This window comes from Trichosurus vulpecula, chromosome 1, assembly GCF_011100635.1.
Source record: "Trichosurus vulpecula isolate mTriVul1 chromosome 1, mTriVul1.pri, whole genome shotgun sequence".
NCBI lineage: Eukaryota > Metazoa > Chordata > Mammalia > Diprotodontia > Phalangeridae > Trichosurus > Trichosurus vulpecula.
The window spans coordinates 53,967,034-54,036,078 of NC_050573.1; the positions used below are offsets into that span (position 1 = coordinate 53,967,034).

Sequence of the window (69,045 nt, forward strand, 5' to 3'; positions counted from 1 at the left end):
AGGAGCTACGTTGTGAAGGTAAAAGCAAGACGACGAAGATTAGCTATGTGAGATGAACGGGAGTGCAAAGTCGAGGAAGACACCTAGGTTTCCAGCCTGGATGACTGGGGAGATGCTAGCGCCCTTAATAGGGCAATTCAGGAATGAGGTTTTGTAGGGAAAGATAATGAGTTTCATTTTGGACCTACTGAGCTTGAGAAAGCTACAGTTAAAAGATATCCAAAAGGCAGTTAGTTAGCTAGCTAGTTCGCTAGTTAGTTAGTTAGTTGGTTAGTTAGTTGGTTAGTTGGGGATGAAAGACCCAGGAGAGAAAGTAGGGCTGATATATAGATCTGGGGACCATAAACATAGAGATGATAGTTAAATTTATGGAAGCTGATGAGCTCACCAAGCTGAGATGAAGAGAGCCCAGGGCAGACCTTTGGAGGATATCCAAGGTTGGTAGGCGTGACCTGGATGAAGATCCAGGAAAGAAAACAAAGGAGTGGAAGGACAGGTAGGAGGAGAACCAGGTAAGAACAGTGTCATGAAAACCTAGAGAGAGGAGAGTAATAAGGAAAAGAGGGTGATTAATGGTGTTAAAGACTGCAGACAGGTCAAGAAGAATGAGGATTGAGAAAGGCCATTAGATTTGGCAATTAAGGGGATCCCTGCTAACTTTGGAGAGAGAGCAGCTGAATGAAAGATGAGGTCAGAATCCAGGGGTTTAGGGGGTTTAGAAGAGGAAAGGAAGTGGGGGCACCAATTGTGGATTGCTCCCTTAAGTAGCTTAGTTAGAAAGGGGAAGAGAAATATGGAAGATGATAGCTGGGCAGGATGGTTGGGTTCAGTGAGGTTCTTTTGGGACGGGTAAGACACAGTTCATGGGCAAGCAGCAAGGAAGAAGCCAGTAGCTAGGGAGAGATTGAAGATTACAGAGAAAGGGGTTGTTAAAACACACCAGCAGGGATGGGATTCACACCCCTCTCCCCCCCAGGCAGCGCTCTTTACACTGTACCAAGGGGCCTTCAAGGGCTGCCACAAGTGAAATCTGTGGTGATCGTGATCGACACTCCCAGCGTCAAACCCAGCTCTGCCCTGCTACGGCCCAGGTCTGGTGGCTGCTGGTTCAGACTTATTCTGGCTGTGACGAGTCAACTGTGGGCCTAGGTCAGCAATCCGGGAGCTGAGGCCCTTTGTTGGGGCTGGGGGAAGGGTTTTGGTTATAGAATAATAATGTCACAACGACTCTCACAAAGTAATTTCCTTACAACAACCCTGGGAAGGATGAAGCTCGTAGATTCAGAGCTAGGAGAGGTATTAGACATCATGTGGTCCAACCCCTTCCTTTAACTGAAGAAGAAAACGAGCTCCATCCAGTGAAGATAATTGGACAGAGTGACCCAGGTAACAAGTGTCAGAGGTGAGATTTGAACCCAAGGTCCTTTGATTCCGATTCCCTCAGCTCCCCCCAACCTCCTGATGCCTCATTGTCACCCTCATTTTCCAGAGAAGGGCCCCCCAAAAGGGGAAGGTATTGGTCAGACATCACACAGAGAGTTATTACATAATAATTAAGTAACCCTAAGAAAGGAAGATGTCATTTACACAGCCAAGGCTTGCAAAGTGCTTTCACATGCATTATTTTATTTGACTAGTGTCAGAGAACAAGATGTGAAACCCAGGTCTCCTGACTCTGTTTGAACTATGCATCTCTCCCAGCATCTCTGTACCCAGTAGGTGATTAATAATAGTCTGTTGTTCTTTGCAGGGGCCTGGGTCTGTCAACATTTGGGAGACGGTCCAAAGTAAAAAGCCGTGCCAGGAGATAGTGGATTGTGGAGGGCAGTAGGAGTGTACAGGGGCTGGCTCATCCTGTTAGCCTGAACACCCAGATTCAGGGAGCTAGCTTTTGCAGCACGCCCCCCTTCAACGGCTGGCTGACTAGGGGAGATGCCAGGCTGGGTCAGCAAGAGCAAGGGCAGGTGGTAGAGATAGGACTCGGACACGGAGTAAGCCATTCCTCCCTATCGCTCTCCCCTCCCTAATCCATCCTGCCCCAATCCATCCTGGCCCAACCCAGTCCCTAAGGAGCAGTAATTATCCAGAGAAGGAGGAAGGGCTGGCCTTAGCCCTGGGAAACAGGCCCCTGGTGGGACTGACCATCTCTGGGCTAATTCGTTTGGAAACTCAGCTTCTTTCCAGCCCCCTCCCATCCCACTCTCCCCCACCCCCCATGACTCACTAATTGAGCTCAGAGTGAGTTCTTGGGGAAAGCCCAGAAGGATGGATGGGGGATGCAGGAAAAGCGAAGCTTTTGATGATCCTCTATCTTTCTCAGAAGAGGGGCAGCCTTTGGGGTGGAGTCAAGTCCTCGAACTCTCAGTCAGGCAGTACATTTCATGACCCCGGCTTCTCCTGGCCTCAATTGCCCTATCCGTCAAACGGATTAACCATCCCTGCCCTAGGGGTCTCACGGGGCTGTGGGGGAGGATTAAGTGGAGTGGGAGCTCTGGGCCCAGAGCCAGAAGGCAGGAATCCCAGTTCTGATTTGGCCGCTCAGTAGCTGAGCAACCTTAGGTAAATCATTTGTGGGCTCTGGACCTCAGTTTCCCCGGAGAGAAAAACAATGGGGATGGTTTCTAAGATTCCCAGCTCCAAGAGCTCATCCTGGATCTCTGTTTTAACACTGCCAGGCCTAGGCCGACGCCCCGGCTTCCTCCCACAATTGTCCTACAACCCTCTCCCCTTCCCACCCTCCCCCCACCTCCCTTTTCCTGGAACAAAACACCTCCAACCCAGACCATCCAGTCAAGGGTTAAAGCCCCACTCCGGCTTGCTCGCTCCGCAGGCTCCAGGCTGATTGACACATTCCCGGGGCGGAACTCTGGGGCTGGCCAATGGGCGCGGGCGGCGGTGGCAGCGAGGGGGCCCCACGTGGGGGCGCGGTGGCCCCCGCGGCGCCCTGATTGGCCGGCCCGGCTCGGCGCTGGCCCGCACGAGCCCCGGCCCACGTGGACCTGGCGCGCGTTCATTGATCAGTTTCCCCGCAGAGCCGCTGCTGCCTCTGCTGCCCGGGGAGGCGGGGGAGGCGGGGGAGGCGGGGCGGGCGGGGGCGGAGCGGAGACGAGCGGAGCGGAGCGGGGAGGGCGGCCCGGAGGAGGAGGAGGAGGAGGAGGAGGAGGCAGCGGCGGCGGCGACAGCGGCGGCCGAGGGGGCGGGGAGGCCGAGCCGAGGTTGGGGCTGGGGCTGGGGCCGGACCGGGCCCGGGCGGAGCCGAGCGGGGCCGAGCAGCACAGGCCAGCTCGGGGGGCTCCAGGCGCTCCTGGACTCGGCCTTCGCCTTCCCCCCCCTCCCCTTCCCCCGCGGGCGCCAAGCTGAGCGGGCCTGGCCGGACCGGACCCGGCTGGGCTGGGGCCGCCGAGCCTCCGCCCCCGACGGCGGTCCCTCCTTCCCCCTCGTGCCCCAGCCTGCCCGGTGAGTCCTGGGGGAGCGAGCGGGGACGACCGCCTGCTCCCTCCTCTCCCGTCCCCTCCCGTCCCCTCCCTTCCCTGGGAGGGAGGGAGGAGGCGGGGCCGGGGGGGCACTGGGGAGAGGAGGGGGGAGAGAGTGGGGGAGAATGGGGCAAGGGAGAAGAGGGAGAGGAGGAGAGAGTGGGTGAGGAAGGGGGAGCGCAGGGGAGAAGAGGAGCCAGTGGGAGAGGAGGGGGAGAACGAGGACGAAGAGGGGAGAAGAGAGGGGAGTGGGGGAAGAGGGACAGAGGAAGGGAAGGAGGAAAGAGTGGAGGAGAAGGGGGGAGTAAGGGAGAGGAGGAGAGGGAAAGAATGGAGAAGGGAGAATAAGGAAAAGAGTGGTGGAAGGAGGGGAGAGTAAGGGAGAGGAGGAGAGTGGAGAAGAGGGGAAAGGAAGAGAGAAGATGGGAGAGAGGAGTACAGAAGGGGGAGAAGTGAAGACAGATAGAGGTGGAGGAAGAGATGGGTAAGAATGAGGACGAAGGAGGGGAGGAGTGAAAAGGAAAGGGAAGAAAAAAGAAGAGGGAAAGGAGGAAGGAGAGAAGGAAAGGGGGGGAGGAAGAAGGGAAGAAAAAAGGAAGGAGGAAGCCCCATTGTCTGGCTGGAGATGAGGGAGAGGGAGCCAGAGCTGGGGGGGTTGGCACTGGGGAGAGGAGTGCTGAGCTGGGGAGAGGGATGCTGGCCAAAGTGGCCTGCTCACCCCAGGCTGGCCAGCTCTGGGCCTGTGCCAGGCTGGAGTTGGACAGCAGGTGGAGAGGCTGCTGGCAGAAGCTGGAATGGCCTGGCCAGGAGGGGGGATAAGAAAGCCCTGAGTTCAGAGTGCAGCCAGGAGGGTGATTATCACCAGCTCTGTCCCCCAGACAGCACCTAGGCCCCGGCACTGAGGGTGGCACAGCAGGGGACACCTCCCCCCCTTTTTTTTTTTCCCTCTTCCAGCCCAGTGCAGCCGGCTGCCTTTCAGAACCCGTTGGCAGCAGCCTTGGCGGTTTCGAGCTGGAGCCTGTCCGAGGGCCTGGGCAAAGGGCCAGAGATTGGATCTAGTAGCCAGAGAGGTGACTGGTGGATAAGACGAAGGGCTGCTCACTCTGGCTGAAGATGTTTCCCCAGAACAGGCCACCTTTGGTGAGTCCTGCTTTCAGGGCCATCCTGGGGACCCCTAGTTAGTCCCTAACAGCTTAGGTGCCTGCTGCCTTGCTCCCATTTGGCACTGCCGGGGTTTGAGGATAGTAATGAGGGAGAGAAGAAAGATCCTTTCCTATTTCAGACAATGTGAATTAGAAGTCTTGGGTCTGAATCCTAGCTCAGATGCTTCCTGGCCTGCCTTTTTCAAATCCTAACTCTGACCCCAAGTGACTGGCTCTGGGTAACCTGATGTCTCCAAAATAGTTTTGGATTTTAATTTAGAGAAATAAGCATTAGGTTCAAATTCTGACTCAGTCAACTTCACAGCTTTGTGCTTTGGGGTATGTCTCATATCTCTGAGATTCAGGTGTTTTCTCTTCATAAGGACCCTCTCATTTTCACCCCCTGGCCATAGGCAGCAGAGTTGTGTTCTCTTTCTCACTGATATAGAAAGGCAGTCTCCTGGTCTCTTGGGGGCCAGGGTGGATGCTAGCTGACTGATCCTTTGCCTCCCCCTTACCACCACCATAGACCCATCTTCAGGCACCACCAGTGGCCTCAGCGGCGGCTGTGCTTGTGACCACCAATGCTTCAGCCACCACCCCCCAGACTCTAAAACTCACTTACCCAGAGACGTTGGATCGGATCAAGGAAGAATTCCAGTTTCTTCAGAGCCAATACCACAGGTATGGGATTTGAGAAGAAGGAAGCTCCTGGCTTAGGATCCTGGTAGAGGTCAAGAGACAGGCACAGGGCTCAAGGGACTGACCAGCCCAGGCAGCCTTGGGGTTCCTTTTTGGCCACAGGCCCTTGATTTTGGAGTCAGGAAGACCTGGGTATGAATGCTGACTCTTGATACCGGCTATGTGATCTTGGCCAAGACTCCCTCCTCTCCTATGATCCCCCAGGCCTCCAAGCTCCCAAGGGTCTCCATTTCTCTCCCCCAGCCCAACTCCCTAATACAGCCTCATCTGGTACAATGGAAAGAGCCCTGGACAAAATGTCAGTTCCACTTCTGAAGCTGCCATTGACTCGTTGTGTGATGGCTGGAGAAGAGCCTTGCCCTCTCTGGTCATCCCCTTTACCTTCTTCCTGAGGCCCCTGTCCCTTCCCCCCTGGGGCTGGGCTCCTGGCCTTGTGTCAGCCCTCCTCTGGTGCAGCTGTGAGTCCTTTGGACCCCGTGTTAAGAGAGTGCTCTCCTAGGCTGGTAGCCCCCTTTCTGAGCCTGGCCTTCCTCTGGGACCTTCACTCAGCACTTGCATCTCCCCCTTAGCTTGAAGGTGGAATGTGAGAAGCTGGCATCAGAAAAGACTGAGATTCACAGGCACTATGTCATGGTGAGCTGCCCTCTGGCCGGGGGTGGGAGGTCCTGGGGCGAAGTGGGGGGAGAAGGGTAGGGACAGCTCCTTTTGGGAAGGGCCAGGGGCTAGAATATACCTTTGTCTTCCCTTCATCTCCCTGCTCACCTTCTTTACAGTACTACGAGATGTCTTATGGCCTCAACATCGAAATGCATAAACAGGTGAGTGGCTTTGATGGCTCTGGCCCCTATTCCTTCCTCCATCAAGTCTCCTGGGCTCTGGAGGTGGGAGGCAGCTCACCCACCAGCAGCTTTGGGGGTGGGAGGCAGGTAGGGGCCCTCCTGGGCATTCTTGTGGCTTCTCTTTCCAGCAAAGCTGCCACCATCTCCGCCCCCCCCATTCCCTTCCTCCGCCTGCCTGCCCATCCCTGTCTCATCTGGCCCAGGGGCTCCCAGGCAGCAGTATTTACGGAGATCCGATCCCAGGTGCTGCTGGCTGCCTGCCAGGGCCCTGTCTGTGCTTTCACAGGGGCCTGAGAGGAGGCTGGGCTGACAGGCAGTGGTTGCTGAGGGAGGGTGAAGGGAGGAAGCAGCCAAGCTGGGCCATAGCTCCCCCATGGGCAGGACCCAGGGACCAGTGCCTGGTCTCCAGGCTTGGGTCCTTCCCAGATATTTGTATGGAGGCTCTTAGCAGAACAGTTATCAGAAGAACTTGAGGACCCAGGCTGGGTACCTGAGTCAGGGTAGGGAAGCGGCAGGATCCTTGTATCATCTTCTACCAGCCCCTCCCTGCCCCTATCCAGTGTGAGCTTCAGGAGCCGACAGTGAAGTTCTCCTAGACTCCTGGATATGCAGAGGGGAAGGGGTCCTCAGAGATGACAGTCATGGTCCAGCCCCTTCTTTTGGATGGTGAAGGACACAGGGCCCAGAGAAGCAGAGGGACTGGCCCAAGATCTCTCAGTGCAGCCATAGAGCCCAGAACTAGAACTCAGATCTTCTGGCCCTCCCACCTGGTACCCTTTGCATCTTAGAGAGAGATTGTACCCTGAGAAAGAGTAAACAGGAAATATCCTTGGCCTCCCAGCTCTGACATTCTGTGTTCTAAGGGCCCTCCCAGCTCTGACATTGTGTTCTAAGGGCCCTCTCAGCTCTGACATTCTGGGTTCTAAGGGCCCTCCCAGCTCTGACATTGTGTTCTATGGGCCCTCCCAGCTCTGGCATTCTGGGTTCTAAGGGCCCTCCCAGCTCTGACATTCTGGGTTCTTCAGGGCCCTTCTGCTCCTGACATTCTCAATTCTAAAGGTCCTTCCAACTCTGACATTTAGTGCTTTATGGGTGGTAGGGGCCATGGCTTCTTAGACTTATCTCCTGCTTGCCCTACCCGCACCCGTTTCTCCTGGCCTTTAAAGAAGGAACAAAAATCCAGCCCCCCTCCCCCACTCCCTGCCTGCCTCCTCCTCAAAGACCTCCTTTGGAGGGAAGATGGGGGGGGGAGCCACTGCGTGCACAGCAGAGGAGAGGGAAAGAGCAAGAGGGAGCCTAGAGCAGCAGGATCATTTTTCATGCTGAGAGCGTTAAAGTGCCCGTAAATTGCACATTAACGAGCCCGAGTGAATTGGAGGCTGCCTCCCCCGGGGCCCTGCCCATCAGTGCATCAGGCAGGAGGATCCGTCACTGCCCGCCTGCCCCAGGAGAGAGCCTCAGCCTGCCCAGAAACCACCCACCAGGCCCAGTGCCTCAGGCTGAGGGGCTGACTGTAAAGGCCGGGGCCTGGGAAGCCCCCCCTCCCCATCCCGACCTTTAGCCGGGCCCATCCCAAAGAAAGATTCCTGTGGATCCCCAATCGTGCCCATCTACTGGTGGGGCCAGCTAGGGAGCTCCCAGGGGCACCACATCTCCTGCCATCTATTCAGGCTGATGAGGGCTTCCCAGGGCTACCTGCCCCCTGCCCCAGCATCTAGCAGCCTCTGGACCTCAGGAGCCTGAAGGCTCCCGCTCACATCCCTTCCCAGCTGTTCCTTCATCCTCCAGCCTCAGCAGCAAGGGAGGAGGTGAGAGCCAATTTTCACACCCTTCATCAGCTAGAAGCATCGATTGTAGCAGGGCCCAGTCCCTTCCCACTCCCACCTTCCCCCTCCTCAGCCATCCTTGCTGGCAATCGAGATCCCTGATTGCTTGTGGCACACAAGTGGTACAGGGAAAACCGCAGCTGGAAGGAAGACGGACCTCTCCAGGGCTTCCTGACGAGCCTTGAGAGCATCAATTAGCACTCAGCACCCAGCCTCCGAGCTGGGGGGCGGGGAGGGGCACCCCTCTCATCAGGATCCGAGCCCTGACCTCGCAGAATCCGCTATTCAAGTGACCCCTCTAGAACATAGACACAGAATGTCAGAACTGAGAGGGCCCTAAGAACCCAGAATGTCAGGGCAGGGAGGGCCCTTAGAGCACAGAATGTCAGGGCTGGGAAGGCCCTTAGAACCCAGAATGTCAGGGCTGGGAGGGCCCTTAGAACCCAGAATGTCAGGGCTGGGAGGGCCCTTAGAACACTCTGAGGGCCCTTAGAGCACAGGATGTCAGAGCTGGGAGGGACCTTAGAACCCAGGATGTCAGGGCTGGGAGAGTCCTTAGAACACAGGATGTCAGAGCTGAGAGGGCCCTAAGAACCCAGAATGGCAGGGCTGGGAGAGCCTTAGACACTGCATCAGAGCCGCGAGGGCCCTTAGAGCACAGAATGGGAGGGCCCTTAGAACCCAGGATGTCAGGGCTGGGAGGGCCCTTAGAACCCAGAATGTCAGGGCTGGGAGAGTCCTTAGAACACAGAATGTCAGGGCTGGGAGGGCTCTTAGAGCACAGGATGTCAGGGCTGGGAGGGCCCTTAGAACCCAGGATGTCAGGGCTGGAAGAGTCCTTAGAACACTGTGTCAGAGCTGAGAGGGCCTTTACAGCACAGGACGTCAGGGCCGGGAGGGCTCTTAGGACGCAGATCATGAGCTGTACAAATTGAAAACAGCCTAGCACCCAAGAACACTTCGGTCATTGATTCCTTTCACAGAATCTCATTTTTTTTCCTCTTTATGAAATTGGGGCATTGTTTTGGGTCCTTGATATCTCCCCTAGCTCTGATGTCCTGGGTCTTAGCTGCTTTGTGCAGCCCTTTCCCCCAGTGTCTGGGTGGGCAGGCAGGCGGGCAGGTGCCCCCGACAGCTGGCTCTCTGGTTCTTCTTCCAGACAGAGATCGCCAAACGGCTGAACGTCATCTGTGCTCAGCTCATCCCCTTCCTCTCCCAGGAGGTAGGTTGCTCAGAGGGTAGGTGCTGGGTGGGGCTCCTGGCCAGCCCTGGAGTGTATGAGAGGGGTCTTCTGACCTGGTCCCCCACCCCCACGACTCTACCCAGCTTCCCTCTTTCCCCAGCACCAGCAGCAGGTGGTCCAGGCAGTGGAGAGAGCCAAGCAGGTGACCATGGCGGAGCTGAACGCTGCCATTGGGGTAGGCAGATCCTTGATGGTGGGGAGACATGAGGACTGGTAGGAGGCCAAAACTCTGAGGAGAGGGAAATAGAAGCCAATCTCAGGGTAGCTCCGTGTCTCCTAACTAGCCTCTAACATCTCAAGGCCTATTTCCATATGTAAAATGAAGGGGTTAAATTAGAATAATCTTCACTCTTTGTTCACATGAAAACCTTTCCTACCCTGGGCCTTCTGCACCGTCACCATCTCCCACTCCTCTATCAATCCTTGTCTGCATCTCTCCCCCCACCTCCCACCTCTCTCTCCCTGTCTCCTCTGTGTGTCTCTCTCATATGTCTGTCTCTGTCCTGTCTCTCTCTGCCTTATCTCTTTCTCTCTGTCCTGTCTCTCTCTGCCTTGTCTCTTTCTCTCTGTCCTGTCTCTCTCTGTCCTGTCTCTGTCTCTCACGTCTGTCTCTCTGCCCTGTCTCTTTCTCCCTGTCGTATCCATGAACTCCCCACCTTTCTTCCCCAGCACCAGCTGCAGGCCCAGCACCTGCCCCACTCTGCGCCGCCCATCCCGCTGACCCCTCATCCCTCGGGCCTGGCCAGCCTGGGCAGTGCTTCAGGGCTCCTGGCATTAACAGGGGCACTGGCAGCTCCAGCCCAGGCTGGCCCCAAGGATGATCGAGGCTTGCAGGACCTGGAGCACCGAGGTAGGACATGGTGTGGCGCGGGGTGGGGGGAGGCGAATGCTCTGGTCCCCCTCCCCACCTCACTATGCCCTTTCTTCTCTCCTTTGGTCTAACTGCCTGCTTACCCTTCACTTCTGCTGTCCTGCCAACAGACAGAGACCCAGGCCCGGTAGGTGTTTGGTGTTGGTTACACTCTTGGTGGGAAGAGGGATGGCACGCTACAGATGGGAGGCCAGAAGAAACTGGGGTCAAATCCCACCCCAGACACTTTGTAATTGTGTGACTGGACAAGTCACTCACCCTCTCTGCTTCAGTTTGCTCCTCTTGACCCCCTGCCTCAGCGATCCTGGCCCAGTTCGGAGCCATCCTTGCTAAGAGCAGCATTCGTCCGATGTCGGGTCTGGTGATAGACACCTTGGGTTCCTCCGTCTCTGTCTCTCCTTCAGAGCTCCCTGGCCCTCCCCAGTGCTGAACGGGTCCGGACCATTTCTGAGTACCTGAGCAGCAGCAAGAAGAGGCGGGCAGAGGAAAAGGACTTTCTTACTGACTACGTAAGGGGGTCTGGGCCAGGGAGGGTGGGGTGGGGGAGCCTCGGGCAGCCTGACACCCCCTCCCTGTCCCGTCTTCTAGGGCAGCGATGCTGACAAGAGTGAGGACAACCTGGTGGTCGATGAGGTCAGTGGGCCCCAAGCCCTTCTTCCCCCTCCTCCTCAGAGCCGCCCAAAGACCCCCACGGCCTCACTGTGTACCCTGAGGATGGGGTGGCCACCTTGGCCTGGGAGGGAAACTGAAGCTGGAGCCTTGGGGCCAGTATGCCCTTCTCCACTGTTTCTTTAGGATCCTCAATCCCCCCATAGTGTGCACTCTTACTCCTCGAGGGAAAATGGGCTGGACAAGACTCCCTTGCCTCGGAAGGAGGCTATCCCTGGCAGCCCGCCCTCTGTCTCCTCATCCCGGAGTGCCTCGCCTGCTCGAAGCAAGGACCTGACCCCGGTATGTGTGTGGGAAGGGAGGGATGGAGAGGCAGGCTGGGGAAGGGGAGCTAGGATCAGACCGTCACTGGGTACCAGGGTCCTCACTGGGCCTCGATTCTCCCACCTATAGAATAAGAGGGTGCCACCATTGGAGGCTGCCAGAATAAACTGGGATAAACAATTGTGAGCCCCCAGTAAGAAATGAGAAAACCCGGGCAGACTGCCTCAGTGCAGAATGCTGGGAATGATGGGTTCAGTGACCGAAACAAAGAAAGGCAGGATGCCAGCAGCCCCGGGCAGAGAAGAGGCCCCCCGAGAAAAGGCCAAGCCTTGGGGGGCCCCTAAGATTTCCTCCCCTACCAGATGGGGACTGGTCCTCATCAAACCATCTGCCTGCTCCTCCTGCAGGTGGAGAAGGCTGGGACCCCCGGCTTGAAGTCCAGCACCCCCACGTCCCAGGGAGATGGGCTAGGGCCTGGAGGTGGTGGGAGCAGCAGCAGCAGCAGCAGCAGTAGTAGCGGCAGCAGCAGCATGGGGACGCAGCCGTTCCGGCCCGGGCTGGGCAAGGCCACGGTGGACTCTCTGGGTAACCCAGCCTTGGAGCCCCGGAGGGTGGGGAGGGAAGGTGGCTTGGGTAGGCATCGGGGCAGGGACGGTCAGCTGCAAATGCACGAATACACTTCTCTCCACCAACTTGACCATTGAACTCTGGGTCCTGTTCCAGCTCTGGGCCTCAGGAGCCCCCTGGCTGTGGCTGGCTCCTACACGGGTCCCTTTGGGATGGGAATGGTGCACTCAGCGGTGAATGGAGACCTGGCCACTACGGGGGCCTACACCGGAATCCACCTGGCCTCCTCACAACTCAATGGGGCCGGCGCCATGGCAGGGACATCGGGCTATGGCCGTCCTGCCCTGGTGAGTAGCCCTGAGGCTCCTGGCTGCTGCCTCTCATCCCCATCCTCCGGGCCCTGCTCTGGAGGGGTGAGTGGGCCCTCCCACCCTTGTCTTTCAGTCTCCTATGGCTCTACCCTTTTTTCTGGGTGGCATGATGGAGGGATGGGGAGGGGGGACTGTGGGCCACCATAGGTGTGGAATTCTGCCTGCCACAGCCCCTGCTGTATTTCCAGGTCAGCTATGATCCTCATTCACACATGCGGGTCTCAAGTCTCTCTGCTAACCTGCCCAGCGGCTCCTCAGGGAAACCGTGAGTGTTGAGGGGAGAAGAGGATCCCAGGCTTCGAGTGCCTGGGCACAATGCTGGACGGAAGGCCTTCCCACAGCCCCACCCTCCTTCTTGCCCTGTGCTGGGGGTCTGAGCTCATCCCCTGGGGGCCCAGCCCTGAAATGCTCTGAGAGGAATGGGTGCAGTCTCAGGGGTGGGCTGCAAAGCTGCTGCCCTGGTTCTATCAGAAAGAGCTTGGTCCCCTGGCTGGAGGAGGCCAGGCTTGGGGAGGACTTGGGAGGTGCTTTGAAGTTGTATGGGCCAAGCCAAGAAGATAGTGCCATGTATATGTGTGTGTGTGTGAGGGGTGGATTGAAGGTTACTGCTTCCCCACAGACATACTCACCTGGGCCCACTCCCTCCCTCCAGGGCCTACTCCTTCCACGTGTCTGCTGATGGGCAGATGCAGCCAGTGCCCTTCCCATCAGATGCCCTCCTGGGCACAGGCATTCCCAGGCACGCCAGACAGCTGCACACCCTCACCCACGGTGAGGTCGTCTGTGCTGTCACCATCAGCAACTCCACCCAGCATGTCTACACGGGGGGCAAGGGCTGTGTGAAGGTGTGGGACGTGGCCCAACCAGGCACCAAGACTCCAGTGGCACAGCTCGACTGCTTGGTGAGGGAATGGGGCCCTGAGCTGCCCAGCCTTGGCCCTCCTGGAGCCCTTTCCTGGGAAGAGCAGGACCACCCACTGTCCAGACCTGGTGCCAGGGATGGGGGCAGGGGGGAGCTCTGGGCTGTTCCCTGACTTGGGCTGTGCCTTTGGACAAGCCCCTTCCCCTCCTGTGGCATGGGCTCAACGGTCCCCCCAGCTCCCTTGCAGGCCTGGGATTCTGTGGCTCCCCAGGGAGCTGGGCCTGGTGCTGAGACTGTCCCCAGCTCCTCCTCTCCTCTCCCCATCCTCCCCCTTGCACCCAGAACCGGGACAACTACATCCGCTCCTGCAAACTGCTGCCAGATGGACGGAGCCTGATCGTGGGTGGGGAAGCCAGCACCCTGTCCATCTGGGACCTGGCAGCCCCCACCCCCCGCATCAAGGCTGAGCTCACATCCTCGGCACCCGCCTGCTATGCCCTGGCCATCAGCCCTGATGCCAAGGTCTGCTTCTCCTGCTGCAGTGATGGCAACATTGTTGTGTGGGACCTGCAGAACCAGGCCATGGTCAGGTGAGGCTGCCCCAGCTGTGCACATGTGGGCTGGGACCAGGCTGAGAACTGGGCTGTGGTATAGGAGGCCCAGCCAAGACCATCTGAGTGCCTCCTCTCCCTTCAGGCAGTTCCAAGGTCACACAGATGGGGCCAGCTGCATTGACATCTCTAATGATGGGGCACGGCTATGGACGGGGGGCCTGGACAACACTGTTCGCTGCTGGGACCTTCGTGAGGGCCGGCAGCTCCAGCAGCATGACTTTAGCTCCCAGGTACCCAGGCTGGGGGCCTCCGCAGACCCCTCCACGATGAAAGTGGGAGGGCAGAAGGAGCAGCAGGACCCGCATCTGCCTCTTGTGGGCAGAGGATGGACCCCAGGGAGTGCTCATTGCGCGGGTCTCCCTATCACCCTCTCCTCCACCCTCCAGATCTTCTCCTTGGGCCATTGCCCCACGGGCGACTGGCTGGCGGTGGGCATGGAGAGCAGCACTGTGGAGATCCTGCATGTTAGCAAGCCGGACAAGTACCAGCTGCACCTGCACGAAAGCTGCGTCCTCTCCCTCAAGTTCGCCTCATGTGGTAGGTGCTGAGTCGGGGGGACCAGGGTTGCGGGGAGCCCTTCAGCCCTGGCTGCGGGGAGGCCGGCTGCCTCCCTCAGGACTTTCACAGAATGGTACATCCCCACCTGAGGTCTCTGGGCTGCCTGCTTCTCAGCCTCCCTTTTTCAGTAGCTGCTTCTGACTTAGCAGTAGCAGTGTTGACCCTTCCCCACCTGGCACAGGGCCTGGCAAACCTTTGTTAGGTGAATGGATGACGTCAGTGGGTGAGCTCCTGGAGGGAAGCAGTGGCCTTGTCTGTCATTATCTGTGTTTTTCTTGCTATGTTGTGCTAACAGCATACACAGAACACAGAGTGTCAGGGCTGGGAGGGCCCTTAGAACCCAGAATGTCAGAGCTGGGAGAGTCCTTAGAACCCAGAATGTCAGAGCTGGGAGGGCCCTTAGAACCCAGAATGTCAGAGCTGGGAGGGCCCTTAGAACACTAAGTGTCAGAGCTGGGAGGGCCCTTAGAACATAGAATGTCAGAGCTGGGAAGGCCTGTAGAGCTTGAGTTCAGACTCTTCATTTTACATGTGGAAGAACTGAATCTGACAGGTTTAATGACTTAACTGAGGTCCCACAAGGCAAACAGCATAGGTAGGCCTAGATACCAGGTTTCTGGCCCCTTCCTGGTCCCTTCCTCCTGGTCCAAAGCTTTTCCCACTGCTAGCTACATGGCTCAGTGCATAGAGCCTCTGGCCTGGAATTAGGAAGACCTGAGTTCAAATTCTGCCTCAGATACTTCCTAGCTGTGTGACCCTGGGAAAGTCACTTCACATATTTCTCTTTCAGTTTCTTCATCTATAAAATTGGGGATAGGGGCAATTAGGTAGTACAGGAGAGATAGAGTACTGGGCCTGGAGTCAGGATGCCTCTTCTTCCGGAGTTTGAATGTGGCCTCAGATACTTACTAGCTGCGTGACCCTGGACAAGTCACTTTACTCTGTTAGCTTCCCTTTCTTATTTGTAAAATGAGCTGAAGAAGGAAACGGCCAACCAGTCTAGCATCTTTACCAAGAATGTGACTGTAAAATGACCAAATGGGGGTATGGGCCACACCTCCCTCCCTGGGTTGTTGTGAGGATCCGGTGAGAGCCCATATGTGAGGTGTGGATCTAAAAGCTGGCGTGTCTCCTCCCCCAGGGAGGTGGTTTGTGAGCACTGGGAAGGACAACCTGCTTAATGCCTGGAGGACGCCCTATGGAGCCAGCATCTTCCAGGTGAGAGGCCCACACCCGGGCACTGACCAAGGCAGAAAAGGAGGCAGCCCCTTCCGTCCTTCCTGCCCCTCGCACTCCCCACCCCTTTGGGCTTCCTGATAGCGCCTTGTGCTTTTCTCTCCCACCACCTCTCCTTGGCCCCAGTCAAAAGAATCCTCATCGGTTCTGAGCTGTGACATCTCCACGGACGACCAGTTCATTGTCACCGGCTCGGGGGACAAGAAGGGCACTGTCTACGAAGTCATCTACTGATGAGGTGGTCTCCACACCGGCTCCCCCACCCCCCAGCCCGTCAGTCAGCGATGTCCCAAAGAATCCCTGGGGCCAGGGAGGAAGCTTGGGGGCCCAGAGGTAGGCCCCCGCCCCCACCCCAGAATGGGAACTCTCGACATTTTGTGTGGTCTTTGGTGTTTATTTTTCTACTTCTTGGGTTCTGTTTTTTTGGCGGAGGGTTTGTAGGCCCCCGTCTTTAGGTTGTATTTAATAAAATGCCAGAGGCACTTGTGGGGTTTGTCGTCTTCTTCAGGGGCTCTCTGCGCCTCCTTCTGCCACGGGCCTTTTCAGAAGTCACCCACTGAACAGAAACCAGACCCCAGGCTCCCATGTCCCCTGAGGCTTCCCCCATCCCTGGCCACCCCAGGAATCCTCTCTAGCCTCCCTGAGGAAGGGGAGTCATCCAGCTTGCATTCAAAGGCTGACAGCCTGGTCCAGAGTTGGATCTCTCTGCCCTCCCTCAGCCTTCCTTGGACTGGGTTTCCTCTCTGAGGCCAGTGCTCTCTATGCTGGTTCTATACCTGGCAGCTCACTACCTGTGTGACCTAGGGCATGTCTCTGGACTTCCTCCCACCCCAAGTTTCCTCATTGGTAAAATGACAGGGCAGATCTGAAGTCCCTCCTGGCACAGATCTCTGAGCCTTGCTCCCCCACCTTCTCTTTGTGCCCTCTCTCCAGTCCAGCCTGTCATGGCAACTGGCCAGGCCCCTGAGGCTGCCTGTCAGCTCAGAGCTTTGGATCCAGAAGGAACCAGGTGACTCTGAGCAGGAGCTTTGGGCCATACAAAGGTCCTGGGCCCCTTGGAGTCTAGGTCAGGTGGAAGAGGAAGGCACACCCCAAAGCTCCTCAGCCCTCCTAGAGCCCAAGGTGCCCTCTGCTCCCTCCCCCATTGCCACCTTATCAGTCTGTTTTTGGCCTCCTGCCATGTCCAGCCTGGCCTCCTGGGGAGGCCCGGGGGGGGGGGGGGGAGTGGCTGGGGGTTGGGGGGAGGTGGAGAAGAGAAGGCTGCCTTCCTGCAGCCCAGCATGGACAAACACATGTGACGGAGATGTTTATTTACTCTGAAGGTCAGAGGTCCAGGCCCTGCGACTCCTGGGGCGGGGTGGGAGGGGGAGGCTGGGGTGTGGAAGTTCAGGAAGGTGGAGGAGATGCCCCACTGTTGGACAGATGTGTGGGAGATCCCAGTCTGGGCTCCCAGGGGAAGGGAGGTTCCTCCCCCAAGGCCAGAGGGGGCTGAAGGCAGCTTCAATATACCACCTTGTACACAGTGGCCTTCTTATCACCTGAGCCTGTCACAATGTACTTGTTGCCGGAGATGTCACAGCTGAGGACAGAGGATGACTCTTTGGACTGACCCCAGGGAAGGGGAGGAAAAGGGAGGGAGGAGAGTGAGTTGAGCCCCCAGCTATGAGAGATGCTCTTCCCCATTCCCCTGGGCTGAGGGAAGCAGGGACAGCTTCAGTAGGGACTTCCTTAACCATCTAGAAGGGGGAACATAGGCAGCTAGGGATCAGATAGACTGGAGTTTGAATCCTGCCTCAAACATCAGGTATGTCTCCCTGGGCAGGTGCCTCAGTTTCCTCATCTGTATGTAATGGTGGAGCTGGACCCAATGGCCTCAAAGGTCCCTTCCAGCTCAGGATCTAGGACCCTATGATCTCTCTGAGCCACTCTTCCCTCCTCTGGACTCTGGTGACCCTTGAGATATTTGCTGTGCTGCGGAGGGTCATGGCTGCCACTCTGGGGGTGGGGGGCAGAGCTGTGGCCTGAGCAGGCTGACACCCAGCTGATGTCTAGGACATGTTCATTCCCAGGCTGCCTCCCTCACCTGGAAGATGCTTGCTCCATAGGGTGTCCTCCATGCATTGAGAAGGTTGTCCTTCCCTGTGCTCACAAACCACTTCCCTGGAGAGCCAGAGGAAGGAGAAGGCAGTAAGCCCCGGGGGCTGCCACAATTTAAAAATCCAGAGCCAGGAGGGAGTGGAGGCCCAGAGCAGGAAAGCAATTAGCCAAAAACCCCACAGGAATCCAAGACCACTTGGAAGAGGATGTGGCCTAGGGGGGCACATGGCAGGGTGGGGGCTAGGGGGCACCAGATTTCCTGCCCCAGAGCCTTGGTCACCCCCTGACCCACCGCTGGAGGAGAATTTGAGGGAGAGCACACAGTTCTCATGCAGATGGAGCTGGTATTTCTCTGGCTTGCGGGCATGCAGAATCTCCACCATGCTGCTCTCCAGACCCACCGCCAGCCACTCTTGGTTGGGGCAGTGGCCAAGGGAGAAGATCTGTTAGAGAAGAGTTGAGAGAAGGGGTCAGGACCCTGCCTCAGGTAAGCCAGGGTGGGGTGGGCATCTGCTATGCTTCCCGCTCTCCCCCCCCACCACACCTGCCCACCATCCATCCATCCCTCCTCCTACTGATTCTTAATCACATACACCAGCATTCCTGACTCTTGTCTAGGCACTCAATTCTGACGCTCCTGCCACCATCCCCACAAAAAAAGCTAGGGCAGTCCTAGATGGTGGCAAGGGAGGCCAAAGGAGGTGCTGGTCTTTCTGCTCTCTGCTGGGATCAGATCAGTCAGATCCAGGGTAGGGATGGGGGCGGGGCAGGACAGTGACAAACTAGGAGACCTAGATGGTGACAGAGTCCTCTAAACCCAGCCATAGAAGGATGGAAGGAGCCGGGGATGGTTAGCCCAGAGAAGACGTTTAGTGGGGCCGTGTTCACTGTCTCCAGTAATCCAAAGGGCTGCTTGTGGAAGACAGAATCGTCCCGCTCTGTTTGGCCCCAGAGGGCAGGTGTGGGAGCAATGGGGGGAAGCTTCAGAGAGGCAGACTTCTATTCCATGTAAGAAAAAACATGCCAGCGATTAAACCTGTCCGAAAGGGAATGAGCTGCCTTCAGAAGGGGTGAGTTCACTATCCCTGAAGGTATCAAAGCAGAGTCTGGATGACCCATTGTGAGGCATTTCTAGAGCCAGTAGGAAGGAAGGAACCCTGGAGGTCAGCTGGTCCAAACACCCATTTTACAAATGAAGAAACAGATTCAAAGAGGTGGTGACCAGCCCAAAGTCATGTCAGAGGCAGAACCAGCATCTGAGCTCGGTGCTGTGGATCCCCAATTCATCATTCTATGACCCCACACGGCTCAGAGAGGGAATTCTCATGCAGTTATGGGAGAGACTAGATGGTCCAGGGCTGCCATTTGGGGGGTTCTGTCATTCTGTGCCAATTCTTTCATGCCCTGATGCTTCACACCCCAATGGGCCCAAGAATGAGCCAGGCAGGCCGGCCCGGCTCCCATCCCATCTCCATCCCATTGCTGAGAAGCCCCCGTCCGGGACCACCTGGGAGCCAAAGTCATGCTGTTGAAGCTGGCGGCCCTCCCACAGGTCCCAGCAGTGCACAGTATTGTCCAGACCGCCTGTCCACAGCCGAGTCCCACAGTCAGAGATGTCAATGCAGCTGGCTCCGTCTGCGTGGCCCTGAAACTGCCTGAAGAGAAGGAGAAGGCAGGAAGGAGGGAGAAGAAGGCCGTGAGCCTTCACCTGTTTGCCAAGCAGGCCAGAGGGTCCTCTAGTGAAAGCTCCTCCCCACACATAGCAGATGGATGGAGGGGCCAGTAAAGCCACACCAGGGTCAAGAGGTTGATCAAAGCCTCAGCCTAGCCCGGAGGAAAGGAGAGAGGCCAGAGCCACAGATCATGGCACATTCAACAGCATCCTTGTCAGGGGAGCCTGGTTGGATGGAAAGTTCAGCTTGGGGGCTTGGTGAGTTAGACATCCATCTGGGAGGTGGATGGAAGGAATCCAGAGAAGTTGAGAATGAGCGTTTCATGCCGCCGATCCCTCTGGCCATGGGTCTCACATAACCACATCTGGTATAGGTTATGCTACCCGACTGCTGAGATCCCTACTAACTAAAATGCTGGGTCACCTTTGCCCTCTTTCTTCCTCTTACCTTGGCTCTCACACTGATCTAGAGACTCAGCTCACACAGGCACATCTTCCCTGGCCTTTGGGCCCTACTTACTGAATCCCCTTGGCCTTGGGTCCCCCAACCTCTCCATCCCCAGATACACATAATGCTGCATGCAGCCAACTCCCACTCCCAAGTACCGAGCTGCTATTTTCCATATCCTCAGGTCTCTGACTACGGTATGGATCCAGATCTCCTATCTCTACATTCCCCAGCCTCCAGCTCCCTGACTGCTGGCCCTCACCTGACCATGGCCTGGTTCTGCAGGTCCCACACAACAATGTTGCCATCACTGCAGCAGGAGAAGCAGACCTTGGCATCAGGGCTGATGGCCAGGGCATAGCAGGCGGGTGCCGAGGATGTGAGCTCAGCCTTGATGCGGGGGGTAGGGGCTGCCAGGTCCCAGATGGACAGGGTGCTGGCTTCCCCACCCACGATCAGGCTCCGTCCATCTGGCAGCAGTTTGCAGGAGCGGATGTAGTTGTCCCGGTTCTGGGTGCAAAGGGGAGGATGGGGAGAGGAGAGGAGGAGCTGGGGACAGTCTCAGCACCAGGCCCAGCTCCCTGGGGAGCCACAGAATCCCAGGCCTGCAAGGGAGCTGGGGGGACCGTTGAGCCCATGCCACAGGAGGGGAAGGGGCTTGTCCAAAGGCACAGCCCAAGTCAGGGAACAGCCCAGAGCTCCCCCCTGCCCCCATCCCTGGCACCAGGTCCGGACAGTGGGTGGCCCTGCTCTGTCCAGGAAGGGGCTCCAGGAGGGCAGCTCAGGGCCCCATTCCCTCACCAAGCAGTTGAGCTGTGCCACTGGAGTCTTGGTGCCTGGTTGAGTCACGTCCCACACCTTCACAGAGCCCTTGCCCCCCGTGTAGACGTGCTGGGTGGAGTTGCTGATGGTGACAGCACAGACGACCTCACCGTGGGTGAGGGTGTGCAGCTGTCTGGCATGCCTGGGAATGCCTGTGCCCAGGAGGGCATCTGATGGGAAGGGCACTAGCTGCATCTGCCCATCAGCAGACACGTGGAAGGAGTAAGCCCTGTAGGGGTTGTAACCAGGGGGTGGAGGCTGACCCTCCCCATCCCAAGTAGAGTGGTCCCCACTCAGCTGTCACTGGAGTACCTCTGAGAACTTTACAGACAGCCTGGACAAAGGCTCTTTCCCCACCCCATGCACAGTTATTGGGATGCAGCTGGCCCTTTATCTTTCAAACATAAAGTTAGGGAAAGGCTTCAAAGTGGACTCTCTCAGACATCCTGGAGAGGGGTCTGTTCCCAAGTCCCTCCCCTGACACATGCCAGCCTGGGATACAACTAATTTTAAGGGTCTCAAAGAATCTTTTGGATGTGCAGTCATAAAGGAATCCAACCCATTTCCCAGATGCAGCCACCTCTTCCAGGGAGCCCACTGCCCTCACCTGGCCCTCATCAGCTAAGTGGGTACTCACAGCTTTCCCCCAGGGAAGCCAGGCAAGGTGGAAGAGAGGGCAGATACCCGGATGTGGGAGTGAGATTCAGTTTCCATCTGCTGATTCAGGGGGTAAGGAAAAAGAAAGCCTCAGGCTCCTATTTCTCCCCCCCCCCAGAAACTCCTTGCTTCACCCGCTAAGTTGGACAGAACTCTCAACCAAAGCTTATGAGAGCTTCATCGTCTTCTCCTCCTGGTTCTGAAGGATAATTGATGACCATACATGCCCCATTCACGAATGGGATCATGGACACTGGCCCAGTTCCAAGAAAATCCAGAGTGTTTGCCTCTTCCCCAACTGGGGGCCCAATGCTCACTCACCATGGGGGAGTGGCCGAACATCATGGGGCCGCTGACCTGTGGGGACAGGTGAAGGCTCATGTAGGAACTAGGCACCGCGAGGTCCCCATTGAGTAGCGTGTGGGGTCCCATGCCAAAGGATGCAGTGAAGGGGCCAGACAGGGTTAGGGGAGTCCTCAAGGCTGTGGGGAGGGGACAAGACCTTCAGACATCCCCTTCTCCCTCCAGCACCAAGAAAAGGACCTTAGCTCCTGAACCTCCTTAGTTGGGGGCTTCAGGGTTCCCAAATCTCTGCACCCTCCATCCTCCAAACTGGGGAATCTGGGGCCCCCATAAGGGTTTAGCAGTGCCCACCAGCCCCTTCAGAGAAGGAAGGAATTGAGGATAGGAAAGTTTCTCCAGACTACCCCTCTTCATCTACATTCCTGTTACCCTCAACTCACCCATTTGTTCCTGAAGGAAAATTCCACTTCCCACTACTGTATAGCTCTCTGAAGGCCCCAGTCCCCAGCATCCATCTGTCTCGGACTACGCCACTATTGCTTCAAGCTCCCCACATCCGAAAAACCCAAGTCACCACCTTTCTCCCCCAAATGGCCTAATCTAATTTCCCTGGGCCAACAGCACTACCATTTTCCAATTACCCCACCCAGCCACCTGTGAGGAGTCTCTGACCGCCCCCCCCCCCAGCATTATACCTTATGTCCAAACTGCTCCTAAGCTATGGGGTCTGGGGTAAGCCTCTTCACACCCTGGGCTTTAGGTTCCCAATCTGTCAGATGACCGGATAGGGTTAGGATCTCTGAGCCTCTTCCATTCCATGTTCTTTAAGTCTAGTCAAATGTTTTCCTCGTCTACTGACAGCCCACCTCTAGTCAGCCTCATGGCACCCTAACTAGCCTCCATTCCTCTAGCCTCTACCCTTGACCTTTCTTGCATAGAGTCTTCTCCAAACAACACTTTCTTCCCATCTCTTCCCTACTTCAAAACTCCCAAAGCTGCCCCTGTTGCTTAATACATCAAAAGTCCAGATTCCTGAACCTGACTTTCAATGTTCCATCCCCCCCTCTCTAAATTCCATTAGGTCCCACCTTGCCTGGCCAACCTCATTTCTCATTACTCCCAATTACATCCCAGAGATGTATGTGGCATTTCAATAGGGCCTGTCAACCTGAATGTCATCGGCACATGCCCCTTCCCACCCTCCACTCCCAAACACACAGTCCAATGCAAAATAATAGTATTAATTTGGGTCTTCAAGCCTTTGAAACTCATATCATTCTCCATTCCTAGAATGAATCTTAGTAACTTAGAACCTTATAAGCTTGGAATTTTGTAACCATGACACATAGAATGTCACAACTGGGAGGGCACTTAGAACACAGGATGTCAGGGCTGGGAGGGCCCTTAGAACACAGAATGTCAGAGCTGAGAGGGCCCTTAGAACACAGGATGTTAGAGCTGGGAGACTCCTTAGAACACAAGATGTCAGAGCTGGGAAGGCCCTTAGAACACAGGATGTCAGAGCTGAGAGGGCCCTTAGAACACAGGATGTCAGAGCTGAGAGGGCCCTTAGAACACAGGATGTCAGAGCTGGGAGACTCCTTAGGACACAAGATGTCAGAGCTGGGTGGGCCCTTAGAACACAGAATGTCAGAGCTGGGAGGGCCCTTAGAACACAGGATGTTAGAGCTGGGAGACTCCTTAGAACACAAGATGTCAGAGCTGGGAAGGCCCTTAGAACACAGGATGTCAGAGCTGAGAGGGCCCTTAGAACACAGGATGTCAGAGCTGGGAGGGACCTTAGAACACAGAATGTCAGAGCTGAGAGGGCCCTTAGAACACAGGATGTCAGAGCTGGGAGGGCCCTTAGAACACAGAATGTCAGAGCTGGGAGACTCCTTAGAACACAAGATGTCAGAGCTGGGAGGGCCTTTAGAACACAGAATGTTAGAATAGAAGTGATCTTGGACATCTTCTAGTTCTCTTCCTCCACCCTTCCCTACCCCCCACCATTTTACAGGTCCAGAGAGGGGAACATTTTTGCACAAGATGATGATACAGTGAGTTAGTGAGGGGCCTGCTAGTAGAACCCAGGTTTCCTAATTTTCAGTCTCCCTTATTTCCCCCAGCCCACGGTCTGTGTCAGTGAGGTCCTGCTCCCACCAGACAGTCTTCATCCATCGTTCATAGGGTGACTCTCCCCTCCCAGGAACTGGGGCAGAGGTGGATCGGAGGCCAGGTTTCTCACCAGTGCTGTCTGTGGCAGGCAGTGGTTTGGTGCCAAGCTGACGGAGGTGGCTGGCAGAGCTGGGGCCAGGGGTGGAGGCGTCTGGGGAGGAGGAGGGGCTGCTGGGCTTGCCCGTTGGAGGTGTGCTGACAGAAAACAGCTTCTGCACAGAGAATGGGATGGGGGAGGGGCAGTCAGATTTAGGCTGGGGGAGATAAGTAGGGGAGTAAGCTGGGGACTATACAGAGCTAATGCATTTGGCAGAAAACTAGAGAGGGTCATGTATGAACAAGGACATGCGTGCACCTGCAGGTGTCCATGTATGTGCAAGTATGCCCACTCATGTTAGCCACTGTTTACACATAGGGGAGCCACTGTGGACATGCATACGTAGATTTGCATGAGCGTTGAATAAGGCGGTTACCTACTGTCCGTAAATCCACATGTACTTGCCAGCCTACACAAGTGTACTGGGTTTGTACCTGTGTGGACACACATGTGCAGACAAATACACGTGTGTGGCATACATGGGTGTGCTGTTTCCCATGAGTGTGTGTGTCCCTGTGTCTGTGAACATCTTGCACATTATCACACACAAGCACATACCAGTGTGGTCATGAATGGGCGGGACAGGGCAAAGAGAGCCACCTGTGTGTGTACGTGGCAGGGTGGGGAGGGCCTCTCCTCTAAGCCAGTCCCCCTGCTCCTTCCACTGCCCCTCCTGTGATCAGTAGGGCCCTATGTCTTTGTAGTGGGAGCACCCCCATCCCCTTAGCATCTCTATCTCACACCAGCCCCCTCCTCCCTCATCTGCCTGAGCCAGTGGGACTCAGATTGATTGGCCCCGGAAGGCAACCCTCCCAATGATGTTTCAATCCCAGAGTCTGACTTGGCCAATCGATCCAGGGCCTAGGGAAGCAGTTCAGGCAGTGGCCAGGCAGGAAGGCCCGAAGGGCCTGAGTGCCAGGAACTGCCACGTTAACTCCTTGTATATGGCATGGGCTTTAAGACCATTTTTTTAAACTGAATTGTTGAATTGAGCCCCATGCTGAGGTAGGGCGGGGAGGAGGAGTGCTGAGGACTCAAAATTCCAGCTCCCATTTCTCTGGCCCCTGAAGTTTACAAAGCACCTTTCTCATCACTAACCTGGAGAAAGGTAGCATATGCACGAAACACATGTATTTATCTTTTATATACATAAGAACTATTCATTTTACAGATAGGAAAACTGAGGTAGAGAAAGGAAGTCACCTGTCCAAGGTCACAGAACTTGTAAGTGAGGGGCGGTCTGGACTCAAATATAGCTTTTTTTTTTTGAGGCAGTTGGGATTAAGTGACTTGCCCAGCATCACACAGCTAAGTGTCTGAGGTTGGATTTGAACTCAGGTCCTCCTGACTTCAGGGCTGGTGCTCTATCCCCTCTGCCACCTAGCTACCCCAAATACAACTTTCTTGACCCCTGTGCAGGCATCTTCCATCACAGGGCGCTGCCTCAGGCTCCCTGCCCCTGGTGCTCTGGGTAGCATCAGAGTCAACAGCCCAGGGCTAGAGATGTGGTCACAATGACTGTCTAGAGATGGGCTCTTTGATTCCTTACCAGGCTGGGATCCTTGCCTTTAGGGGTCAGTGTGGCCTGGCTCGAGGCCAAAGAGGCTGAGCTGTCAGGTAGATCTGGGTGGCTTAGTATCTTCGGGCTGGGTGTGGGCACCAGGCTGGGGGGTTCAGAAACAGGATCCTGGCAACAAGAAAGTCAGAGAGTCTGGAGAACCTGCCCCTTCCTAAAGGGGGATTTCTTTTTCCTCAACTAGAAAGGAGTCTCTGATTGGGCACATCTGTCCCTGCTTCCTCAGCCCAGCCCCAGGAGGGAGGCAGCTTAGGGGGTGGGAAAGAGACTTGTTCAGAATCACTAAAAAAAGGTTGTAAAACAAAAGGTTGGCTCCCAGACTGTGTGAAGGAAGGAAGCCTGGAGCAGAGCTATGAAGGTCTAGGTTCCCATCTCAGCTATGCTATATGATCCTGGGCAAGTCTCCTTCCCTCTACAGATCATATATAATAAACTGGGAGAGGGGGAGTGGGACTAGATCAAAGATCCTCACCCTGCCCCCAAGCAATCAGGGTTAAGTGACTTTTCCAGGGTCACACAGCTAGTAAATATCTAAGGCCAGATTTGAACTCAGGTCCTCAACTACAGGCAGGTGCTCATCCACTGAGCCACTGGCTGCCCCTTAGATAAGAGATTCTTAACCTTCATTGTGTCATGGAGTCCTTTGGCAGTCTATCTGGTGAAGCCTAAAGAGCCTTTCTCAGCATGTTTTTAAATACATCAAATAAAATGTATCCTTAGGATTATGAAGAAAACTAATTATGTTGAAATATAGTTTTCAATTAAAAAAAAGTTCATGGATCCTTTGGTTAAAAAACCTCTAGACTAGAGGATCTCTAAAGATTTTTCAAGCTCTGGGGTTTTATCATCTTCCTGAGACCATAAGGTAAGATGGGACATTTAGAAGTTGTTGAGTTTTCCCCGATCCTTTTGGAGAATGGTGGAGAGAAGAGGGGAGGAGGGGACTTCCATCTCTTTCTCTCTCTAGCCCCTGTCCTAGGTCCTGCCCAAGAAATCAGGACTTGTATCTCCCTCTGCATCGATACCCTGAAACCCATCCTCAATTTCCTGTTACTCCCCAACAAAAAAAAGCCTTCCTCTTGATGCTGACGTCTCTATTCCCCTACCCCAGAGGAAGTCTCAGCTGTATGCCCTCACCCCCACCCCCAGTGGCCAGACTCACCTCATCCACCACCAGATTATAATCACTCTTGTCACCGTCACTGTCCTGGCAGAGAGAAAGTGGGGAGCTAGATGGGAGCTGGCAGGGAGGCACCCCCTCATGAGCAGGCCTCAGAGGGAAAGCCAAGCTCCCCTTATCAGCAGCCTCCTTTGACCATAAGAGGTCAGAGCCAGAAGGGCCTTAGTATAGAGAATCTGGAATATCAGAGCTGGGAAGAGCCATAGAACACAGAAGACAAAATGTAGGGGTTTGGAAAGCCCTCCAAACATATGATAGATTGATTTCTGTCTTTCTTTTTTTTCTCTTTCTTTTTATTCTTTGTTACAAGGGATGGGTCTCCAAGGAAGAAAGGAACATATTTGGAAATGAAACTGTTGTAACCACAAAAATATCTATAATTAAAAAAATAAGGAACATAGAGCATAGAATGTCAGAGCTGAAAGGGGTCTTTAGATACCATTAAAATACCTAGGCCTCTCTTTTTACAGATGGGGAAACTGAGGCCCAGAGTGAGGAAAGTGAACAGAGCCCCACTCACATAGTTTCTCAGAGCATCTTTCTCTTCCTGTTTGTGTGTCTGACCAATGAGCCACTTTTCCTCCACTAGGCTCTCTGGCGGTGAAGGGGATGGACTCTGTAGAAAAATGTAAAAGGTTTATCAGGCATCCCAGAAGCAGCTATGAAGGCTCAGCTGGCCCTGGGAAGGAGTTCACATCCCTCCCCTGTTCCAAGTCCCTGAACAAGTGTCCCCAATTCCTGGAAGCTAAAGGAAGGGGGACATGGCCATCCATTAGACACAGCTGGAGAAAGAGCCTGGATCCTCTTAGCTCTCCAAATTGCCCCCTCTCTCACCAAGAGATACAGGCCTTGGTTTCTCTATTGAGGAAAGGGTCTCAGCTCAAGTGCGCTCCCTGGTTCTCAAGGAGACCACAATGTCCTCTCTAGGGGTCAAGGGAGGTGGGTGCCAGGCTACACTTGCTTCTTCCCATGGCTTATTTATAAACATCACCACCACCCCCGCACATACACACACACACACACACACACACACACACACACACACACGTTCTGCCTTCCCCACAACTCTGCTTCCTTCTCCCCATCTTATAAGATGCTCACTCTGGAAGGGATAATGAGGCATATCCGCAATGGAAAATCCCCAGCCCATCCTACAGCCCCTTCTCTTCTCTCCTTGCTTATTCCCTCTTGCCCTGGTCAGAGACTATCAGAGCTGGAAGGGACCTTGAGACAGAGAACACAGAAGGCCCTTAGAAAACAGAATGTCAGATCTGGGAAGGGACTTAGAAATTACCTAATCTTACCTCTTTCCCAGCCTGGGAAACCACCCCCCATAAAGTATCTCTGACAGCCTCCATTTACATACCTCCAGTGATGGGGAGTTCCCTCATCCCTCGGCAGGCCATTCCATTGGGGAACAGCTGTTGGGAAGGTTTTCCCCTACGTTGAGTTCAAATTCGCCTCTCTACCATTTTAGAGCATTGCTCCTTGTGCCCTTCTGAGCTCAGGCTAATCCCTGTCTCGTATGACAGGCCTTCACATATTTGAATATAGCTTTGAGTCCCCTCTTCTCCAGCTATACCTTCCCAGCTCCTCCAATGCCCAGCTCTCCTACCCTGTCCCCATCCCAGCTTCCCTTCTCTAGGTGAGCTCCTTCCTCTAACTTAGTCCCTGAAGTGGACACAGTCTTTCAGGTGGGGCATGACCAGGACAATCCCAGCTTTTGTTCAGGGCACTGGCCTATACCAACAGCAGATGGGGCCACAGGGAGTGGGATTGGGGCCTGAAGCTGAGATCAGCCTGACTGAAGATGAGGGAAGTGGGCTGCCGGCTTATAGCTGTTATCTTCAACCCATCCCTAGAGAGGCTCTTCACTTCCCTCCGACTTTGACCGCTCCTTGTGGGGGGGGGGGGGAGAAGAGGGGGGCTGGTCAATAATCTCTCCTGTTGGAGTGGGGGTGGGGAAGGGAGGAAAGGCCAGCAGAAGAGTTGGTGTTCAAAGCCCAGACCCCGGATCCTAACTCCCCCCCTTCACACACATGGGCCGAAGCTGCCCAAGATGGAGAAGCCCAAAGACCAGATGAATGCAGATGAGATGGAAATGCCACAGCAAACCCCCAAGTGATCTCAGCTCAGGGTGGCTCTGGGGGAGGAAAGAGAGAGTCCCAGTCCCAGCCCCGTCACTCACCCGGCTGCTGTGGTCTCTGCCTGCTGCTCCCCAGGCCCAGGGGAGGAGAAGGAATGAGAGAGATGGAGAAGGGGGAGCAGGGAAAGAGGGAGGGATAAAGAGAATAAAAGAGAGAGGGAGAGGAGATGGGGAGAAAGGAGGAGAGAGAAGGGAGGGAGGGAGGGGGAGAGAGAAAGAAAGAAAGAAAGAAAGAAAGAAAGAAAGAAAGAAAGAAAGAAAGAAAGAAAGAAAGAAAGAAAGGGAGGGAGGGAGAGAGAGAGAAAGGGAGGAAGGGGAAGGGAGAGAGAAAGAGAGAGAGAGAGAGAGAGAGAAGGGGCAGAAAAAGAATTATGAGTGGGGACAGCTTGCTTTCCTTCTCATCCCAACATGTCCTTTTTCCCTTGTATTTTTGTGTAACCCTCTTTCCCCCCTCCCTGGTACAGCTCTTTTCCTACCCCCTCCCAATGTCTCTTCTTAACCTAATAGTTCTCTTTCCTCATCCTCTCCCTCCTTTTCTCCCCTTACCTGGGGTCTCCCCAGTGCCTGAGATCCTCTGATCCTCCTTGGTAGCGGTACTGGTGGTGGCTGCTAGCTGAGCCTGGGTGGCCAGGGCTCCAGACAGGGCTAGCAGCCCTGCTGCAGGGTGGGGGGTCAAGGGTACAGGTGGAATGTGGTGTGACAGGTGCTGTAACTGCTGCTGCTAGATTGGAGAAGGGTCCAGGTTGGGGAGGGGATCGACAGTTAGCCCACAAGGAGGTTTGTGGCCCCATTTCACAGAAGGGTAAACTGAGGTTCAGGAGGGAGAAGGTCTCACAGAAAGTCAGGGGCAAAGTAGGAAAGAGGGACTTAGGAGCATCCAAGGTCTGACCTAACCAACTGTCAAACTCCTTGGCTTGGCCCCAAGCTCTGGACAAAACCTCCGCCTGATGGATGCTGACTCACCCCGATAATGCTGTTCAGCTCTGCTGTAGTCACTTGTTTGGCTCTCTCCACTGCCTGAAGGACTTGCTGCTGGTGCTTGGGATAGGAAACACATTGAGGTGGGGGTGGGGGAGGTGGTAGCAGTGGGGAGATGGAACAGAGACACTTTGGGGTGATGGAAATAGCTGGCTCTGAATTGATAGGACCTGGGATCGAATCCCAGCTCTGCCACTTAGTACCCAGGGGACCTTGGGCCAATCACACCCTCTCTGGTCCTCTGTTTCCTAATCAATCAATCAGCATTTATTAAGTGCCTACTATGTGCCAGGTACTGGGCTAAGCACTAGAAACACAAAAAGAGGCAAAAGACATTCTCTGCTCTCAAGGAGGTTACAATCTCACCTATAAAATGAGTGGGTTGGAATGGGTGGTCCCTAGGGTCCCTTCCAGCCAGAAATCTATGAATGTTCTTTCTACTACCTGTGTCCCCTCCCTCAAACTAAACTAATGTGTTAGGATACCCTAGCCCAGGAGCAAACCAAGCAGATGCTTAATGTTTGTCGAATTGATGGATTGCATTGGGGATAAAGATCCCTCCCACAGTTCAGCACCCCAGCACCCTAAAACACAGAGGAAGGGTGGATGGAGCGCTGAACTTAGCGTCAAGAAGATCTGGGTGCAAATCCTACCTCTGACATATAGTGGTTGTGTGATCCTGGACAAGTGTCATCTCTCAGTTTACTCATCTATAAAACGAAGTCACTAGATGGCCTTGCAGGTCACTTCCAGCTCTAAGGATCTGTGTTCCTTTGATCCTTCCTTCCCTGCCCTTCCCAGAAGCCCCGAGCCCACCATGCTCACCTCCTGCTTCACAAAGGGGATGATCTTGGCACAGATGGTGCTGAGTCTTTTCACAATCTCTGTCTGGCAGAGAGACAGACACAGAACAGGGTCAGGCTGGAGGCATGGGGAGGAAGGCAGTGTCTCCCAGTCCCCCCAACAATCCCTTACAAGGAACGCTGGAGGCCAAAGAAAAAGAAGCCCTCCCCACCCTCCTCAGCAGAGCTGGGGCTGCTCCCTGTCCTAGGGAGGTCCTAGCTCTCCCCACTTCCTCTCTATGGCTTGGCTTCCTCGTCTGTTAAGAGGAGGTAGTGGCCACTGCCCAACCTTCCTCACCGGGGTGGAGGGAAAATGGAGAAGACCAATCCCCAGCTGAAGAGGGAGAAAGGAACTGATTCTTTCCAGAGAAGGGCCGGGGCTGAAGGCACCCAGGGGAGGTGTGTGTGTGTGTGTGTGTGTGTGTGTGTGTGTATCCTTGAACCTCTCTGTTTGTCTGTGAATATGTCTATGAATGTGTGTGTGTTTGTGTATGTGTGTGTGTATCCTTGAACCTGTCTGTTTGTCTGTGAATATGTCTATGAATGTCTGTGTGTGTGAGTGCATGTGTGTGTGTGTGTGAGAGTGCATGTGTGTGTCTCACTCCCACAATCATAAAAGGAGCAAACTGGGAGGGAGGCCTCTCCAGCTGGAGAAATATGGCTGTTGGATTCACCACTTCATCGGGCTCTGCTCCAAACTAATTTCTCTGGCAGGCAGCCCCGTGATGACGGGATTGATGGATCTGAAGAGTGACAGCAAATTACTGCCGGAACAAAGCAGGCAGCCGAGAGAAGGAGGACAGGAGGTTGGGGGGGGCGGGGGGAGTTGAGCAGCGGGAGGGAGGGGTGTGGGGGAGAGGGAGCAAAGGCAAGAGCAGAGAATGAGGCTGGGCAGGGCATGGCGCCTTGTCGAGGATGTCAGAACGGCAAAGCACCTTAGAGATCACCCGGTGCCAGCCTCGCTGTGACCTCTGGCTAACGGCCAGCTCTCAATTTCTCCATGTGTGCAGTGAGGGGATTGGACCAGATGATCTCTAAGGTGACATCTATCTCTGAGGTACTGTGCTCTAAGGGCTCTTTTTCACAAAAACAGACCAGTGATTTCATTATTGTAAGGAGGTCTTAGTGAGAGGACACCCTCCACAATTTACAATCTTACAAAGTTGCCTTAGTGTGTGTGATGGGGGGGGGGGGGAGGGGGAAGAGGAGCAGAATGGGAGGGGCAGAGTTGAGAGATTCTGTGACTGGCTCGGGGTCACACAAGTATTATGTGTCTGAGGCCAGACTTGAACCCAGGCTTCTTCATTCCCAAGACACCTTATCTCCCTCTAAGTCCTATCTTCTCCTAAGACCTCTTCTGGTGCCGGTAGTCTATGTTCTGTGTTCTCAAGTCCCTTCTGGTGTTCATGTTCTATGAGTCTGCGGTTCTACCCTCCCCTCATTTCACAACTGGGGAAATTGAATCCAAGAGGTGGAGAACAGACTTGCCCAAGGCCACAAATCCAAAATGGGACCTAGATATCTTGAAAAGCAATCTCTTTGGCTCCAACCCAGATCCCAAACACCTAGGGTGAAACACTCAACCGCTTAAGTCTCTTCCTTGTAACGGTTACCTGGGGGTATGGCTAGGATCCTGAAATCCACAGCCTGCTCCCTGCCCCCTCACCTGCTTGTGCATCTCCAGGTTGAGGCCATAGGACATCTCATAATACTGAAAGGCAAGGAAGAGGTGTCATAGTCACCAGGCACAGGTGATGTCCTTCCCTGCCTTCCCTTGGTGACCTCAGGTAGGGTCAGAACTAACCCGCCCAGCTCCTGACACCGAACTCCCCATCCCTCTACTCCCCAACATACTTATAGGCCCCACCTGGTTTGCATTTATAGAATTTAGTCCTTTATCACTTATCCTAGAGAAATCTCTCCCAAGCACTGCTGATCCCCCAAATTCTCCCATTTAGTTTGTTCCTGGGGGCCTAAGGAACGCCATCCTAGTCCATCTTGACTTCATTACTGGAACAGCCTCATTCCCACCCTTACTCCCTAGATTGTATCAGAGAAACCCCTACCACTTCCTCCAAGGGCAGGGAAGGAAGATTCTTAACACATCCTAACACCATTAATGACCTTGGTCTGTACTCTTCCTTTCACCAGGACCCACTGGAACTGGAAGAGAAGTATGCCTATTCTCTCCTGGCTTCTGAATTTCCTATTTCTGGCTCTCTCCAACCCTAAGCCCCTACTCCATTAGCTTAGGGAGAACACACTCATCAAAAAGAGCAAACACTTCCCAGAAAACTACGAGTTATGGCTCAAGATCCTCCATAGAGGGATCCACTCAGGACACTCAGGGCTCCCTTCTAGAATGACACAGTCCCAGCTCTCAAAGAGCTTAAGGTCTTTTGCAGAGCGTGGGGAGAGAGGCATGACATCATGAGTCCAGTGAGGACATCTGCGCAAAGCATTTTGAAAACTTTAAATCACTATAGAAATGTCATTTCCTATTATAGATGATAATCTCAAGAAAGCCTGCACACACAGGCAGTTTGGCACAGAGGTGGGGAACCTTTGATCTCCAGGCCACATGTGGCCCTCTAGGTCCTCAAGTGTAGCCCTTTGACTGAATCCAAACTTCACAGAACAAATCCCCTTAATAAAAGGGGTTTCTGTAAAACTCGGACTAAGTCAAAAGGACAAACCTAAGGACCTAGTAGGCCACATGTGGCCTCGAGGCCAAAGGTTCCCCACCCCTGGTAGAGGCCAAAGGGAAGAGTCCTGCTTCAGTCACTATGAGATTCTGGCCTTTTCCTTCCTTCCCAAGGATTCAGTTTTCTTATCTGTAAAATGGGTAGGTGGGTGAGTGGGAGGGGTATGTTGCAGTAGGTTATCTCTAAGGTCCCTTCCAGCCTGGATATTTTGGGATTTTTAGATTCTTATCCAACTCCCCTTCCTTGATTCATTTCAGAAATAGTGAAACTGAGGCTCAGGGAAGAAAGGACCTTCCCTAAGGCCTTTTCATAAGCCGGTGGCTGGGTCAGGGACTGGAATTCAGGTCTTTAGATGAAACAATCAGGAAACATTAGGATAGGGTTGGAGGTTCCAGGAGTGAGCTCACTGTGCCCTTCCCTCACCATGACGTAATGACGCTGCATCTCAGTCTTCTCACTGGCCAGTTTTTCACACTCCAGTTTGAGGCTGGGGAGATCAAGGAAAGGGCAGACCCAACATCAGGAACTACCCGGCCCCCAGTCCCTTCCTCACCTAGATCAGGAAGTGCCCCGCCCCCCAGCTCCTACTTCACCTGGATACTTCCCACTCTGAAGCCAATTCCTAGGATGTTCCTGGCTCTTCTTCCCTCACCTGGCCACTCCTACTCTGGCCCCACCCCCTTCTTTCACTATTGGTCCTTTGAGGTCTGGGGTCCCGCCTTCTTTCCATCCCTATTGGCTCTTCTCTCCCCTCACCTGCTCTTAGGCTCCGCCCCTGCACTCCCTCCTGGGCTACGCCCCTTCTCGCCTCACCTAACCCCTCCCACTCCTAGACCACGGCCTCATGTCTCTCCCGGTCTATTGGCCCTTAGCTCCCCGAGGCTCCGCCCTCACCTGGCCTCTCCCACTCTCCGCCCCATTGGCCCTTTGCGTACTGAGACCTCGCCCTCGCCTGAGCGCCCCCTCCCTCACACTTAGAGACTTAGGCTCCTGGACTCGCTGAATGTTTGGTGGGGGCAAGGTGGCAGCCCTCCAGCCCAGCTCCCCGCCCCGCCTCACCTGTGATACTGAGCCTGCAGGAATTGAAATTCCTCCTTCATGCGGTCGCAGATCTCCGAGACAGAGAACTTGAAGGGCTGCCCGGCCTGGAGTGGAGCGTGGTCGGGGGTGGGGTGAATGATGCTAGGTCTCAGGACTAGACTAGCCTGAGAATCTCCCCTGACCCTTGGGGGGCTCCCCACTCCCCTACGCGCCCTGGGAATCCACTCACCGGAGGCCTGCCTTGGGGGTACATCCTGCGGGGCTCCGCCCGCTCCACCCTGAACCCGAGGGCACCCCCAGACCCAGGCTCCCAGCCGCCGCCCCGCCAAATGTTGAGGAGAGCCAAAGGAATGAGGGAAGACGAGAGGGAGGGAAAGGAAAACAGGACAGAGGATAAAGCCTAAGTAGGGAGGGACAATGAAAAGGGGATGCCGCAGAGAGACCCAGGAGTCCAGGTGTCCCTGCGGAGCGAGGCCGGAGAGGGAGGGAGAAAGGAAGGAAAGTGACAGGGAGGTGGGCAGGAGCTGGGGAAAGCTGGGGGCGGGGCGGGGGGAAGCTAGGCAAAGGGTCCCAGAACCCAGGAGCTCTCGGCTCCCCGGGGCCGTCTGGAGCTGGAGAGAGATAAGGGAGCGCTACGGGGCTCCTGCTCTGGAGGGAGAGTGAGCTCAGCTGCCGAGATGTGCCAGAGGAACTGGGCAGGAGAGAGGGAAGGGGAGGGAAGAAAAGGGAGAGGGAGGAGAAGAGCGCAGCGGGCGGGCGGGGAAGGTCAGGAGCGAAGTGTGGATCTCGGGCAGCGGTGGCAGCCGCAGGGCCAGTGGTCGTGGTTCGTCCCACTCTATCCGCCTCGGGGTTCAGCTCTATCAGAGACGCCGCTATCACCGCGGCCTTAAGGTGGCCCGCTTCCCCAATCCTCCTATCCCGTGCCTACCCCACCCCAGTCAATTCTGCTCACCCCAGACCTGGCCAGCCTCCACCTGCAAACAGCCAGACTGAGACTGGGTGCCTGAGGATTGGAGCATTCTCTAAGCCTTACCTGAGGAGACGCTCCAGAGGAGCTGGGGGCGGGGGAAGAGGAGGCCATGTCTAGAGTGTGCTGAAGAGCTTATCTGGGTATCAGTGGGATGAAGAAAGCACTGGTTCAGTCCAGAAGACTGAGGCACAGATCTGGTTTCTTGACAATGCATTTTCCTCTGCAGTCTTCAAAAGACTGGAACCCAATTTCACTTCCTCCAGGAAACCTTCCCTGATTCTTACCAGGATCTGTTATGCACTGTGGACTCTTCAGTGGCAATATGGCCTTAGAATAAGAACAGAATCCCACAGAACATAGAGTATGAGAACTGGGAGGGTCCTTAGAAAAGAGGATGTCAGAGAAGGGAGGGTCCTTAGAACTCAGATCTAGGAGGCCCCCTAGAACACACACTGTTAGAGCCAGGAGGGATCTTGGAACCTGAATGTTAGAGCAGAGAGGACCCTTAGAAAAAGAATATCAGAACAGGGAGGTCACAGAATGTCAGAGCTGGGAAGGACTTTAGAACACAAAATGTCAGGGCAGATAGGAACTTTATAACACTGAATGTCAGAGCTGAAAGGGCCCTTAGAACACAGAAGATCAGAGCAGGGAGGGACCTTTGAACACAGGAGGGACCTTGCAACATAAAATGTCAGAACTGGGAAGGAACTTAGAAGTTAGGATCATTCAATCAAGAAATCTTTATTAAAAAACTATAAATGTGAGACCTGGAAATACCCTTGGAACAGAGAATGCCAGGGCTGGGAAAGATGTTAAAACATAATGTTAGCACTGGAAGGAACCATAGCACAAAAACTGTCAGAGCCGGTAGGCATCTTAAAACACAGAATGGACTTCCCAGAGAACATCCTAGAGCGATCCAAGAGTGCCCTGTTCATAAAGGAAGAAATGAAGAAAGGAAGGGAGAAAAGAAAAAAGGAGCTGAGTAGCCTTGGCATTTTGAGGTGGGAGGCAAATGATGTAGCAGAAAGGGTATCCACATTAGCAACAGAAGATATTAATTCCTGCTCTGCTGTATTGTATTTGTTCAACATAAGACCAACTGTCTGGTCCAAAACTGAATTCATCATCCTCTAAACCTGCCCTTCCTCTCCAACTTTGAGGTTTCCATTGGAAACACCAATGGATTTGAAACCTCAGGAAAGTGACTTTGTTAGATATGTCTCATGTCCCCCATCCAGGCTCAGTTCCAGAGCTGACAATCGTCCCTCATGCCAGGCAGTCAATCATTGACCAAGTCCTATTCATCACACCAGTCTGATCCTTTCATCTACCCCTACCATCTCCTTGGTTCAGTCTTTATGTCTCAACTAGAGAGGATGGGGTATGGGAGCAGTAAAAAAGACAACAGAGTTAGAAGATCTGGGTTTCCAAACTATTCTGCTGGTTGTTGCTCAGTTGTCTCTGACCCCACTTAGGGTTTTCTTGGCAGAGATAATGGAATGGTTTGCCATTTTCTCCTCCAGCTCATTTTACAGATGAGAAAAAGAAGACAAACAGGATTAAGTGACTTGCCCAGGGTCACACAGCTAGTAAGTGTCTGAGGCCAGATTTGAACTCATGAAGCTGAGTGTTCCTGATTTCAGACCCTGTACTCTATTCACTTTGCCAGCTAGCTACCAGTACATTTGTTCACTGCATGTAGTACAGTGGTATAGTAGTTTAATAAGAACTTGTCAACTACTTGTTCCTGATTGTGGAACCTTTGGCAAATCATTGACTCTCTCAAGGCTTGCCATAAAGTATGTTCCTTGAAGGTACTTAGTTTTTCATTTTGTTTTGGTGTCTATACCCAACCTGGTACAAAACCTTGCAAATAGTATGTGCTTAATAAATGCTTGTTAATTTGGATTTGATTTGATCTAGTTTCCTGATCTATAAAATGAGAGGGAATGGACTACACGTTCATTAAGGTCCCTTCCAGCTATAAAGCCTATATTGAATCAGTGTACACACCAGCTTCCTAACTACTCTGCTTGCCCCTAGTCTCTCTCCTTCCAAAACATCTTCCACATGCTGCCATAACAATTTTCTTAATGCAGTACTCTGATTATGTCCCTCTTCTGCTCAAGAGCCTTCAGGAGCTCCCCATTGCCTACCGAATAAAGTAGAGACTCCTTTACATTCAACCACACAATTTGCCTCTAGTCCATTTATTTATTTATTTTGGTTTTGGTCTGGACCCATGGCTTTGTTGGTGTAGGAAGTTCCTAATAAGAAAAGTCCCTCCACTAATGAGAATTGGCAACTGTTCTGTAATTTATAGGCTCAAAGGGCTGCCTAGGAGGAACTGAATGCTTAAGTGACTGGCTGGTCCAGGGTCACTACAACCCAGTTTTTTCCAGCTTTATCTAGCACTATTTCTCCTTTCTTGTTCTATGCTCCAGGCAAGCTATCTCTTCATTCCTCCATCCCCTCATTCTCTTCCTAGCTTCTCTTTGTCTATATGCTTTGGCTCAAACTCTCTTATGCCCTAAATAGACTCCTCTCCCTCCATTTCCCTCCACTGAAGTTCCTTCCCTTCCTTCAAAGCCCTAGTCAGGGGCCCACTCATCCATGCAGCCTTTCTTGAACCCCCAGCTGAAAAATCAGTTCTCCATCTGCTCAGTACCTCAGCCACTTCTTTGCACTTATCCCACACTCCTTTGCACCAGAGTTATTTTTCTATTTGCCTTCTCTTCCCATTCAATTGTAAGCTTCTTTAGAGCAAGATCTATGTCAAATCCACCTCCCAAACACCTTGGACTTGGGTCCTCTTCTCTCTGCTCACCCAGTCACCAATCAGGTTCAGGCTTTTATCAGCCTGGAGTGCTATAACAGCCTTCTAAATGGTCTCCCTTCTTCCAGTCTCTCCTCATTCTCCTCCCTATACATCCCCCACAGCTGCTAAAATAATCTTCCTAAGTAAGGTACAACTGTGACAATCTGACTACACCATTCCCCCCCCCCCCTTAAAGAGCCTCTTCAGCTTCTCCACATTCCCCCATTAGATTGGGAACTCCTTGAGGGCAGGCACTGGTTTTGCCTTTCTTGGTATTCTCAGAGTTTACCACAGTGCATGGCACACAGTGGGTGCTTGATAAATGATTGTTGACCCGACAGCTATAGGAAAACAGAAGCACAGAGAGCTAAAATTACTGCCAACTCAGATGTTTGCATAATTGTGTCACCTCCTCTATGAAGCCTTCTCTGATAACTCCATTTGTATTGTTTTCTTTCTCCTCAAATTACCTTATCTATTTACATGTTGCATCCTCACTGTAGAAGGTAAATTTGGCAGGGACTGCTTTATTTTTAATCTTTGTATTCCCCAGGTCAAATACAATGGCCAGCGTATAACGCACAATCAATAAATCTTTGTGAAATTATTTGAATTGTTCTTGGTACCCTCAGCATTGAACACAAGACCTTTGAATTCTGCAGGTGACTAATAAATGTATGATCGCTGAAGGTCTTCAAGCAGAACCCAGATAGCTCACCTGTCCAAAATGTTTCCCGGGAGAGGCTAATGTAGGTACAGGTTGGACAAGGAGGCTTCTGAGGCTCCTTTCCATCTTGAGATGTTATGATTCCATAAATTAAATTCACTTCAATGCAACCAGCAATGGAATTGCTTTCTGTGGGTTGAATTGTATTGCACTGAACCACAGTGCCAGAAGGGCCTCTAGAACATCAAAAGACCTTAGATGGCACAATGTCCGAGCTGGAGGGAACCTTAGAACAACAAACATAGAATGTCAGAGCTGGAAGGAACTTTAGGGACAGGATGTTGGATTTGGAGTCAGGGGAAACCAGCCCTGTCTTTGGCACTTATTAACTAGGTGATATTGGGAAAATAATCTCACCTCCCTTAAGCCTCCATTTTCTCATGTATAAGATGAGGGGAATGGTACGTGTGGTACTTCACAGGGTTGTTGAGGATCAAGTGAAACAATGCCCATATAAAGTAGTTTGCAGATCTATAGCACAATGATAAATAAATGTCAGCTGTTAGAGTGGAGCGTCTTCAAGAAGAGATGAGAATATGCACCTCCCTTCTTTGTAGAAGTGGGTGAGGAAGGGAGTGAAGCATTACATATATTATCAGACTTGGTTAGTTTTGCTAAATTGCTTTTTCCCCTCTTTCTTTTCAGATCTTTGTAACAGGGAATGTGTGTGTGTGTGTGTGGGGGGGTGTATTTGGAAACGAAGGTGGTATAAAATAAAATAAAAATAAGATACCTTTTAAAAAAGTGTGTCACAGCAAGGGGGAGTCATAAAACTGGAAGGGACCTTAGAACTTCTGTCTACACTAGACTATACCCTCTTCGACAGGAGGATTTTAGCTAAATTTTGTATCTTTACAGACACAGTGCTGTCTGCACACCACAGGTGCTGTCAACAAGTACTTTATTAAGTGCCTACTATTGCAAGGCACTGTCCTAGGTGCTGGGTTAGTTGCTGACCTAAAAGAATATAGGACATAGCATTTCGAATTTTGAAGGGACCTTCTAATGGAACACAATGATAGAGCTGGATGGGACTTTAGAATGTAGTACATAGAACTGTTAGGGACTGGAAAAAGACAGTACAACATGGAATGAAGAGAGTCAAAGTTGGAAGAGATCTTAGAGCTCCCCTAGTCTAACTCCCTGGTTTTACAGATGGAGAAACTGAAACCCACAATGGGGAAGCCTTGCAAAAAATGTCAAAGCTGGGGTGGGGGGTGGGGTGGGGGGAGAGAGAACTGAGCTTTCATAAGAGCAGCATCTGAGAGACTAAAGAGACCACAGAAGTTATCCAGTCCAATCTATACCTGAACAGGAATCCTCTAGGGCTACAACACGCCCGACAAAGGGTCACCCAGTAAGACTGTGCCTATGTCCAGTGATGGAGAGCCCGTTTCACTGTGCTCTAATTGTTAGGAAGTTTTCCCTCACATCGAGTCTGTCTAGACAGCCTTTCAGCTCCTTCTACCCTTTCTCGCCCCTGCAACTCCTTTTATTTGACAGATGAGGTAAAACCCAGAGAGGGGAAGGGGGCTTGCCCCCAAGTAGGCGTGTGACCCTGAAAGATTCACCCATCCTCTCTGGACCTTCCATCTGGCAGCTCCCCGCTGGCCCTGGAGCCCTCCAGTACATTGGGCTGTCGGCCTCCTCCTGGCTCCATACCCAGACTTTATTATGTGGATTCAGTTTTAAAGAGAGGGGGAAAAAAAGGAGGGGGAAGGAAGAAAGAAGGAACCCAGGAGACGGATTGAGAGACCACCTTAAAAGAGCTTTGCAACCCTGGCTACTGTGGAAATTCCATCCTTGGGCTGCGGTTGGCCAATCGCGCCAGCCAATCGGCTGTCAGTGCTCCCACATGGGTCTGTGACGCCACAATCGCAGCTGACCAATGGGAGGTGGGATTCGGCCGGCCAATGGCAAGCTAATTCTGGGGCCTTCTGGGCCAATCGGGTGGTTCTTCAGAGTTGAAGGATGTGACCCTAGGGGAGCAGGGGGCGGGGGAGGAGTATCTCTAAGCCGCCTTGGCTTAACTGAGGGCTGCTGCAGGCAGTGAGAATGAATGCCCGAGATCAGGGGGCAGAAGCGGTCCATTCATGGCGGACTGAAGAAGGCTAAGGGACGCCTTGCCTTTCTAAACTCTTGAGGACCCAAGAGTCCTGGGCTCCCAGCTTGTCTGCAGCAGCACAGAGTGAGCCAGAAGAGAAGGGAGAGGTAGAATTAGGGTCGCCTGCTCTGCCCCCACAAGGACTCCCGGCTGGCCTGAGCCTGAAAGACTACAAGCCCCACAAGGCCATGCGAACTGGCCCCTCCCGGGCTGTCAATCAAAGTAACGTGGGCCCCGGGTTCTCTTCCCCCACCTCCCACTCCACCCCCCCTCCCCGAGCCGAGTGGCTGCACAGTATAATTACCGCACATTGATCTAACTGGGCCTGGCTTTCCTACCGCTGCTGCTGCTGCAGCCGTCCGGGGAAGCTGGTCAGCCGGGAGCAGGGAGCCATGGCCCTTCTTCCACCTTGGACCCAGGCGGGTCGAACCTGGCCCGACTCCCGGCCCCCCAAAACACACGAAAAAATTAAAAAATGATCTGAGGACCAGATAGTGGAAAAGAACCCTCTCTACCCCTCCCCTACCTGGTTGTGTGTGACCTTTAGCAAGACCCTTCTCTGGACCTCAGTTTCCCCATCTGTAAAATAAACCAATTGAGAGGGCTTCCAGTTCTGGCACCTTATGTTATAGATCCAGTTAAATAATTCAATTCACTTAGCATTTTTTCAGTGCTTGCTTGGTGCCAGGGTCATAAATAATGACAGCTAGTATTTATATAAGGCTCGAAAGGTTCGCAAAGAGTGGTACAAGTGTTACCTCATTTGATTCTCACAACAACCCTTCGAGATCAGATTCTATCATTATTTCCATTTACCGCTGAGGAAACTGAGGCAAACAAGTGACTTACTCGGGGTGATACAGCTAGTAAGTGTCTGAGGCTCAGATTTGAACTGCAGGCCCAGGACTTGGACACCTAAGCAAACAGGACGGGTGCTAAAAGGCAGATATGAGGAAATGAGTCTCTTCCATGGGAGATGGCACACTGGCTTTGGGAAAGCATTAGTTTGTTAACATAGAAAGTAAGAAGGGGATTATGTTCTGTATTTTAAGAGAGCTCCTAGTGCCAACAGTCTATGTTCTAAGGTCTTTCCAGGCTCTGATATTCTGTTTTCAGATACCTTCCAGCTCTGACATTCTCTGTTGTATGTACACACACACTCTCTCTCTCTCTCTCTCTCTCTCACACACACACACACACACACACACACACACACACACATACCAACTCTGATGTTCTGTGTTTTATATTTCTGTTACTTTAACTTAGGGTGTAAGATGCAAAGAGCTCTGAGAAGCAAGCCTGTTCCCTAAAAGAGAGAGATAAAACTACTAAGGAAGGTCAGGGTTAGATGGAGAAGAGCTGAGGAGTTTAGACTTTCTCCTTCCAACCATGGGAAGTCATATAAGATACCTGAGTAGGGCAAGATTACGGGCAGGGTTCTGGCCAGAGTCAGGCATTAGGCTTAACCTATACAGGAAATTCCAGCAGGGAAGGAACTGAAGGCAGAGAAGCCAGATAGGAGTCTGTCTAGATCAACAGACAGAATCAGCTGATGACAGATGGGATGTGTGAGTGAGGGACCCGTTAGGAGCTGGAGATGACTTCAAAGTTTCAAATCTGGGTAATAATGCTGCCATTAAAAAAAAAAGTCAGTCTATGAGCATCAGAAATGAAAATACAGATTACTAGGACCCAAAATAAGATCATCAGGAACAATTCAAGGCAAACTCATCTTTTCTTGGCAGTATTCAATTCGGTTTAGTTCAACAAAAGTGTATTGGGTGTCTACTCAGTACAAGGAGATCAGTCAGTCAATGAGCATGCATTTATTAAGTCCTTGTTATGTACCAGGCACTGGACTACATGTTGGGGATGCAGAGACAAAGGTGAAAATAGTCCCTACCCAAAAGGAGACAACACATACACGCGTATATACATACATATGTTGTTGTTTGGTCACTTCATGACCCCATTTGGGGTTTTCTTGGCAAAGATACTGGAGTGGTTTGTCATTTCCTTCCCCAGCTCATTTTACAAATGAGGAAACTGAGGCAAACAAGGTTAAGTGACTTACCCAGGGTCCTACAGCTAGTAAGTGTCTGAGCTGGATCTGAGCTCAGGAAGAAGAGTTTTCCTGATTCCAGACCTGATGCTCTGTCCACTGAGCCACCCAACTGCCCCTATATACACACAATGTAGAACAAACAAAGACAAGATGATTCAGAGGAGCACTAGCATGGGGGGAGAGGGGGTCAAGAGAGGCCTAGTGTGGGGAGCTGAATCTGAACTGAGCTTTGAAGAAAACTGCTAGGCATTCTAAGAATCAAAGGCAGAGAGGAGGTGCATTCATTCCCAAGCCTAGTGAAGGGGCTATGTTCTGGGAAGGCTTCAAGATTTCTGTGGATTCGTGATCTCATTGAAACAGGTACGCACAGACCCAAACTGTCTCTGCCTCTTATCTCGACCGATGAGATGTTAGCACAAAGGGAAGACTCTGGTGAAGAACTGAGTGAGGGGACGTTTTGCCTGGAGAAGAGAACATTCAGGGAGGACACGCTCACAGTCTCCAAATAGCTGAAAGCCTGTCTGGCGGAAGAAGTCCATACTGGACTCAGTCACCTTGGCCCCAGAGGGCAGAACAGGGAGCAAAGAGGAATGAGAGTGCAAAGAGGTTTAGACACGACATCAGGAAGAAGGCACATTTAGACTTGGCTTTGGGAAGGCAGGAAGGGAACAGGAGTTGGGGAAGCACTTACTATGTGCTGGGCACTTGCTAAGCACTTTACAAATGTTATTTTACTTGGTCCTCACAAGAACCTTGGGAGGGAGGTGCCATTGCTCTCCTTATTTTACAGCTGAGGAAAGACACACAGAGACACACAAGACATATAGAGGGTTAAGTGACTTGACCAGGGTCACACAGTTACCAGTAAGTGTCTGAGGACAGGTCTTCCTGACTCCCTTAATTTATCCACTGCAGCTCTAGATAGACAGATGGATAGATAGGCAGACAGACTGAGAGGCGGACAGATAGATCAGATAGATGGACAGATGGACAGATGGACGGATGGATGGATGGGTGGATGGGAGGATGGGTGGATGGGTGGGTGGGTGGGTAGGTAGATAGATAGATAGATATAGATGGATGGATGGATAGATATAGATAGATAAGATAGATAGATAGAGAGAGAGAGAGAGAGAGAGAGACTCTGAAATCCCTTGGAACTCTAGGATTCTCAGATTCTTATCTTTATTCTCCAATAAGCCTTCCATAGAAGTCCTACCTTCCTAGAATGTCTCTGTCCCTGTTCTCAAGGGGCTTAGAGTCTTCTGGGAGGGAAGGGAGGGTGAGGGTTTGTCATACACACACACACACACACACACACACACACACACACACACACACGAGTATAGGCAATAACAACTAGCATTTCTAGGACGCTGTAAGGTTTGCAAGCTGCAAATTTCTTATCTCATTTCATCCAAGGTAGAGTGTGATGGGGGTAAAAGAAAATCAGACAAAGGTTACATAGAAAACCCTAAGGAAGGAGAGAATATTTTCAGGTTGTTGGGGGTGGAGTGGGAGAGGTACAGGGATGATCAAAGACTTCCTGGAAAAGGTTGTCAATTTGAACTGATTCTTAAATGAGGAATCCCAAAATGTCAAATGAGGTCATTGAGCCTAGCCCAGGGATGGGAAACCTGTAACCTTGAGGCCACATGTGGCTCTCCAGGTCTTTGATGGAAAGGCCAAACTTGAGGACCTAGAGGGTCACATATGGCTTCAAAGCTGCAGGTTCCCCACCCTTGGAGCTACCCAGCCAGTGGTCCTCCAGCTTCTGCTTTGGAAGACCCTTGGTAGGGGAAGCCCACTCCCTCTCAACACAACCTCTTCCACTAAGGGACAACACCATTTGTTGGGAAGGTTTTCCCGATGTTGAACTGAAACCCCAACTTCCCCTTCTTCTCCCCTGCCCCAACGCCATCCCACGAACCCTTCATAAATCTGCCCTGTGGGACCAAGTAGAAGACAGGAGGCATTATGGTGCAGTGGAAAAAGCCCCAAACTTGGAATACCAGGCCCTCTGTCTGAATCCTGGCCAGACACGTGTGTGACTTTGGCCAAGGCACTGACGTGCCCAGTTAGCCTCATTTGCCAAAATGAAGGGGCCCAAAGGCCCCTTCCAACTCTGGACCTAGAAGTTATAGGTGAGCCGTTAATTTGTTTTGCTGGAGGGAGTTTTCACACTTAGAATTCCCTACACTGATGAAAAGTCTCCATCTCTAAAAGTGATTTATGAAGAGCGTCAAGTGTGGAAGGGTTGGGAGCTATGTCAATGGAGGGGATTCCCCCCGGCTGAAATGATATTATTTAAAGTATTAGACAAGTAGAATTCATATCCCTGGATTTCAGCAAAGGGTTTGGCAAAGTTTCCCCTACCTACTATCTTTCTGGGAAAAGCTAGAGAAGTGTGGACTGTATGATAACACAATTAGAAGGATTCAGAGGTGGCCAAATGGCCAGACCCAACCCATGTCAACTTGAAAAGTGTCCGATGGAATGCCCCAGGGCTCCACACTTGGGCCTGTGATGTTTAATAATTTTGATCAGCAATTCGGGTTAAGGTATAAAGGGCATGCCAGCATAAAAGAAGGTCCAAAGTCTATGTGATTTCTGACCTCAGAAAAGCTCATTAAATTGATCCAGAAACTTCCAGGATCAACTCCTTCCTTACATTTGTGGATCATGTGCATTTGAGTAGAATAGCTTACTCACTGGATACCAGAGGCAGGAGCCAAAAAGGCCCCAGTGGGCAAGAGTTCTAGGCTGCCGAATCTCCTAAGATGAAATTTAAGAGAGAAACAGAAAGCCATGGACTTGGGTCTGAAAAAAGCAACTGCCCAAGAACAGAGAAGTAGCTAGGCAAGAATTCACACGGGGAAAGATCTGGGGATTTGGTTCACTGTAAGGTGTGATATGTCAGCTTAAAAAGCTAACATAATCCCAGGAGATCCCTTAGAGCACAGGATGTCAGAGCTGGGAGGGCCCTTAGAACACAGGATGTCAGGGCTGGGAGGGCCCTTAGAACACAGGATGTCAGGGCTGGGAGGGCCCTCAGAATAGAGATGTCTGATCTGAGAAGACCTTAAGGCATAGAAAAATAGTATCCAGGACGTGGGAGGTTATATAGAGCCCCCTACCTCCATGTGTCCTGTCCTGGTTAGATTATATCAAGTTCAGGGACTTCATTTTAGAAGTGATACTACCAATGTCGATGGAACGCTTCCAGAGAAAAGCAGGTGACCAAGCCATAGGAGGATAGGCTAAAAGAATTGAGCATGTTTAGCCTGGAGAAGAGGCAACTGTGGATAAAACAACTGTTATCTTCAGATTCCTTAAAAGATGGCAGAAGATGCCAGCCTCCCATTTCTCCCAGAGAGAGAGCTAGAAGCAGTGAGGAGAAACAACGGGAAGGCAGATTTTAGTTCAGTAGAAGGAAGACCTTTCTAACAAAGGGAGCTACCTAACAAGGGCCAGGATTATTCCACAAGGGCCAGGGCTATCCCACAAGGGCCAGAGCTATCCCACAAGGCCCAGGGATATCCCACAAGGGCCAGAGCTATCCCACAAGGGCCAGGGCTATCCCACAAAAGTCAAGGCTGGCTCAGGGCTCTCTTTCTCCCAGGAGGTCTTTCAGTGGAGGCTGGAATCATGACAGGTAGATGTTAGAAAGGATTCTTGTGGGAGAAGGCAGTCTGGATTCAAAGACCTCCAAGGTCTCTACCAGCTCTGAGAGAATGGGCTTTTTTGAGGCAAGGGCAGATTCAGGATTCAAACTCCAGTCCCGTAATTTCAGAGCCCCGGGGCTCTGTCTGCTCCTGGCAGCTTCCCAAACTCAAAGGATGATATTTCAGGCCTTTTTCAGGACAGGGGGAGGGAGGGAGAAGCTGTAATCAGAGCCCATCATCAGCCTCCAGCCTCAAGAGAGGTTGGTTTTAAGCCCAGCCAGGACAACCTTCCCCAGGCCTGGCAGGTCTGTGGTTCATGTTTCCACCGCCCCTTGGGCTTGGGGGGCCTTGGATGAAAGGCTTGGCAAGTCTTTTCCATGGTTGTCTGACCCCAACACACACTCATTTCTCCTGGAGTGACTCTTGCAATAGAGAAGAAAGTGTGTGCCTACCTGGGAGAGATTTCGAGGAGGGAGCAGAATTCACAATCCCTGAGTAGTGGATGGTGCCCAGTAACCAATGCCCTCAGGAAGCCTCAAGCAGAAAGGGTGGACAGGCTAAATCAGAGACACAGGAACAGGGGAAAAGAGAAAACATGGGGAGACACTGAGGATATAGGAAGCAGGCGTAGTAGAAAGATTGTCAGAGGGCCTGCATTCAAATCCTGATTTAGCCATTTACTACCTGAGTATGGGCATGGTGCCAAACCTCAGTTATCTCATCTGGAAAATGGGGTGTTGACCTGAATGACCTAAGAGGTGTCTTCCAGATCCATGTCTGTGATTCTATGATCCTGGAGACAGGCCCCAAGGAGGCAAAGACAGCCGATGTCAGCCCCATCTCCTCTAGCACACCCCATCCCCACCCTCCACTCCCATGGGATTCTCTCTCATCTCTGATTCTATACCTTCTGCACTCCAAAGCTCAACTCTCACCCTAAACTTTCAGCACTACCAGGGCTCTCTCTACCTTCTTTGAGCTTCCTTCACAGTTACTGCTGGTATGACCTCTATGCCTTATGGGACATCAAATGTGGAATGAAAGAACTGGAATGGCCCTTAGAATCCAGGATGTCAGAGCTGGGAAGGCCCTTAGAACACAGGATGTCAAAGCTGAGAGGGCTCTTATAACGTAGAATGTCAGAGATGGGAAGGCCCTTAGAACATAGAATATCAGAACAGGAACAGGCCTTTAGGATACAGAATATTAGAGAGGAGAGGGCCCTTAGGACACAGAATGTCAGAGTGGAGAAGTACCTTAAAAGAAGTGAAATAAGTCTATCTTGTCTTAAAGGCCCAGTGAGCATAAATTAATTTCCAAGCTAAGTATTACTAAGTGAAAACAACTAGGCATTTCTGATTTGCCCTGGGTGTGAGTGTGATGGGATAAGGAATGTCAGTCCAAGAAGTGACTTGACCTTAATTTCTTCTTTTGTAGAATGGGAAAAAGACTACATGCCAGGGCTCTCTCCCACTTCTGCCAGGGTTGTTGAGAGTACCCAAGGGGATCCCTCCATCCCCCCCAGGCAAAGTAATGTTGTAGTCCTTCAAACTGTCATCAGGGCCCCACCAGGGGAGGGGGGCATTTGGTAGGGCAGAGGGGGAGCTGATCCAGGCTGCCTGCCCTCAGCCAGGGAGCAAAAAACACGGTGAATAGGAGATGAGGTTGGAATGTGACGCGTTAAATATTTAGCCCTAGAGAGGGCCAGGTACAGCTGCTGCCCGAAATATTTACAGGCCTTTTGTGCTTCCTCTTCAGTTTTGATTCTGGGCTAAACAGGGCCTGGGTACCTTAGAGGTAGGGGCTAACTCTTGCTTTTACTTAGGGTTTTAAAGAGATAATCTGACCACTTCTCAATTATCCACAACAGGAAGATAAATCAGGAATTCAATCCCATCCCAATCCAGGAATCTGTACTGCAACCTCTAGGAAGCCCAGGCCTTGACTTGGTCCCTTTGATTGAGAGACATGAGGAACAGGCTCCCATTCCAGCTCCCCAAGAGCTTCCTGTCTGGATTAAGACAAGCAATGTGTCCCCCACCCCCGGCCCGGAAACATAAACACCAAATTCAAGGTATTAGAAGTGGAGAAAGGCCAGCGCTGGGAACCACAAGACATGGGTTCTAGGTTGTTTTTTTTTTTAATTAACTTGTTCGCTTATTTGTTCATTCATCTACTTATTTGCTTATTTATTTGCTATAATTCTCCAAGTGACATTACCTCGGCCAGATCTACCAGTAAGATGAGGGGTTTCCACTAGGTAGTCCCTATGTTCCTCCTGGCTCTGACATTTTCTCTTGTAAAGTCTTTCCTTGTTCTGACATTCTATGTTCTGGGGCTCCTCCCAGCTCTGACACTCTGTGTTCTAAGGGCCCTCCCAGCTCTGACATCCTGGGTTCTAGGGGCCCTCCCAATTCTGACATCCTGGGTTCTAAGGCCCTGCCAGCTCTGACATCCTGGGTTCTAGGGACCCTCCCAGCTCTGACATCCCATGTTCTAAGGGACATTCTGTGTCATTATCGGCCGCTCCCACTCCAAAGCCTGGATGGCTCCCCTAAGCCTTTCTCCATGGCATCACCCTCTTCTCTGCCTTTCCATGTAGCTACAGCTCAGGAGCCATCACCAGCCAGTCCCACAATCTCCCCTTTATTCTCTTCTATCATGTCAGGTGCACACCTGGCCTTTCCTTTGAAGATATAGCTAATCTCCCAGCCAGATAGCCAATGAGTTCCCCAAGGATAAGGCACCTTTGGCACCTTCTTCCATCTCCCCCAAGGCAGAGCCCAGAGAAGGCTGGCTGGGCAGCCTGGGGAATTCCAAGCCTACTTCCTCCCTCCTCTCTCATTCTGCCCACGTCTCTTCCCCCTACCAGGCTCTGTGTGATGCCCAAGGGAGGAGGTCAGGAGAGAGTTTGCTTCACTCTGTCAGGAGGTGCCCTCAGGGGACCTTGGTGGAAGCTGGAGCTGAGGGGCAGAGGGTGGGAAGGGGAGGTTAGGGGAGGACACACAGGAAGGGGACTTTACCCCACCCATCCTCTCCCGCCTCCCACACACTTCAGCCTGGGCCAGCGGCCAGTGCAAATAGTTCATTGGAGAGATATTTATTACCTGGATTTATCTGGCTCCCAAACTAATCTCGAGGGCCTGAGCTGTTTAGATCAGGTCAGGAGGACTCTGGGGGGGAAAGAGGCCAAAAACTAGAAGTGGGACTGAACTGCTTAGCTCAATTCAGAACAGACTGAGCCCTTGATCCTGACCCCAGACTGATTCTTGACCCTGGCCATGGATTGAACCCACAGCCGAGTTCTAGACTCAGCTTTGGCCTTGGATGGAGCCCTAACTCATTTTGGTCACAAAAGAAACTATTGGAAAGTTTGGGTGGTTTTAATGCAATCACCTCAGGGGGCACAGATGAGCCTTCATTCTGGGATGGAATGGAGGAGTGTGTCCCATCCCGAGTGGCAGTGATGGTGGGGGCTGGCAGCGTAGACACCCACGGAAGCCACTGAGGTTACAATGTGGTGTGAACATTCACCAATACCTGAACCTTTTTCTTCTGAGCATCTCCAAGGGATAAAGTGTTGGGGGAAAAGGAGGAATTTGATCACAAACATGGAAAAGAAAGGGAGTGGACTGCTCGTTCATTCCTAGTAGGGCTCTGGCTGCAAGCCAGACTTCCTGGCTCTTTCTAATACCGCCCTGTTGTGGTTGTTCTTAACCGATTTATTTTTTGGTGGGGGGAAGGGCTGTCTTCTGTTTTTACATCACCTAAATTTCTTCTTGTGCCCCTACCTCATATAACAAAGAATTAAAAAAAAAAGAAAAACTATTTTAAAAGTCAGCAAAGCTGATCAATATTTCAAACCATCTTGTATTACATGCAAAGTTCCACGCTACGGAACCCCACATCCACCCCCTACCAGCATGAGCACGAGCACCAGCACCAGCACCCCTGGGTGAAATGAGTTCTCTCTCCTCCCAGGCCATCTCTGCTCTGCCACCACTGGTTGTTTGGGTGATCGTGGTTCATCCTGCACCTAGTTGTAGAAGCTGGGTCCATTGTTCTCTTGGCTCTGCTTCCGGTCTCTACTAAGATTACATAAGTCTTTCCATGCATCTCTGTAACCGGGTGGCCTGGATTCAAGGAGACCCGAGTCTGTATCCTGTCTCAGACCTGCTAGTTGGGTGACCTTGGGTAAATCACTTAGCTCTCAGCCTCAGTTTTTTTATCTATAAAATGGGGGTGATGATACCAATCCCTGCCTCACCGGGTGGTGGTGAGGATCCAGACAGGATCTCGCATGTAGAACCTTTTGCAAACCTTAAAGCTCTGTATAAATATTCACTATTAGTTTGTCATTTCTTTGAACCCAGTAATATTCCATTGCAGTCATGTACCAGAATTTGTTTAGCCATTCCCCAGCTGATGGGTATCTGCTTTATTTCCAGGTCTTTGCTGCAAGGACCATTTTGGTGTATGGGGTGAGGAGGGTGGGAACCAATCTTTTTTGTCATTGACCTCCTTGGTCACTCAAATATCTAGAGAGTGCACTATATCCCCCCCGGCTTCTTTCCTCGTCTCCCTCCTTAGATTAGAACTCTGATGCTCCCAGAGTCTTTTAGGAGAAAGTTATAGAAAGAACATTGGATTTTAAATCGGGAGGCCCAGGGTTCAAATCTGAGCTCTGCTACTTACAGAGGATTATTGGATTTTAGAGTCAGAAGGGACCTCAGAGCTTTGTACAGCTGAGGAAATGGGGGCCTCAGAGGCAGTATGGGTACTAGGTGGAGAGCTTAATTTTGTTTGCCAATTTCATTCTTAGGAAACATCAATCAGTCAGTCCACAAGCATTTATTAAGCATGTGAGTCAAGCAAGGGAAGGGGAAGGGGAAGGGGGAGGGGAAGGGAAAGGAGAAGGGGAAGGGGAGGGGGAAGAGGAAGGGGAAGGGAATGGGGAAGGGGAAGGGGAAAGAGAATGGGGAAAGGGAAGGGGATGGGAATGGGGAAGGGGAAGAGGAAGGGGGAGGGGAAGGGGATGGGAAAGGAAAAGGGGATGGGGAAGGGGATGGAGAAGGGGAAGGGAAAAGGGAATGGGGAAGGGGCATAGGAAGGGGAAGAAGAAGGAGAAGGGGATGGAGAAGGGGAAGAGGATGTGGAATGGGAAAGGGATGAGGAAGGGGAAGGGGAAGGGAAAGGGAAAAGAGAATGGGGAAAGGGAAGGGGATGGGGAAAGGAAAAGGGAAGGGGAAGGGAGAAGGGAATAGGGAAGAGGATAAACATTTACATAGCATCTACTATGTGCCAGACACTCTGCTAAGGCTTTTTTTTTTTTACAAATATTATCTCATTTGATCCTTGCCACAGTCCTCGGAAGTAGGTGTTATTGTCATCTCCATTTTTCAGTTGAGAAAACTAAAGCAGAGGTTAAGTGATTCTCCCAGGATCACATAGCTAGGAAAGGTCTGGTGCTGGATTTGAACTCAGATCTTCTTGACATCTGGCTACTTTGTCATCAGCTACCTCTCATGGGGAAGATAGAATGCAAGCAACAGTGTCCATACAAAATATATACAGACTTAATGCTAAATCGAGGGAAGGCGTTAATGTTAAGAGGGATCGGAAAGGCCTTGAATGAATGATCAAATACATTTCTTTCTTCTTGGGAGAGAGATGGGGGGACTGAGGGCACGGAATGTGGCATTCACTATTAGACATGGTTGTTTCATCAGGTTTCTTTCTTACAAGCCAAGACAGTGGAGAAGAAAACAAAGATGTTTTTAAAAGCAAAAAAAAATCAATAAAACTTAATTTTTTAAAAATGGGTGGCCACCAGAGCTGATTGGCACATATATTCTTTGTTGGGGTGTGTGTGTGTGTGTGTGTGTGTGTGTGTGTGTGTACCCCACAGGTAATTTGTATATCACCAATAAACTCTACACAGCAGGGGTTCTTAATTTGGGATTAATTGGTTAGCACAGTGCCTGGCACTTAGTAGGTATGTAATAAACACTAGTTAACTGATTCATTGGGGTCCACCAAACCTTTCCCCCTGAAGGGGTACATGGATAGATTTCAGGGGATCCTTGAACTTGGATGGGGGAAAAATCTTTTCACCAGCCTCAGCTTGATATTTAGACTGTCCTTCAATTATTCATGAAGGGGAACACAGACTTCACCAGACTGTCCAGAAGAGTCCACGTGCCATGTAGCCATGGCACAAAGAAAGGTAAGAACCGCCAGGCTACAATTATCCCTAAAGAGTGTATGGCTGGATTTCTGTTCCATAATAAAACTAGACTAATTTAAACGTTTTTGTCCTGGTTTTCCCTTTGCCTCCCAGCACTCCCTACCCTGATGTATTGAACACCAAGAGATGTGCTGGGGTCAGCTTATACAGGGTTAGAAGAGCCGATTGTTAAATTTTTAGGGCGCCCATTTATGCCTTGGAACTCAACAAAGGATACAAATCAGGGCTTGACTTGTTTTGTTGATTGTCTTCACTTAACCTAGTTTGCCTCCAATAATGGTGCAAATTAAACTTAAAAGCGTGTCTGTACCTACATTTTCACCTTGCCCTGCCCCGCAAGAGCTGGTTGTTCAATTCTTGCCATTACAAAAACAGCCGCCATAAATGTTCTTGTCCATTTGGCTCTCCTTCCTCTTTTTTTGATCTCTTTGGAGTATAAGCTTAGTAGTGGTATGGCTGGGGCAAAGGGTGTGCAGTTTAACCTCCTTGGGTATGTAAGTGTATATGTGGCTATTTATGTCCATCCTAATAGGACGGAAGCTCCTTGAGGACAGGGCACGTTTCATTTGTGTTTTATACTCCTTGACTTGGTGTGTTTAATATATGCTTGGTGATTGACTGATTTAATGAAAGACACTTTATATGTATCTGCATAGGAGAGGCCTTAGACCTCAGTAGACTAAGGTTACTTGGGTTAGGTCAGGGCGAGTTTGGAACTCTCTATGGAAGAGTCAGAGGTGTCCATAACAACGCAGACACCATGGCCCTGCTATGTCCAGACCTCTTGGGTTTGTAAGACGACCTCCGTTTGATTCAAAGTTCTGGAAAAATATTTCAGGCAGTGATCTGGACACTGTGAGGCTTCGTGCCTTCTTTAGCCCTTTGAAGAGTAGGTCCAAAGAGGTTTGACACTGGAGACTCTCTAGGACCTAAAATGTCATCTGAAAGAGAGACTCAGGGGGCACCTAGGTGGTGCAGTGGGTAGAACACTGGCCCTGGAGTCAGGAGGACCTGAGTTAAAATCCAGCCTCAGACACTTGACACACTTACTAGCTGTGTGACCTCGGACAAGTCACTTAACCCCAATTGCCCTGCCTTCTCCCCTGCAAAAAAAGAAAAAAAAAAGAAAGAAAGAATGAAGGAGGAGAGACTCACCTTGGGCGCCTACCTAGCTCTCACTGCCTGAATGGAGATATGGTGGTTTGTCCTGGAAGCAGCAAACACCACCCACCCTGATGACATTGAGCTTTCTGGATAAGTCTCCAAAAGTTGGCTGTTTCTGAAATGGAAACTCAGTAATCGTGATCCAGAGGCCTCCCCTCCCCAGTAGTGGCACCCAAAGAAACTGGAGTGATACGGATGAGTATAGATCACCAGCCTTTAAACAAGAACTATAAGGAGAATCAGTAGACCAAGAGTTTGCTAAGCAGCCAGTATGTTCCAATGCTAAACCTTTGAAGTGGATTATAGGGTCATGGAGCTGGCTAGAGCTCATAGATCACTTTGTTCGACCTCTCGATTTACAGCTGAGAAACCTGAGATCAAGGGGAAGGTCGCTGATTTGCCTATGGTCTCACAAGTAGTGTCAAATGTACAATTTGAACCCAGGTCGTCTAACTCCAAAGCCAAGGCTCTAACCACTGTACTATACAATCTACCCCAAATCCCTTCCTGTCTTCCTTACTTCCTTTTTTCTATTGAGGTTGCTATCATCCTTCAGTCATCTGAGTTTTCAGCCTTGGCTCTTCTTCCCTGACCAATCCGTGGACATGTCTTGTTGGTTCTTCATTTACACACGGGCTTCTTAACCTATAATTCATGAGCTATTTTTTAAAGTATTTTGATAACTATGTCAATATAACTGGTTTCCTTTGCAATCCTATGTTTTATTTTATGCACTTAAAATATTAGTCTATAGAGTCCATGAACTTGTTTTTTAAGATTTGGTTTTTCATGTAAAATTTTGAGTTTCAGATTTTCTCCCTCCCTCCCTCATCTCCCCCTTCTCTAAGCAATTTCATGTAGATTAAATATGTGCAATTATGTAAAACATATATCCATATTAGTCATGTTTATGACCTTGTTTTTTTTTTAAAAATCTGATAGCTATATTTCAATATAATTGGGTTCCTTTGTAATCTTATGTATTTTATTTTGTGCATTTCCGAACCTTCTTCTAAGGATTCCACATGTTTCACCACCACCTGGACCAAAGAGGTCCAGGCCACACGAAACAGAACCACTTTTAGCTCACATTCATCTTATTTTCCATTCACACAGCCTGCATCCTTGCTTCCGGACTCGACCCAGATTATCGCAATGGCCTGTTATGGGCTTCCCTGCAGTGGTCCAATCTCTCTCCTTTCCAGTTGATAAGCCTTTCCAACTTTATATTACTTTAAAAAATATTTTATTTATTTTATTTTTAATTTATAAAACAAGCATTTCCACAACATAGTACTTCAACAACAATAAAGGGATTTAGGTGGCACAGCAAGTAGAGCACTGGCCCTGGAGTCAGGAAGACCTAAGTTCAAATCTGGCCTCAGACACTTGACACACTTACCAGCTGTGTGACCTTGGGCAAGTCACTTAACCCCAATTGCCCTGCCTTTCCCCCTCAAAAAAAAAAAGATGATTGTGCCTACAATTGCAAATCTATTATGTACAACTTGCTATTCCTTTTAAGTATATAATAAACTTATATTCTTAAAACACAAGTCTGACTATCCTGCTCAAGAAACTCCAATGGCTCCCTCTTGCTGTTAAGATACAAACTCTTTTGTTTGGCTTTAAAACTTCACAGTCTGGCTCCAGCCTACTTTGCTCTCCTTCATGCATGAACTGGCCTACTTGCAATTCCCTGAACACTATATATATCCCATGCCCTACATCTGTGCCCTTGTGAAGACTGACCCCCAGGCCTGGTACACTCTCCCTCCTCAACTTGGCCTTGCAGAATTTCTGGCTTCCTTTGAGGCTTAGCTCAGGCGTCAGCTCCTACAGGAAACCGATCCAAATCCCCTCCTTCCCAGTTGCTAGTACAACCCCCTACCCCTGAATTCACAATCCATCATTTTCAATTTAAATCAAATTTAATCTTTTGTACATACTGACTATTTCCTCCAACAGACGGAGGCTCGTTAGGGCAGGGGCTTTGGTCTTTGTATCCCCAGCCCTACCCTCGTACCTGGAACCTAGCAGGCTCTTAACAGATGCATATTAAATAAATGAATGAATCCTTAACGACAGAGGAAGTTAAGGAAAAGACAATTTCAATCTGACTGGTAGGATTCCACCAGCTTGAATGTAAGCCCCAAGAAATGTACACTTTTCAGGTGCTTGAGGACAAGTTGTTGCGTGATAAGAAGTACTGGGAAGCATTGGCACATCTGGATGATCTCCTCGTCTTTGGGGAGAGACAGTATGGGATAGTGGCTAGGGTATTGGAATTGGGAGTCAGGAAGACCTGAGTTCAAATCTCAACTCTGTTGCTCCCTAGCTGGATGATGCTGGGAAAGTAACTTAACCTCTCTGGGCCTCAGTTTCCCCAAGAGGATTGGATTGGATGGTCTCTAAGGGCCTTTCCAGCTGTGAGCCTAGGAGAGATGCTAGAAGATTGTTGAGAAGGATGAGTGAAAGTGTGACATTGGCTGAAGCTTTCTGTGGCCACGTGGCTTTTCTGAGGGGCTCCGTCAGGTGTGTGGGTCACAGAGTGTCTTGGCAGAGGACGAACACACTAATCCAGAAAGGCAGAAGGAAGTGCTCATCACCTGGACACATCCAAAGAATTTTCAAAAAAAATTTTGCTAGAATTTGGTGGCTACTTTTGGGAATTTGGAAAGAATTATGGAGTCATTGTGGAGCTATCTAGGCTGTACAGTGGATAGAGCTCAGGACCTGTGGTCAGCAAGACCTGAGTTCAGATGTGACCTCGGACACGTACTAGTCATGTGACCCTGGGCAGTCACTTAATGTTAACTCTGGTACCAAGTGAAATAATATTTGTAAGAGTCAAGCACAGTGCCTGCAACATAGTAGGTGCTATATAAATGCTTATTTCCTTCGCTCAGTCTGCCTCAGTTCCCTCTACTGTAAAATGGAGTAATAATAGCACCTACTTCCCAGGGTCATGAGGATCAAATGGGATAATATTTGTAAAGAGATTAGCATAGTGCCCGAGACATAGTAGGTGCTTAATAAATGCTTATTTCCTTCCTTTGTTCCTGAGCAGTTCATAGATCTTGGCTGTGGGTACAAGGTTGCCATGAGCAGAACCAAGAACAGTATCAGTCAATCAATAAGCATTTATTAAGCAATTATTATGTACCAGAAACTGTGCTGAGTCTACAACGAGAAAGGAAGGAAGGAAGGAAGGAAGGAAGGAAGGAAGGAGAGAGAAGGAAGAAAGAAAAGAGAAGGAAGAAAGAAAAAAGAGAGAAGGAAGGAAGAAAAATGAGAGAAGGAAGGAAGAAAATAGAGAGAGAAGGAAGAAAGAGAGAGAGAGAGAGAGAAAGGAAGGAAGGCAGGAAGTCAGGAAGGAAGGAAGGAAGAAGAGAGAGGGAAGAAAAAAGAGAGAAGGAAGGAAGAAAGAAAAGGAGAGAAGGAAGGAAGGAAGAAAAGAAAGAGATGGAAGGAAGAAAGAAAAGAGAGAGATGGAAGGAAGGAAGAAGAGAGAAGGAAGGAAGAAAACAGAGAGAGAAGGAAGGAAGAAAATAGAGAAGGAAGGAAGGAAGAAAGAAAGAAAGGAAGGAAGGAAGGAAGAAAAAAGAGAGACGGAACGAAGAAAGACACGCGAGAGATGAAAGAAAATAGAGAGAGAAGGAAGGAAGAAAATAGAGAGAGAAGGAAGAAAGAAAAAGAAAGGAAGGAAGGAAGGAAGGAAGGAAGGAAGAAGAGAGAAGGAAGGAAGAAAAAAGAGAAGGAAGGAAGAAAGAAAAAGGAGAGAAGGAAGGAAGAAAGAAAAAATGAGATGGAAGGAAGGAAGAAGAGAGAAGGAAGGTAGGAAGAAAGAAAGAGAAAGAAAGAAAGAAAAAAAGAAAAAAGAGAGAGAAAAGGAAGAAAGCAATGCTTAAGGGCAAAAGGGGACATTCTGGCCTGAATTCTCTGGCATCATCTGAAGGCCACAGGAATGAGAAATGTGAGTGGGCATTTAAGGCCTTAGTCAACTACCTTACACGTGGGCCAATGGTCTTTGCAGGCCTGAGCAGGCTCTTCGTGTGACACAGAGCACCTGGGAGCAGTTTTAGGCTAAGAAAGCAATGACCACAAGACACCTCTTGGCTTATCTCTCTTTGTAGAAGTTGAGGAGAATGGGTGTAGAACATTGCATATATTGTCAGGCAGGATTGTTTATCCATCGGCTTTACTGAACTACTTCATTTCTTCTCCTCTGCTTTTAAAATCTTTGTTAATAGAGGAAAGATGTATTTGGAAATAAGGGCAATATAAAAACAAAACGTGGATAAAAAGAAGAAAGAAAAGGAAACCTATGCATTTCCCAGAAGAGGACCCACTCACTGGCAGTGAGAATTATTATCCCTCTCCACATTAGTATTTTTTGGCCTTGAAGTGGGCTGGCACTGACAAGTACTGAGATGATGAAGATGGTGCTGAGTTTCAAGTCTGGACAGACAACAATCCACTGACATAGTTTGACATTTGCCAAGTGCCTGGGCTGCCTGCAAGAAGTGGGGAACTGGTGGCTTTAGCCAGCTATGCGTTCAGCAGGCATGACCGGCCAGGAATGACTAACCTAGAGGCAGATGCCCGTTCCTTGGGCCCAATACCCGTAGAAGGACAGGAAGGTGAGCAGTGAGATGTGGAGAGGGCTGGGCCACTGGCATGTGATGACCTCGGAGCAGAAACCTCGATTACAATGTCCATATCGGCCTTCCATTGGAGGGTATATCATCAGAGGAAACACTGAGCCGATCAGTCCCCCCTGACTTCTCTGTCCTTGGGGAAACTGACCCTGGAAACAAAGGAAGAGGGCCATGGGAAGTAATAACATCTAATAATCGCCAACATTTATATAGAACCAAGAGGACAATCTGTACCATTGCAAGAATGATGAGAATGAAAACATCCACCGGGTCATTGGAAAACCAGAGGAAGGACCAGGGGAACAGAAAGTAACTACCCCCTTCCCTCTCTCCTTACAGCAGGGTGGGGGACTACCAGGAGAGAATGATGCAGACACTATCATGTCTCAGATCAGGTGTTGTTGCTGCTGCTGTTTTGTTTGTGGCTTAATTAGTTTTCTTTTTCACAAGGAAAGATTTAAAAGAGTTCTCCTTAAAAAAAAAATCCTCCTTACTCTTGGTGCTTCTTTCCCTCTGAGATCACCTCGCATTTACAATGTCCATATCTAATTTGCACTGAGTTGTTTGTGGGTGGTCTCCCTCTCCCCCACCCATTAGACTGTGAACTCCTTGAGGGCAGGAACTGTCCTTTATATCTAGGTGCTTAATAAATGCTTATTGACAACTTGATTTGACTAGGAGGAGGGGGGTGGTAGCAGATATCCATTTTTCAAAAATGACCATGATGTGGTATTAAAGATAAAAGGCATCCATAAAACATTTTTTACAAGAATTTTTTTTTAAATTATTTTTCTTAAAGTAGTTTTGTGATTTCCTTGGTGTAGGGTATTGGTGTCAAGTTTAAATAAAAATGAGGCCACTAAACTTTAAGTAATAAGGATCCCTGAAGCTGCACATTGACTTAGAAAACCACATATTAACATTACCTATGTCCTACTGTATTTTTGTTTATTTTGTTAAATATTTCCCAATTACCTTATAATCTTGGTTGGGCACTAGGAAGGGTTGTGGATGAGCCTCAGTGGTGTGGTGTTTAACACTTCTGGTACAGGGAACTCTCAAGATAAGGCTACTCCCTCCATCAAAGCCGATATACAACTCTTTTTCTTCTTAGAAAATTGTCCCGGGTGGGGCAGCAGATAGAGCACATGCCCTAGAGCCTGGAAGACCTGAGTTCAAATCCAACCTGAGACACTTACTGACTATGTAACCCTGGGCAAGTCACCTAACCTCCATTGCCTAAAAAAGAAAAAAAAAGAAAGAAAGAAAAAAAAAAGAAAAAGAAAATTGCCCAGGGTGCTGAAAAATCAAGTGCCTGACTTAAGCTAGTTTGTGGCATACTCTGGGCCAGCTCTCTATTTACTGTGGCTCACTACCAAGAAATGGAGGTGTGGACCTCAGGATTACGTCCTCAGAGGGGAGCCTTGCATTTGAGAAAGTAGCAGAAATTGGAACTAACCAATGGAATATTGTATAAGACCATAGTTCAAACAATCCAGGGTACAAGAAAACAATTGGTGTTACCCAAAGCCTAATGTTCCATGGCCCTGAGAGCACCACATTAGTGATCTTGGACACATGGGACAAGGAAGAAGTTTGGAAGTGGTTGGAAGTTAAGTCTACTGGTCCAAGATGGCAGTAGATGTAAACAGGACATGTGTTCAATGGAAAATGGTATCACTTCATACCATTTTTCTGTAGAGCATAAGTACCAAAAAGCCCTTTGGGGCTCGATCCAGTGTGTGGAGACTTTTACCTCTGGAAGAACATGAACGATGTTGTAGTGACATGCTATCGTCTCACTCAGTGTGCGAGGACAGATCAAAAGGCTTCTCTAGTTGTCCAAGGAGGGAGAAGGGGGAGACGTATCAATCGGTATTTGGCCTGTTCTCAACAATGGAGACAGTGCCGTAGAATGATTGCTGTTGCTGTTAGTCCTTTGTTTTCGAAGGGAACCAATGATATCACAAAGGTGATGACTGGTGAGTGAATTGGTTTTGAATGAGGCAGAGTTGGACAAAGTCATCAGCCTCACTCTGTCCTCCAGAGTCATCGAAGTTCAGTGGCAGGACAAAAGTCAGGACAACTTTCTTTGGCCTGGGATGCAGCAGATGACCTTGGCCTTTCTAAATGAAGGTCTTTCCCAGGTCTCAGTCTGTCTGAGGCCACCAGTAGGGTGCAGATGGACCCATCTTCTCTAGGAAGCCTTTTCCCACCTCTCTGAAATCTAGTGGCTTTTCCAGTGTTGATTTCCTATTGATTCTGATCACATACTCACTTGCTTGTGGTCTCCTTCACTACACTGTTAGCTCCTTGAGGACCTCTTTGTAGCTCCAGCTTTTAGCTCAGTGCCTGGCATATAGTAGGCACTTAGTAAATGCTTATTGTCCTATGGACCTAGGTTCAAATATTACCAGTGGTAGAAGTGATGTCCTAAGGCCCTATACCATGCAAATTAGGCTACTTCTTCCTTAAGAGGTATTGAAACTGGGGTGGCTAGGTGGCTCAGTTAGTACAGCACTGGCCCTGGAGTCAGGAGGACCTGAGTTCAAATGTGGCCTCACATACTTGATGCACTTCCTGTCTGTGTGACCTTGGGCAAGTCACTTAACCCTAATTGCCTTGCCTTCCCCCCCCCTCAAAAAAAAGAGGCATTGAAACCATCTTTTGAGGTTCAGAGGACTGAGAGTGGGCTGCCTGAGGCCAAACACAACCTGAACGGGGAGGAGCTCCAGCCTCTCACCTCCTACTTCTGACCTCAGACCAGGGCACCAGCACCAACTCAGCTGAATCAGATCTAACGCTTAGATGAACATCCTGCCCTGCCCTGAATGACAGATGTTATTACCTTCTTAAAGGTAAGTAAGTTCATAAAGCACTGGACTTTAGGCAGGCCTGAGTTCAAATTTTGTCTTTAACACTTACCACTGTGTGGCCCCGGACAAGTCACTCAACCTCTCTGCCTTGGAGGTTTGTAAGGATCTAATTAGATACCATCTGTAATATGTAATAAAGCACTATATGAATGCTATCTTGTTATGGTTCCTATTATTATAATTAGACACTCAGGCTATAATTAGGCTCCCTCAGGCTCTCCCAGCCAGTGGCCCAGAAGAACCTGAGCCTGGGTAATCCATGGCCTCCAGACAGAGATGGAGGCAGACAAAGGCACATAAAGGATCCGACATCACTGCCTAAATGCCAGGGTTATCCAGTCAGTGACTGGGCTGACTTATGACACTCTAGGAATGAGAGGAAGGTTTATCCGGATGACACAGCAGATAGATCTGGGTTTATACTAAGGAAGACCTGAGATCAAATCCTGCCTCAGACTCTTGTTTACGCTGCTCCATCTTGGGCAAATCATTTCACTTCCCTTGGTCTCAGTTTCCTCACCTGTGAAATGAAGGGGTTTGACCCAATGGCCTCTAAGGTCCTTTCCAACTCAAAATATAGCCAGACAATGTCAACTTAGAGAGTTCATTTCAATTCAAGATGCATTTTTTTAAGCTTCTACTGTGTGTAAGACTGTAAGGTACCGGGGGATAGAAAGAAATTAAAGCTAGGTCCTGCCCTTAAGGAGCTGACAATCTATTGGGGGACACAAATAAATATGTAATATATACTTTAATGTTGTTAAGTCATTTCAGTGTTGTCCAGTTCTCCTTGACCCCATTTGGGGTTTTCTTGACAAAAATACTGGAGGGGTTTGCCATTTTCTTCTCCAGTTCATCTTACAGTTGAGGAAACTGAGGTAAACAGGGTTAAGTGACTTGCCCAGGGTCACCCAGCTAGTAAGTGTCTGAGGCCACGTTTGATATCAGGAAGATGAGTCTTCCTGACTCCAAGCCCAGCACTCTATCTACTGAGCCACCTAGCTATTATTATTTATTATTATTGGATAGTTGTTCATCCTTCATTCTCAAAGAGGACCGTGACATCAGGAAGGTGGTGTCGTGACTTGCGAGTGAATTGGATTTAAGTGAGGCAAGGCCATACAAAGTCACCAGCCTCACTGCGTGCAAGAATCTATACCTGTAGCCTCCCCACCTCTGCAACGAAGGGGAGATGCATATTCACATTTTCTGGGGTCAAGGTTGGTCATTATAATTACATATCATTCTGTTTTGTATTCATTATAGTCACTGTGTATGTTTTTTTCCTGCTTCTCCTTATTTAGCTCTGTATTAGTTTATATTAAGCAATCATCTGGTTCTCTGAATTCTTTCTATTTGTCATTTCTTATGGGATAATAGCATTCCCTTACATCTGTGTGCCATATTTTTCTAACCAGTCCCCAAATAATAGGCACCTTCTCTTGATTTTCCTGTTCTTTGTTCCCACAAAAAGCCTTCAAGAGACTCTGGATGCAGCCTGGCCCAAGAGAGATGAGATAGATAAGGGAAAATGGCAGCTGCTTCTAACCAATGCCAAAGTTAGTACAATGGGCAGAAGTGACTGCAGCACCCAGAGAGGTCAGTGGTCCCTAGGTTTGGGTGCCCAGAGAAGTCAGCACATCCTAAGCTTTGGTGACTGAAGAAGTCAGTCAATAGTCAATTGCAGCTGCTGAGCCAAAAGAAGTCAGCAGTGAACTCTAAAATGCTCTGTGGTTTCTGCCGGTGTTCCTAAAGCTGTTGCTGCAGCAAACTAACAGGACTGACCTGATGTGTCTTTCCCAGGCATTGAGAAAAAAGAGGGGTTAAATTGGGAGTCAACTAGAATTCCCATTTGAGAATGACTTCCAAGAATATTTAATACTCGATTCAATTCTCAGTTGTTACACTATCATTCTGCTTTAATGAAATGTCTTTGCTTTGAATTCATGTCATCTGGCTTGGTCTGGCATAAACAGATACGTTAGTGGGGGCTCGGAGCAGTGAATTCAAAACTGTCTCAGTAATATCATTAACCTGAGCACAGCTGAGAGGAGATCCTGGCCGTATAAGGTCTTCTAGTCCCTCCTCTGCCCTACTGTGTGTTGTTCAACTGGTCTCTTCCCCTTCGTGAGAGACCCAGTTTCTCCATTAGTAAAACGAGAGGGTTGGATTACATATGATCTTTAAGGTTCCTTCCTGTTCTGGTATCCTATGCTTTAAGACTTCCTTCAACTTTCAGTTCCAAGGTTTCTTTCAGTGCTGATATTCATTGTCCTAAAATTGTTTTCCAGCTCTGACATTCTGTGTCCTAAAGGCCCTCCCAGGTCTGACACTGTGTTCTAAGGGTTTCCCTGGTGCTGACATTCTGTGTTCTAAGGGACCTCCCAGCTCTGCCATCCTGTATTCTAAGGATCCCCTTAGATCTGACCTTTTGTGTTCTAAGGTCCCTCCCAGCTCTGACATCCTGTGTTCTGAGGGCCCTCCCAGCTCAGCCATCCTGTGTTCTGAGGGCCCTCCCAGCTCTGAGGCTCTCTCTTCTAAAGGCAGGGCCAATGCTTACAATCAATCTATATTTTTCTCTCTGTCCTGGTCTCTCCCCCACCTCTTTTCTCTCAGTCTCCTATCTTCTCTTTTTTCTCTTCCCATAATTCCTGGCAAAGCCCGAATCCCTCAGGGGATTTTAAATTCCCGCTGTCTTCCCTGGGAGGATTTTAGTATTAGTCTCCACCCTTTTGGGATTGGAGTTTCTCCTCTCTGACCGTGCCCACCTCCGGGCTCAGGGTTGGGGATGAAGATTCATTGAGGGAATGGGAGCTTGGGGCAGGATGGAGGCTGGATATAGGAAGCTTTATGTAGGATGGAGATTCACTGAGGGAACAGAGAGCTTATAGAGGAAATGGGAGTCTCAGCGAGGGAGATGACTTTAATGAGTGAACAAGACTCAGTGAAAGTGATGGGGGGAGCTCAGGGGCGTGCCAGGGCCTTGACTTGAAGTGGGGGGGTCACTTGTTAACAGCTTGTGGCCTAAATGGAGGGGGCGATGCTCAGGAAGGAGGATATGAGCTCAATGAATAGAATGGGGAGCGTATGTAAGAAAACTGGGATCCTGGAGGGGGTTGGGGTTCAGTGAAAGGGTTAGTGAGGAGGTGGGAACTTGGGGGGGCTCATTAGGCAAACAGGGGCTTGGTAAGGAGATAGGGGCTCAGAAAAGGTGGTGAGGAAATCGTGTGCTGACACAGTAGCAGGGTTAAGCCTGCCCCCCTCCTCTGATCTCTTCCTTCCTTCCCATCCCCCCAGTTCAGCCCAGGCGGGGCCTGTTGCTGAGCGCAGATGAATTATTGATACCTCCTGGGCTCCGTGGGGTGATGGATGGTGAAGCCACCGCTGTCTGACCCTCCTCCTCCCCCTTCCCTCCCCTGAGCAGCCCAGCCCTGGCTGAGAGCCCCTGGGAGCCGCCCCGCTGGGCCTGAGCTGCCTTGGAGATGTCCCCCCTCCCCTCACCAGACTCATTAACGGAAGGCCCTGCGGAAGGGAAGCCGATTAGCGGCTCAATTAGCCACGTTCCGCCTGGGAGCTGAGCACCAGTCTCCCGCAGCCACAGCCGGGAGGGGTCAGCCAGGATGGTGAGCCAGGCCCCAGGCCTCTGCCAACCCCAAGTCTTAGAACACAGACTCTCAGAGTTAGGAGGGCTCTTAGAACACAGGATGTCAGACAGGGCAAGGCCCAAAGACACGGACTCTGAGCCGGGAGGGTCCTTAAAACACAGAAGGTCAGAGCTGGGAAGACCCTTAGACAAAGAATGTCACAGCTGGGAGGGCCCTTAGGACACAATGTCAGGACTGTCAGGGGCCTTAGGACATAGAATATCAGGACTGGGAGGACCCTTAGAACACATCAGAGCTGGCAGAGAACATTGAGAAAATGTAGTTCGATGTCTTCACTTTTCTGAAATGGGTCTGTTGAGGGGAAAGGTTTTTCCCAAGGTGAAAAAGCAAACCAGTGGAAAAGCTAATTCCAAGGCCTCTCCATCTCTAGTTAAGAACTGTCTTTTATCCCAAAGTGCATTGATGGATTCATCATCTACTTTGCTGCCTCCCATTAACCTCCTGTCCTTCCTGGGGCATCACTGACCTTAACCACCCTCCTTTTCCCAGACCCTCATCCTCTCCTACCCTCCTGGGTGGATCTGGCTCATAAAACTCTGCCCAGGAAAATGCAGCCCTTGGCTGATGGAGGTGCCTAGGACACCGAGCTGAGAGGGCTGAGGTCAGATGTGAACACCTGCTAGAACAGGATGGATTGACCTCAGGTCAGCCAACAGGACAGGTTTCTCGTCAGGTCAGGGCAGAGGAAGGCGGGGGTGGGGAGAGAACCTGCTTCCAAGAGGGTCAGACCTCAGAGTGCAGAAGCTGGAGGTGGGTTACTTGGCAACTTCAGGGACATATGAAGGGAAAGAGCCAAGTAGCTCTTGATGTAGGCTGGCCAAAGGCTCCATCAGGAACCATCCCTCCTCCTAGGGTTAAGACCACAAGTTTGCCCACAGCACCTTCAGGCTATGACAGAGCACAGCTATCACTCCAAGGGAGGCTATGGGTGGGAAATGAGGGAAATGTAGAGCTGACGGCCCCATCCGAGAAAAGGCCTTCTTTCCTGGAATGTATTTCTGAGTGACCACACAAAATTCTGGTCTTTGTGCAGATTCTCAAGGATCACCATTGGAAGGGATTGGTGAAGACACATCAAAGCTCTAAAGGAATCCTTAGAACACAGAATCAGGACCTGAAGGCGTCTGGGATATCAACTAGTCCAATCTTGCCTTAACATTTTATAGAGGTGGACACTGAGGCCCAGAGACTTGACAAGACTTCTCCAAGACCTTACGAGGGGTGAGGCCAGACTCAAGGCAAGAATCCAGCACCCTTGAAGGCAAAGAACAGCCGAGGCCTGAAAGGTGGAGGCCACTAGCAGCCAGGCCTCTTTCTACTGCTTGGAGAGGTCTCCACGATTCTGTAGTCGCAGGCCCACCAGGCAGAGTTGGTAGGGAGGGAAAATAGGCCAAACCAGCTCCTTAGGAAGAGAATTTTTAGATGGGTTCATGAGCTGCCAAAGAACCACTGGAGCCTTCCAACCACAGAACAGATGATCTCAAGTGAGAGTGCATTCCCTATCCAGAGGTTCTGAGACTGCACGAGAAAGGTAGCTTATCTTGGATGTCCCGAAGGAGGCCCCTCAGGTTCACAGGGAGACCTAGGCAAGCTTTGCCAGGCAACAGACCCCAGGGATGACAGCAGGAGGCGGGAGCTTTAAACCAACCGTCTCACATCTTTATTTGAAAGGCACAGCTAGTACAAGCTTAGTACAGTGTCTCCATTCCTCCTTTGTATTAGGTTAATGAACACCAGAAGCCGACAAGTTTGTCTAAAGGACTATATACAAACACGAAATTGGGGGAAAGGGGAAGGGGGCTTTTTTTTTTGGTGAATTTTTCTTTTTTTTGTTTCTTCTTTTAAAGGACAGGCTAGAAGACTGAAAGAAAACCAGACAAATGCGGTACCCTCATCTTTATTTGTGGGCATGGGGTGGGGGAGGAAGTAGGTCCCCCCAGCCCTCTCCATCCAGCCTCCCCTCCCCCACATGCCTGCTGCTAAGCTCTCCCGGTGCCTGGACCAAAGCAAAGGGGCTCAGGTCCCAGGTTAGGTGTGTGATGGAGCAGAGCCTAGGAGGAGTCAGGCAGGCAAATGGTGGGAGGGAGGAAAGGAGGAGGGGGACAGGGCAGAGCCTCTACATGGGGGCGGAGGGGTGGGGGATGGAGGGGAGGAACCCGGGGCCGGCTGGCATCCGTGATTGCATGCAGTACCAGGAGGGGACTGGGGAACTGCTGTGCTGGGTGCGCAGCAAACAGGCCGAACGGGGGGAGCGGGAAAGGGGGGGTCGGTTACATATGTGCACAGGGAAGGGGGGGAGGCGCTTGGAGCTAAGGTGGGTTCATTCTTTTATTCCCTTCCGACCCGGTCCGGTCCCATTCTCACCCCAAGGGATTTAGGGGAAGGGGGTGGCAGGGGGCAGGGGAGCAGTCAAAGCTATGGGGCTGGGAGCGACGTCTTAGATGGGCCAGCTGGCACCAAGGTGCCAGAGTGCCAGCAGCCACCATAAATACCAAGCCTTTTTCCCCACCCCCAGTGCTGTGCCTCTAATCTGACTTGTCACCATCGTCATCCTGGTGGGCATCCCCATCATGCCCATTCTTATCCTCCTTAGAGAGGTGGGCCTGAGAGCCCAGGGCAGAAAGGGAGAGGAGGCCAGTGCCTGCGCTGACAGCTGGCAGAGATGGAGGCTGCAGGCCCACAGGCAGCGGAGTCAGGGGCAAGGCCAGGGCCTGGAGCTGGGACAGCTGGTGAGCCTGGAGCTGCTGCTGCAGGAAAGAAAGGAAGAAGATAAGGACAGGAGGAAAACAGGAAAAACCCAAAATTCCCCACAAAACACCACCTGGAGATACATCATGGGGGGGGGGGGGGCGGGGCACGGTGTGTGCAATAAGGAGCTGGACAGGAGATAGGCTGGTGGGGAGGGCCAGCTGTTAATCCTGACTGCGACAGACTCACGGTGAGACTTTGGCATAGTACCTTCTCTACCCTGGTTCTCAGTTTCCCCAGCTGTAAAATCAGGGCACTGAATCTGTCTCTTAGGGTCCCTTCCACCTAGAGCATATCAAGATGATCTATTCTAAGTGCCCTCCCAGCTATGGTAGTCTGTGCCTTATGCCAGAAGGTTCTTATGACTCAGTTAAGTCTATGGATATCTATGAACCATCAACTTCTGGAAAGATGGCAGGGTGGGCAATTTCTTAACTGGTTAAACATGCCACCTCTGCCCCATCCACAGGAGCCAGTTTAGACTCTTCAGGCAGCCACAATGCATCCCCATCTATCATGCCTTCCCTTCTCTGCAGCCAGCAGGACACGTATCTTCCCTAAGCCAGTTCCTTATGCCTGGAATAACCTGCCCCGCTCCCATTCCTAGCCACTAAAATCCCCTCCCCCCCTTCCTAAAGCCCTATCCCCAAGAAGAGATCTTTTCCCTCTGGCTCTATTGGTGTGCACTCGGGGTCCATCTGTGGGGTAATTCTGGGTCTGTTTTAGCCCCTCTGCCAGACTGGAAGAAAGCAGATCCCAGACCCCTTTCTAGTGACATCTAGGCAGGCACATGGGCATCTTTTTTGTCTTCTTTCTTCTCTTTTCCAAGGTGCTGAGCATGTGGCCTCAAAGAGAAAGCCCTCAACACCCACTGAACGAATGCATGAATGGAACAAGGTCAGTGGCATGTGCTACAAGATCCGGCTTGGGGGCAGGGCACAAGGTCCCAGCTCTAAGATGGGCTGTTAACAGCAAGGGAGAGGACTCGGCCTCAACGGTTCCTTTTGCAGATGAGCAAACTGAGGCCCGGGCCAAGAGAGGCCCCGTGAATGGGCACACAGAGGCGGCAGCGGGGCTGGGGACTCGAGGCCAGGGTGATGGTCCCAAAGCTGCCATACTTCCTCGACTTTTAGTCGATGGGGAAACTGAGGCCCAGGGGAAACATTTCTTTAAGGTTAACCACGTGATTTTACATCTATTATCTCAATGAACCCAAACGGCCCTCCAAAACGGGTATCGCTGCTATCCCCATTTGATGGACGAGGAAAAGGTTGGATTTGGTTCTTCCAGCCTCCAAGCCCAGTGCTCGATCCCAGGTCCCACCTCTCCACCCAAAGCTGCTTCATG

At 51.0% G+C, this 69,045-nt stretch overlaps 3 protein-coding genes across 6 annotated transcripts in view; 1 reads left to right on the forward strand and 2 right to left on the reverse strand.

The window, feature by feature from the left end:
• The first annotated feature begins 3,233 nt into the window (after nt 1-3,233).
• On the forward strand, nt 3,234-15,712 carry LOC118830825 (transducin-like enhancer protein 1). 3 transcript variants are annotated; one of them, XM_036737814.1, is made up of 21 exons: nt 3,234-3,456; nt 4,428-4,613; nt 5,145-5,299; nt 5,887-5,950; nt 6,091-6,135; nt 9,142-9,204; nt 9,326-9,400; nt 9,895-10,075; nt 10,207-10,223; nt 10,501-10,605; nt 10,685-10,729; nt 10,892-11,047; nt 11,437-11,614; nt 11,753-11,943; nt 12,156-12,232; nt 12,620-12,869; nt 13,172-13,419; nt 13,526-13,673; nt 13,830-13,980; nt 15,143-15,219; nt 15,364-15,712. In XM_036737814.1, exons 2-21 carry the CDS (start codon nt 4,587-4,589, stop codon nt 15,469-15,471), a joined length of 2,361 nt encoding a protein of 786 aa, XP_036593709.1. In that variant the 5' UTR covers nt 3,234-3,456; nt 4,428-4,586; the 3' UTR covers nt 15,472-15,712. The 3 variants fall into 3 exon arrangements, with proteins under 3 accessions (XP_036593709.1, XP_036593716.1, XP_036593725.1); XM_036737821.1 differs by lacking the exon at nt 3,234-3,456 and adding an exon at nt 3,616-3,636; XM_036737830.1 differs by lacking the exon at nt 3,234-3,456 and adding an exon at nt 3,934-3,957.
• Nucleotides 15,713-16,737: 1,025 nt separating this feature from the next.
• Nucleotides 16,738-35,060, reverse strand: TLE2 (TLE family member 2, transcriptional corepressor). Its single transcript, XM_036769047.1, has 20 exons — nt 35,013-35,060; nt 33,998-34,257; nt 33,362-33,425; nt 31,900-31,944; nt 30,217-30,279; nt 29,377-29,451; nt 28,960-29,134; nt 27,313-27,344; nt 26,788-26,883; nt 26,250-26,294; nt 25,054-25,198; nt 23,485-23,604; nt 21,255-21,415; nt 20,914-20,993; nt 20,256-20,505; nt 19,717-19,964; nt 18,842-18,989; nt 17,627-17,777; nt 17,321-17,397; nt 16,738-16,842 (listed from the first exon to the last, which is right to left on the reverse strand). The coding sequence occupies exons 1-20, from the start codon at nt 35,058-35,060 to the stop codon at nt 16,738-16,740; spliced, it is 2,388 nt and encodes a 795-aa protein (XP_036624942.1).
• A 31,527-nt stretch (nt 35,061-66,587) lies between these two features.
• TLE5 (TLE family member 5, transcriptional modulator) overlaps nt 66,588-69,045 on the reverse strand; it is a 12,289-nt gene continuing 9,831 nt past the window's right edge. Inside the window, exon 7 of one of the 2 annotated variants that reach the window (XM_036764543.1) lies at nt 66,588-67,694. In XM_036764543.1, coding sequence (XP_036620438.1) covers nt 67,476-67,694 — 219 coding nt within the window. In that variant the 3' untranslated portion in view covers nt 66,588-67,475. Of the gene's footprint in view, nt 67,698-69,045 lie in introns of both variants that reach the window. The other variant, XM_036764536.1, reaches the window with a different exon arrangement.

Excerpts from the sequence above, each read along its gene's own strand:
- LOC118830825 (XM_036737814.1), top strand. The coding sequence starts at position 4,587 with ATGTTTCCCCAGAACAGGCCACCTTTG. Across the intron at positions 11,944-12,155 it reads GCTATGGCCGTCCTGCCCTG|GTCAGCTATGATCCTCATTC; the intron begins GTGAGTAGCCCT and ends CTGTATTTCCAG. Across the intron at positions 12,870-13,171 it reads TGGCACAGCTCGACTGCTTG|AACCGGGACAACTACATCCG; the intron begins GTGAGGGAATGG and ends CCTTGCACCCAG.
- TLE2 (XM_036769047.1), bottom strand. The coding sequence starts at position 35,060 with ATGGCCTCCTCTTCCCCCGCCCCCAGCTCCTCTGGAGCGTCTCCTCAG. Across the intron at positions 30,280-31,899 it reads ACCTGGAGATGCACAAGCAG|ACAGAGATTGTGAAAAGACT; the intron begins GTGAGGGGGCAG and ends TCTCTCTGCCAG. Across the intron at positions 29,135-29,376 it reads AGCTGAACAGCATTATCGGG|CAGCAGCAGTTACAGCACCT; the intron begins GTGAGTCAGCAT and ends TCTCCAATCTAG.